Source organism: Oryza brachyantha, chromosome 1 (assembly GCF_000231095.2).
Source record: "Oryza brachyantha chromosome 1, ObraRS2, whole genome shotgun sequence".
In the NCBI taxonomy this organism is placed as follows: Eukaryota; Viridiplantae; Streptophyta; class Magnoliopsida; order Poales; family Poaceae; genus Oryza; species Oryza brachyantha.
Genome location: NC_023163.2, coordinates 19623706 through 19677104, shown reverse-complemented (window position 1 = coordinate 19677104; position 53399 = coordinate 19623706). Strand labels below are relative to the sequence as shown.

General features: G+C 42.6%; 2 protein-coding genes and 1 long non-coding RNA gene across 4 annotated transcripts; 2 read left to right on the top strand and 1 right to left on the bottom strand.

Moving 5' to 3' along the window:
• Window positions 1-9286: 9286 nt before the first annotated feature.
• On the bottom strand, window positions 9287-12342 carry LOC102705399. The gene is made up of 7 exons (XM_040526073.1): window positions 12236-12342; window positions 11905-12020; window positions 11694-11745; window positions 10912-11189; window positions 10654-10815; window positions 9914-10072; window positions 9287-9822 (listed from the first exon to the last, which is right to left on the bottom strand). The coding sequence occupies exons 2-7, from the start codon at window positions 11998-12000 to the stop codon at window positions 9721-9723; spliced, it is 849 nt and encodes a 282-aa protein (XP_040382007.1). The 5' UTR covers window positions 12001-12020; window positions 12236-12342; the 3' UTR covers window positions 9287-9720.
• Window positions 12343-27582: 15240 nt separating this feature from the next.
• Window positions 27583-29014, top strand: LOC107303697. 2 transcript variants are annotated; one of them, XR_005813488.1, is made up of 4 exons: window positions 27583-27690; window positions 27797-27865; window positions 28125-28331; window positions 28599-29014. It is a non-coding gene; the product is annotated as an uncharacterized LOC107303697 (long non-coding RNA). The 2 variants fall into 2 exon arrangements; XR_005813487.1 differs by having other exon boundaries at window positions 27583-27865.
• A 14143-nt stretch (window positions 29015-43157) lies between these two features.
• Window positions 43158-43932, top strand: LOC121053318. Its single transcript, XM_040520130.1, has one exon. The coding sequence runs from the start codon at window positions 43197-43199 to the stop codon at window positions 43848-43850; it is 654 nt and encodes a 217-aa protein (XP_040376064.1). The 5' UTR covers window positions 43158-43196; the 3' UTR covers window positions 43851-43932.
• Window positions 43933-53399: the final 9467 nt, after the last annotated feature.

Genomic DNA, 53399 nt, shown 5'->3' with positions numbered 1-53399 from the left:
GCTGCCTGCTCTTCGATCCATATCCATGGCCGGTAAAGGTTTCTACTACTCTATAACAAGCAGTTCAAAAATAACCCCATGAGGCCATAGTTCTAGCATGTTTGTCGCTCATATGATTCGTGGTCACGCTTAGGGGTGGCAATCCCCCCCCCCCGTGGGGATGGGTCAGGTAGTGTCTTCGCCCCACAGGTGAGCGGGGTTGGGGCCTCGACATTTTTTTGGGAGCGAGGACGGGGTCAACAAGTCATCTGCGAGTGACCGACAAGTACCTATAACAGACATTGTCACCTAAGAAATACAGACAAACTAGCCCAAAATTAAGGCCTAGTTAGTCCATTAGACCTTGTAGTGGAGACAACCACGTAAAATCCTACCTAACCCTAACCCTAAAAATCTTTCTACCTAGCCATCGCCACCCCTTGACGTTGCCTGACCACCGCCACACATCTCCCCCTATGCAGCTGTCACAGGACACCCCTTACACACATACGTAGGTGTCGTTGCCCGCCGTCAGTAGTCGGTCGATGTTGTCCTCGATGTTCCTGGTCGACACCATCCCCGACCATGCCATCTACTGCCACCTAAAAAAGTATGTCAACCCCGCCATCGATTGACGCCACCACATCCACCACAACTTGACAAAGCCGGTCGATGCTCGATGTCGCCAGCCGCCGACCGATGAAGTTGATCAACACGCTCACCTCGTCCAAAGCCACCAGTTGCCGCAGCTCAACGGGGATGCGGGTCCCCGCTCACTCTCCAGGTCCCCTATGGGGCCGGGGCCAGGGGATGATTTCCCCCCGACATGGTATGTGGGGTTGAGGCCAGGAGAGGAATTCGGGGGGGGGGGGGGGGGTTGTTCCTGCCCAACCCAGCCCTACCCCGCCCTATTGCTAACCCTAGTCATGCTCCCTACGACCAAAATGATCCATCATTGCAAGTTCCCCCAGTAATTCCGTTTGTGCTCGGTTGTTCGAGCCACCAACACAGTCATAGAGGTACTAAAAATATTGATATAAATCTTATAAAAAGGTACAATAGTGTTATAACATTCTGATGCTATATTTGAATAAAGCCTACTCAATCACTTGCCAAATTGAATCAAAATATTTAAAAATAAAGTAATGGTCAAAGTTTAAATGTGTTGACTGCGTGTGTTTTGAAACAGAACTTATTTTACTGAAGGGAGTAGTATATAAAATCAATGGTCAATTTTTTAGAAGTTTTGCTAAAATTTAACCTAAGTGTATGTCAAATATTTATGATTTGAGGAGGTATGTTTTATGTAATGGGATAATATTTCTTCTCTGTTTTTAGCGATGAACAGGACCATGATTTTGTTATGCGCATAGTAGAACTTTTTGAGGGTCAGGAATAGGATTTTGCTTCAATCGTAGCAATGGTGGGATGAGTTCGAGTCCTTTATAGTACTGTTTACTACAAATGATTCTATCTCATGGTGAGACATGGTAGGTTGGCACATGGACTTGGGCGATAGCTTTCTTTTGCCTAAGGCATACATAATAGTATTGGAATGACTTATCATTTTTTGCAATGTTGTCCCTAAGGCATTTGTAATAGTATTGAAATGATTTATCATTTTTTGCGATGTTATTACTAAGTCTATTTAACTTGTGCCATAATCACGCCTCCATTTGTAGATGGGCACACCCAAGGTTGACCATCCACACGGCCACATGCTTGATGAGAAAAACGAGATCTGACTCATCAACTTCATACTTGACGACAAGGAGGAGCACAAGTTAGGATTATAAATGTACATAATCGATAGCCACACCTCGAAGTTCTTTCTCTAGCTCATTAGGGTTGAGGAGTTCAATCCCAACGCCTACTCGCCCACGGATGATGGAGCATTATTGGTTTCCACTTCATTATCAAAGTGGTGATGGTGTGGGCCATGTATGTGGCCTTCTCAACGGCGACAATTTCCATGCTACTGACCTCTTTCTTACCACGACATCATCTTGGCCTGGGGCAGTGTGCCGCAACTATTCATCAATGGCATGCGGCTCCAGAAACAAGAATGAGGTTGTGTCATGGCCACCCTTAACACCAAGGAAGAAAGAGCGATGTTGTTGGAGGAGTTGAACGGACTAGTATGGAGCGAGTACTACATCATGGAGAAGGTGGAGTTTGACATAGAAGGTTATGGATTCATTTCCAAATTCCTTATGCAATGGAGGGGTGTCTCCCTTCTTTGTCTTCTCTAGATACTAGCTATAGATCATCCTCTTCTTCCCTAGCCCCTCTTCCTCCTCTTCTTCGATAGCTCACCACTGGTGAAGGGAGGAGGAAGGTTAGGACACCGTTCCCTAGTAGTAGTTGCACAAATAGTCGGGTCTTCCGGTTTGAACGGGTATCTCCAGACGTAGGTTTTTTTCTTTTGGTTCTAGAAGTATCTGTTCGTGCCGACTTTACTAGTCTTGGCTTCAAGGTGGATGCCCTCAGATTCAACTCTGGAGGAGGTCAACTTCGTAGTTGTTGAAATAAATTGATTAGGCCTATTTTATTTCAATAAATTCCATTGGCTCACAATTAATGTTATAAGGATTAATACGACCTTGAAAGTACATGTTGATTGGTTGAGATGGTAGATAGAGCATCACACGCGCACGCACGCCAATTCCAGGAGGCTAGGGCATGTCCCGGGGCCCCGGAGCTTGACGACGGGGTCATGTCCGGGGGTCCCAAGGGCGGGGCTAGGGGTGTGTGGGTGTGGCATGGGCGAGAACGAGGGTGGTCTCACCAAGTGGTTCCAAACCACTTGGAGGCCATCCGAGTGGTTTGAAACCACGGAGGCCATCCCCTGGTGATTTGGAAGGCGTAATCTATGGACACACAAATCATGCACAAATCTAACCGTTACAACAATAATGGTTGGAGGGTCAATGACTCGTTCATTCCTTGTGGAAATCCATTAGTTTTTTTCTCGTAGAAATATATGCCAGAACTTTCAAGGTGATAATTATCACAAAATCTATTTTTGAGTTGCCACTGTTGCTTTCCCTAGTTCCTCACCTGCACACACAGGTGCACAGGTAGGCGGCGATCAAGTTTTTAGGGAGCGTCTAGGTGCACCTGATCTAGTTCATCGATATTCGTTGTCTTCTTGTCCACATCATCATGTCCACCGACAGAGATAATGGCAGCGACAGAGGCAATGGCGGCGGAGACAGCGGAGGAAAGGTTGCTACTGGAGCCGGGAATGACTTCACCAATGGAGGCATCAACACCAACAATGCCTCGTCCAGCTCGAGTGCTAAACATGTTTCTAGTATATGCTTTTCTTGTAATTAGCATATTCATTTTTTAGCATTATTACAAGATGACTATATTTAGATGTCACGTTAAGTGTATTACTTTTCTGGATTAAAGTATACCGAATAATGACCATATTTCCAATAGTAGTCTGGTTCCTTTCTTGCGCCATCAACTTAGCCTTCAGTTGCGTGCAACTCAAGTTACAACTAACCTACAACTCTTACCTCTCGCAAGTTCTTCTCCAAGACGGTGAACACCTTCTTCTTGAACTCCGGCAAGGAATACTCTCAAGGCTCCTGAGGTTTCAAGCTTTGTTGAAGCGGTTCTAACCTACCATGTTTGGAGGCCTCAATTGGGTATGCCCCTAGTTTCTTCCACAGACTGCTATGTTTTGATTGCTTCATTCACTGGTGGGGTGGATCTATTCATCATCTTAAGGAAAAACCTTCACCTCAACCTTTGGTGTTAGAGCATCCCAAATAACTCATCTAAATTCGATCACTTCATTTGGATGATCATCTAAAACAATTTTATCATTAATATCTCTTTGTACTCTAGCAGATCATCCATATATGACATACTTCATATCTCTTTAGAGGATAGAGAAAGAACATTCAAATATGGAGTTTCTCTCTCCTAATATGGATAACATCCTAAAATAGAGGATGAGATATATGTTTTGCTGGAACTCAATTTTTACCCTTCATCCTCTATTTTTTATGTGAAGTCCTCTATTCCTCTGTATTCATGTAGAGTTAGAACAACATACATTCACTAATATATCCAACGCCTGTTAGTTTTGCCAGGCAGTTGATATAATTCATAAAATTTGGTGTTTGTTATGTATCCTACCTTTTGTTTTTCTTTGCCTTTTTTTAGAAACATTCATTTTATTTACATGGACAAAGTATAATGAATTAACCCCTAGTAAATCACCAAGTAACCGCTCCTCTAGCGTCGATCTCCACCCGCGGTGTGCCAGCGCCGGTCTCCGCCCATGCTGCTCCCCTCTGTCGGCCTTGCCGCTAGCGCTGATCTCTGTCCACCCTCCATGACTTCCCCACCCTCCATCACGCCCTTCATACTGCCTTGCGACGATGATATCAACTGTCCAAAATTTATCCTGTTCAAACGTGATTAGGATTATCAACGGGACATGTCGGGGCCGGGTTGAGCAAGAACGGCCCAGGCCCCAAAAACGCAAACAACGTTAATTTCTTCCCTGGCCCCAACCTCGGCAGATCTTTGGCCCCGGATGGAGTACTCATCGTCATCGGAGAGTGGGCGACGAGGACGCTGACCGCCATGCCGTTGCGTTGGGTCATCGCGATGCTCGGCCGCACCGCAGCCGCTGTCGCCTGGTGCTCGCATGTCACCCGTGAGAGAGAGAACGCTCGTGAAAGTGAGTGAGAGAGAGAGAGCGGAGAGCCAGTAGGGGTAGGGGTAGGAGGTGTGTTATATTTGAGTGGGTTTTTAGCTTTATTAGGTTTTAAAGTTTAATATGCCTCAGGTCCTTGCGGGTTTCCCGTGAGTGTAAACCCTCCATCCCGGCACTGAATCTCAGTAGGTCCAAAATGCCCTCCGCCGTCGCGGGGAAAATTGTCATCGCTAGATCTGATCCCATTCTGTAGTCGGCCTGAAAGGATAATTAGCGAGTGATCACATGCCTGTCGGATCGCACAAATACATCGTGCACACGTGCATGGTACGTATTGCATCCTATTTGTCTTGCAGGGTGAACGAATCCCTGCTTTCTATAAAGTTAATACCATTTTCTTTTCTCTCATAAAGCCACATCATCTCAATTATTTTTAGCCTTAGGATATTACATCAAGGGTGTAAATTAAGCCACATCATCTCAATTATTTTTAGCCTTAGAATGTTACATCAAGGGTGTAAATTAAGCCACATCATCTCAAGTATTTTTAGCCTTAGATGATACATCAAGAGTGTAAATTAAGCCACATCATCTCAACTATTTTTAGCCTTAAGATGATACATCAAGGGTGTAAATTGTATCTCTTCACATCACCTTAATTATTTTTAGCCTTTAGATAATTTATCAAGAGTGTAAATTGCATCTCTTGCCCCAAAAGACACACCATACAATTAACACAACCATTTATAACCTATGTATAATTAATAAGACACAAAAATATATAAATACATGAAAAAATCGTATGGTAAGTATAGTATGTAAGAATTTCTTTTAGAATTCATATATATTATATTATCACACAGTTCTTCTACAGCAACGCGTGAGATATCCATCTAGTTTGGGCAAGATGAGTAATGGTGTCTTTGCTTTTTTTTCTGCGCCGAAATTCTATTTGATTTTATATATTTATTATTTGATGGTAATAAAAAATTTTGAGTAAAAAGTTTAGTTCGACATTTTTGTGTGTATAATTTGTGCGATTTATTTGTAATACATATTGATCCCCGTAACCATCACATAGGCTCGGATCCATACATGCATAATTGTCGCTTAGCTCTCCATGTGTTTACGGCCATGGTTGATACGTTGCAACACAGTAACCAAAGGGTCGAGAAATGTACAATATAGATAATTAGAGGAACAACTTACCAGTCATCCGTGTTATAAGCATGTCAAACCACCCGATGATAGCGACCAAGATACGTACCTAGAAACTCAAACTAATTAACCATTCTTGAACTATCTAGATTATAAATAACTCATAATCATGTACTTAGCGGGTTCATAAGAAGAATAATTAGCCTCAAACTTTAATTATCAACAATAAGGGGGAAATCTAGAGGGTGGTCGCGACCACCAAAAAATCTCAGCTTAAGCCTATATGCATATATATAGAGGGAGTGAAATAGGAGAAAAATGACACTTAATAACATATTTTATACTTATATATATATATATATATATAAGTAATATATTTTCATAATATACGTGTCTTGGGTCGTAAATGTTACTATTTTTTCGTATAAACTTGATAGATTAAACTTGAAGTAGTTTGACTTTGACCAAAGTCGATTAAACTTGAAGTAGTTTGACTTTGACCAAAGTCAAAATGACTTATAACCTGAAGCGAAGGGAGGTATATCATATTTATAACAATAAAAAATATTTAAGTTGGATCATCCATAATAAAAAAATCCTGCATAACCAGAGTAGAGTCCTTGGCTAAATATAACGTAAAACATTTTGGTCATACTGCGTTTTGTGTATTGTAGCCCTTTTTGAAAACATATTCTATAAATAGATCTCTTTGGAAACATATTTCAGAAATAGATCCAGTGCTCTGCGCCAAGCATTATGGCGCCGAACCTAAACTACACCGCGCCATATTAGGTGGCGCCAACGCCGGTTAACCCGGGTCGCGCTCGGCTGAGCTGGCGCTGATGTGGCAGGGGGTTGGCGCCATGCTTCCTGGTGCCATGCTCGTCCCCTGGAGAAGGGAGAGTTGGGATATGAAAATGGCCATCGGCCGAATTGGCAGGGGTCGGCGCCAGGGGGCATTGCGCCGAGCCTCGGCGCCAGTAGACGTGGCACCGACCCCCTATCACATCGGTGCCAGCTCGGCCGAGTCCGACCCCGATCAACCGGCGTGGACGCCACCTAAAATGGCGCCGTGTAGTTCAGGTTCAACGCCATGATGCTGTAAAACCAAGAGTGTGTGTTGGACTAACGAGGGTCAGGTCACAAAATCTGTGCCCGTAAAACGATGGTTCAGACTGTTTGTGTGCAGGTGTTTGGGGTCAATCTTGGTCAACGACAGATCGGGATCAAACTCAGGGGGAGTTGTGGTCTAGCACGATCGAGGACGTCGGGTGATAAGGTGAGACATAGACACGTACGCAATAGACGGGCATCGTGCGGAAGCATCGGATTTTGCGAAGAAAAATTAAAGAAGAAAAGAGAAAAGTGCACCATGCATGGCTGCATGTACACACGTTATGCATGGGCATGGTTATTGGTTTGCCCTTGTATGCATGAGTACGTACTAGCCAGCGTGTACACAGAGCTCGGAATGGCTGGTTAAGAGCAAGTATAATAGCATGCTATAGGTTGGATATATGCTTATGTGAAAGAGAGAGTGAATGAGAGAGTGTAAGCAGGATGTGAGTTTGTAGCTAGCTTCGGCACAAGAACCAAGAAACTCTGTGAGAGTGACATGTGTGTCTTATATTAATGATGAAGAGCTAACTAGTATATGGACAGAGTAAAAAAATACTATAAAAAATCTTATAGTCAGCTTGTTGACTATATTATTATTCTTTCTCGGGGTCAGGACGTCGAAGCTCGTGCGCATGCATGTGGCTGGTTCATAGAGTGAGCTCGCGAGTGCGTACTGGTTACGTGGACGTCTTCTGTTTCGGCGCATGCAAGCTGAGGCGAGGGAGCGTCACTGGCGTGTGGGCCAGCAAGGGAGAGGGGAGCACGCGCACCCGCGCGGATGGAGTCACGCCAATCGATAGCTGACACGTGGTCGAGCCTTCCTCCCGTGCACGCGTCGAAGGCAGCTGGACTGGTTCGGATCTTCTGTGACATCGGGATCCCCTGTGGCAGAACAGAAAAGGGCTACGTGGCTTATCATAGAGTGCCGATTTTGGATCGAACGGCTGAGAGGACTTGGAGTAGCCGCTAAGTTTCAGGGGTATTGTGGTCATTTTGCAATAGAGGATTAGCCCTATAAATAGGGAAGTGATGGTTGCTTGAGTAAGCAACTTGGTGATGGAATAAAAAATGTTTTTAAGAGTGGTTTGTTACTCTAGCTTGTGTTGGTTAGATGTGACAATAACTCTCGTGAAAAATTGTTAAGCTTGTGAACCAAGCTTTGTAAACTTCGTTTCAAGAAATAAAATTTAAAGTTTACTTGTAAAATAAAATTTTATTTACCGCATTTAAATTTTACGCTTCCGTATTTAAATTTCTGTCAATATTTTCCGCTTTGTTTTATTTTCGATATCTACATTCCTGTCCTCATATTTTCACGGAGACATCTTTTTCAGAATTTTTTGATCGAATTGGAATTTGTTCTCTAGCATGCTCAGTTGCTATGAAATAAGACGAGATTTTCGTTTCGGGGGTAGTTAAACTATTGCTATATTCAGCCCCCTCTATAGCCTAATCCGATCTCACAGATGCTTGGCGCGGAGCATTGGGTCTATTCCTAGATTATGTTTCTAAAGGGTCTATTTGTAGAATATATTTAAAAAAGGCTACAATATATAAAATTGTCTTGGTCATACATAAAGTTCTAGTAGTACTAGAAGTTCATAATAAACAGAGATACTTTATTCTCATGGCTATAAGTCCATTGGAAGTGCCTGTGACGGGAAGGTGGCGAGCGGCAGCGAACAACGGCGGGCATGGCGGACTGGGGTTTTGACGAGCAGCGCCCTGTTCGTCCCCGGTGAGCTTTCTCGTTCGTAAATGGGCTCGTAAACGTGCTTCCGGTTTTGGATGTCGCGCGTACTCTGTTCCGTCCGATGCGAAATGGATGGTGGAGCGACTCCGGACGTCCCTCTGATGTACTGTAGCTCAGAGGATCTGGTTCCTCTTGGCACAAACATGGCAGAACACTCAACTCAATCCATTTATTAGCTACTCGTATTTAGCTTCACTCCGAACTGTCACTTGAAGCCACACTGCTGCCCGTCATTACATGCAGCATCAAGATTCGTTGGGATTGTTTTGTCTGTTTTGCTAAAACGAAATCGTGTCGCGGATCCATTGGAATTGCAGGGTCCTCTTCGTGCTCGAATCTATAAGATGAGATGTTTGTTGGCACGATGGTAAGCACGATCCCCTTCGTGTCCCGGCGGCCCGCCGGTGCATTCTGTAATTCCATTTTGTCCCGACCACGCGTCCGGTTTTCGGTGTCTTCCCTACCATGACCACGAGCATGGCAGAGCTAAGCAAGAAGGCGTAGAGGAATAGTGCCAAGGCCTGTCAGCGACCACTCCCACCGGGGTAGAGTTGGGTAAATTGCGAGATGCAGAACCAAAGGGGAAGACCGGATACACAACAAAAGTACGAATTTTCTTGCATGAATTTTCCAAGAGTGGCTTTCTGAGATGAATTAAGACATTGAGATTCCACCACCATGGCACCATGTTATCAACCGCACGCAAAGAAACTATCAACTATGCCATGTCCATGAATTTTCTTGGGTTAAGTTTACTGCAAATCCACGATGATTAGAGACACCAGATTCAACCACCAAGTTTGTCTGGTACACAAAAAAAAAAAAAACATTCTCAGTTATGCCATCTCTAAGCATGACTCTAAGTCTACGCACACAAAGAAATGACCAGATTCTACCACCAAGTTTCTGGTACACAAAAAAAACATTCTCAGTTAAGCTATCTCCAAGCATGACTTAAGTCTACGCACCAAAAGACCATCTCATGTCTGAACTCTAACACTATTATAAAACTGACGACAAAAACTGGAAACTAACGCCCCCTTTCAGCCTGAGCCATGACAGGTCTGAGCGCCTTATAGATGGATAAGGAAGCAGATATCCAGGATAGAATCCATGACATAATGTTGGCAAGCTGAAAGGAGAATTTAGTTAGATTCTTTACTTCAACAAAATAAACCAAATTCAAAACTTTACAAACAGAATAATAGAAATGTTTGTTATACCCAAAAAGTTGAACGCTCGTAGTGATGGATGCAGTATATGGCCCAATACATCATAAAAGTAGCATCTAACAAGCTCATGTAAATGCTCAGCTTCCTTCTGTTTCTGAATGGAGGAACCTGGGCATCAGGTGCCTGACCCTGACTAATGCAACTATTGCACTGGAAAAACAGGATAACACAAAAAGGTATACGGTTTAATTCTGGTACATTTGCAAAGAAACAAAAGGCATTCCCTTTGTATCTTTTTTTGACACTTGAGAACAGTGAATCATATAAAAACTGATCAATGTTAATGGATATTCTATATTTATTTGGTTTGTCTGCATTGCTAATACTTTGGTAAAGCTAATTTAGTTGTGCAACAGGGTAACTCTTTCACTAACTCAAATAATAGCCCAATTGATTAGCACACAAAAAAACAATAATGCAGCACAATTACAGCTTCAGTGTTTAGTTTAAAATAGCATGCAACACCACACAGTTAAACTCTGGTTTAGAAGCAACCATAGCAACTATATAACATTACCAAGTTAAGCAAGTGCACTGGTTGAACGAAAGCAGGCTGATTTGAGAAACAATCGGACTAATAGGCCGTTTATAAGGGAAAAGAACGGCTAAGGCATATATGACACAGCATATAAAGTCAAATTAACCACCTCCAGCATAAACAAAACCAACTTAGATATTCTTTTCACCGTTCTATCATGATTCTTTTCCACAACAATATGTGAGGTTCATACCAGGTCTGCAAATGGAAGAAGCGATGAGAACAGCTGTGCCACAGCGGCAATTGCAGATATTATATTGGCAAGTCTTGTATCCCTCTTCAAAGGTCCAAACAATGCCATAAGCATCAGCACAATAGTTATGATCAACAGCGATATAACTGTAGCCCAGCAAACCTAAAAACACAATAACATTAGATCCAAATCCAATTCGATCACTTTATGTCTGTTTGAAAAGCATTGTAACGTTAAACCCAAATCCAATTCGATCACCTTTCCACTCACAACCCCATTTGGGCTAAACTTGATAGTTAATGTGACGCAAAAGATAGTAAGCCCAATGGTGTAGATCACTACAGTGGTAACACCAACAATTCTTCCATCGGCTCTGTGTAGCTGGCAAAGGGAATACAATAACCATGCAAAAGTTGCACATCCTGCCGAGATAACGGCAGAGTAGGTGTATATCTCCATGAAAGCATTCCGATTGCAACCAGTGCTCCAATGGACAATGTAAGGTGTAGCAAAGGAAAGCGCTGATAACACCGCACCTTAAGAACAGAAAAAATGGTTAAGTATGTATTAACATAGGGAAATCATTGACATTTTTTTTATGAGTTAAAATATCAGAAATAATAGTTTTTAGAGGAAAACATTACATACGTTCAGACTGGAGATACTTTGGCAAAAAAACTATTACTTCTAGAAAACTACATAGTTAGGCCAGTGTATCAAAGAACCACACGCATAATGTTGAATTTATCAAGAAACAACAAATTTAAGACGTGGTATCACAAAACTAAAAGTTTAGCATATAACTTATCACAAGATGAAACCTCCACGATATGTAAAACTTTTACGTTATGACACATTGCTTAAACACATATTAGTTTTGCAATAAATTTATGATGCAACATCTTAAGCATGTTGTTTTTGTGATAGTTCTGCTAAAACATCTGCAGTTTTGCAAAAAAAAAAAAAGAACTCCTAAAATTGGCACAAGGAACATTTAACGACTGACAGAATCTAAAAAAGATAAGCCGAAACATACTAACCCATGATTATGGTGGAGCTATCAAACCCCTTTTCAGGAGATGGTGGTGTTGCCTGCAAACACATGCTCGATCGTCAGCCGCAAACCCAATAAAAGATTTATTTATTTTTTTGCGCGAAACTATCAATTTCTCAATGCATATATCATTAAGACGATCCAAAAAATAACAAGCATAAAAAAACTACCATCTTCGTGGTGTCTCCGCTTCCTACCTTGCCAAGAATCACATCCGAGAAGTAGGAGACGTAGCCAACAACGATCGTAACGGAGAGTACGAACAAGAAGTAGAGGCACCCTATTCGCCCCATGGCCACCACACTTACCCCCTCTGGAATCAGCGGAGAAAACCAGGAAGAAGCGGCTTGTTAGTAGGGTTGTCAACGGGGCGGGGAGTACTGGAACGCCCCCGGCCCCGGCCCCGGCCCCGAAACGAAATTCGGGGTGAAAACGATCCCCGTCCCCGCCCCCGCCGGGTCCCCGGACCCGAACGGGGCCCCGACATCCCCGAGAAGCCAAGCACAGAGAGAAGAGTAGAGGACTCACCGTGCGTCCGTGCCAGAGCGCCGCCGCACCACAGCACCCGGCCGCCGAGTCGCCCCCGCCGCCGTGCGTCGTCAAGAGCCCCAGCCCCGCTGCCGCGCCACCCCGGCCGGCCGCCGAGACACCCCACCGCCGCGCGGCCGCTCCCGCCGTCGCGCCGGGTTGCCGTGCGCTACCGCCGCCGCAGCACCGTACCACTCGGCCGCCGAGCCGCCCCCGCCACCACGCGGCCGCTCCAGCAGTCGCGCCGCGCGGCAGCTCCCGCCGTCGCCGCGCCGCCCCGCGCTGTCGTTGCCGCCGCCGCCCGGCCGCCGAGGCGCCACCGAGCCGCCGCCGCGCCGGGCTGCCCTAGCCGCCGCCGCCTGCGTGTTCTGTGAGGGAGAGAGACCGAGGAGCTAGTGTTAGTAATTTTAATGGGCTTTTATGTTTGGGCCTTATATTCACAGTTTGATTTGCCTCCTCGGGTTCCCGTGGGGAACTTCCCCACGGGTAAAAACGTCCCCTGGCCCCGGCCCTAACTCCCCGTGGGCGAAAACGTCCCCCACCCCTGTCCCCGTCAACTCTCCGTCATTTCGACAACGAAGCCAGAAATTTAACTATTTGCCATTATTAGATTTGGATACTTTTCGATTGCTACTTTTGCATTTGCTCTTATAAATATGCCACTGAAGAGAAGTTATGCCATATTTTTTTTGCAAAATTTGCTATAGGGCATCAAAAAAATGTATAATTAGCTGATGGACACTGTAAGATTACGAATCTGCTGTAAGACACCACAAAAATTTGTTAATTAGCTGGTAGCCACTTCGGCCATTATTTTATTAATTTTAGAGTCAAAAATTTAAAAAATAACGAGATTGCCCTCGGTGGCCAACCTGTTATGCCCACTGGGTCCGGTCGAACCAGACCCAGTCGGTTTCGGCACCGCACCCACCCGAACCCTAGCCTATAGGGCGACTGAGTAGACGACAGCGGTGGCGACCCAGCTACGGCGAGGGTAGTAGCGAACCGACCACCGAGGGCAATTTTGTCATTTTTTAATTTTTGACTCCGAAATTAATAAAATAATGGCCAGAGTGTCTACCAGCTAATTACCACATTTTTGTGGTGCCCTGCAGTAAATTCGTGATTTTGCGGTATCCACCGACTAATTACATGTTTTTTCGATGCCCTGGAGCAAATTTTGCCTATTTTTTGCCACAATTATTTAGGCGGATTCATAATAATTAAACATGAACATAACATACATAGGTACACTGGGTTAAAACACATGTTGATACTATCTCAGCATCAACCCTACACAGATGCACAAATATTCATCAGGTTAATCAGATCTCACGATAAGCCATACATAAGTAGTTCAACATAAGTTTCATCCTGCCACACACAACGCCACACAAATATACAAAAGCAAAAAAAAAAAAAGGCGCAGCACCATATCACGTACTGATTGAGTTCATTACATCACATTACGTGACAAAATATTACATCACACTATTTGCCTTCACTCATTAGAAACAGCACTTGTTTGTAAGCTACTCTGCTGTACTGAAGTAATGAGACTCCCGACACCTCCAAACAAAGGATGTGATCATTGGATACCACGGTACAATTCATCATTACTAGTCTAATAACCAGTATGGACATTATAATTCATAAGCAAAGGCTTGTATTGGAAATACTTGTTTAATTCACAGAACGAGCAGCATATATGGTTTTCTTTGATTCGATATCTTGCCAAACTTCCCAACAAACCTACTACTAATTAGGTTTTCCAACCAATTGCTTGGCCAAGCTTATTAACAAGAAAATATCAAGCTATGATGGAGGCAGCACTAGTAATAATCCCATTATATTCCAATACGTCTGCTATACCCTACCTGCATAACAGGCAACATTGCACAACGCTTTGCCGACACATTCCACAGGTATGCATATTCATTTTTTTGCAGGAGATTAGTAAAGCAACTAGTACTAATCACCAGGAGAAAGTAAAGCTACACAGTATTAGCAGTTGCTGATAATGAGCATGGGTGACATCGTAGGGATCACCTCCGTCTCGAATCGGCGGGCCCAGGCGGGCTGGTCGACGTGCGTCCCGTCCCCGTGCGCGGCCGGACGAGCGGCAGACGGCACGGCGAGGCTTCGACGGTGAGCAGTTGGAGCGTCGTCGGCGGCTGGGCGGCAGGCGGCTACGCGCCGTCGTCGACCTCTCGCGCTGGCGGCGGGTCCGGTCCCCGTGCTGGCAGCCGGCACGGCGCGGCGTCGGCGGCGACCACCTCGAGCTCGTGGGCGGCCGACGGCAGGCGGCGACGACGTGGCCGCTTCTCCTCTCGCGCGGGCGGTGGGCGGACTGGCGTGCGGACGGGGAGAAATTTCAGTATATGCCACCGGACTGGCAGATTCACAACACTTTCAGTTTTTACCACTTACTATATTTGAGGCTTTGATAATTTTATTTTTCGTTTTTTCATGTGCAATGTTTAACTATTCATCTTATTTAAAAAATTTATAAAAAAAATTTAAAAAATTAGTCACGCGTAAAGTACTATTCATATTTTATCATCCAGTAATAATAAAAATATTGATCGCAAAAAATTTTCAAATAAGACAAAGAGTCAAAATATTTTATCAAAAAACTGAAAAATAGAGTTATTATGGGTCTGTTCCATAATAACTCTATTTTTTATTTTTCCGTGTCCAACGTTGCACCATTCGTCTTATTTGAAAAATTTGTATAAAAACTTAAAAACATTAGTCTATATAAAATACTACTACTATTTATGTTTTATCATCTAGTAAAAATAAAAATATTAATCGTAAATTTTTTTAAATAAGACGAAGATATAAAAAAAAATCTTATTTTGTATACAGTAATTCGCAACATGTTGAGAATAAACCATTGAAGACGCGAATGGTTTCATTCCTTGCCAGTCCGTCTGTCGTGTCTATAGCCCGTGCCGTGCCGTTGTTCAACCACATCGGGTGGGGAGCAGCTCATCAGTCAACACATGCGTCGCCGGCTGACAAGGTCCTCGGCTCCTCGTGCTACCACATAAAAACCGTCCAGCACCCCCGGCTACTGTCACGCTTAAAAATTTAAGCTAATTTTCAAACAATAGCACGCATTAATATTAGTTCAAAAATCAGTTCGAGTGTATACTATGATAAATTAATACACAGTTTCACGACTTAAAAATAAATAAATCAATTAATTTTCAAAATGCAACGGAAAAAACTCTAACTATCTAATCTTTAGCTTGGTGATAATGGCTACACCCTATAGGCATTCTTGATGTTGGACTGAACCTCAGCTCACCCTTGCGAATAACCTTCTGACTCAGGCTCTGACACACTTTCTCTAGTGAGAAAAAATTAAGTAAGACTGAATACAAACCATCGTACTTATTAGTAACATCCAAAAGACACTAGTATAGAACATCTTATCCGTCATGGGTCAATAACCTTATCGGTAACGGGTATTGGTTCCGTTACGGACAAAAGGTTACTGATATGAAAAATCATCGGTAATGGGTAAACCCTGTTACGAAAATATATCCGTAACGGGTCATGATTACGAAGATATATCTGTAACGAGTCATGATTACGAACCATTACGTAAATGATATATCTGTAACGGGTAATTATGAACCGTTACGAAAATATATTTGAAATACAAAAAAATAGTTCTAATTTTAGATATGTAGCATGCTTAGAACCATCTACACCATCTATTCATCATATATATGTGGTAGTTCAAGATTGGAACTCAAGTCCTCCACCTCTATAAACACACGCTCTAAGCATCTCACCTATGAAGCTCTTTCGATTGTTTCTTCCGTTTTATTTTTTTACTATTGATTTTCAAATCATATAATGCATATCTAAATCTCTATATGATCTTAAATTAAAAAGTTCTCAACTACCAAGTTGGAGTTCTCGATGAAATGTACAGTTTTTATATAGGAATCTTGTTCGTCCGAGGTCATTTAAAAATTTTAACTATTCATTTTAAAATATATTCAAATAATTATAACATATATTTAGCCAACAAAAAAAATTTCAAATGAAAATATAGTCAATTATAAGTTATAGATAAACTCAAAATCTACAACTTTGATATAGAACATATCTTCATCCGATGTCATTTGGAAAATTCAAAAATATCATGTTTTTCAAATATATCCAATCAATGAGAAATTCAAATCTAGATAGGTAAACAACTTCCAATGAAAAAAATATTACAAAGTCGTTGACCTATCCGAGATATACGCTTTCTCTGTAGAGCACATATCTATTCGACATTGTTTTCTAAATTCAAAACTTAGTTTTTCAAAATAGATCTAATATTTTGTAACACATATTTGAGCATATAAATAGTCTCAAATGAAAATAATGTCAATTACAAAGTTGTAGATCTTATCAAAATCTACAACTTTTTGTTAGGCATATCTCCTCCTGAACAATTTTAAAAACAAAAATACCATTTTCTAAATGATTATTTTCTTATCCGTAACGGGTTGTAATTACCGACCGTTACGGATATTTTTAGTTTCCGTAACGGGCCATAATTATGACCCGTTACAGATAAGGTTAGCTATCCGTAACGGTTCGTCCTATGACACCTGTTACCGATATGTTCTTATCCGTAACGGTTCATAAATAAGACTCATTACAAATAAGGTTAGTTATCTGTAACGGTTCGTCATACAACACCCTTTACCGATATGTTCTCATCCGTAACGGGTCGTGGTTTTGTCCCGTTACAGATCATCCGTAACGGTCCATAAGTACGACCCATGACAGATAACCTTATATCCATAACAGGTCATTCCTAGCGGACATTTGAAACGGGCTGCATTTTAAGCCGTTACAGATAAGTTATCCGTAACGGACCATATTTTCTTGAAGAAAATGAACCGTTGCCGATAGAGTGTCATGTACCAGTGAGAGGAGAATGATAAATGCAATAGGATATCAAGGATAGAATAAGGTTAATTTGCAAAAAAACGACGTTTAGCAAAATAGTAAATAAAATAGACCAAATAAAACATAAAGTAAACACTTAAAATAATCTTACACTGTTCAACATTACACCATGTTACAACAGGCCCAAACCGCTGTCTGGCGGTACACCACATTGTGACAGAGTCAACCCTCTTTTCAACGTTACACCGCGTTGCGACAAACCCAAACCACTGCCCAACGTTATACCGTATTGCGGCAGGATCAAACCAATTCCAAATTTATCTGGTTATTAAAGGTTCAACTAATCCCAGCGAATATGTTAGTTTGCCCCATAACCACGGGCACGTCTACTCGAATAGTTTTACTCTGATAAGAGGTGTACAATTTTATCCACAAGACATGGCTCCACGACATGTTACCATCCTCAAGTATCACCACGATACCTCGGTACGAAAACCATGATAAGACCTTTTACCTAACCCTCTCTGGACAATCGCACCCTTCTTTACACCAAGCCGGAAGCAGCATAAGCCCTCGTCTACCACAATGCCCATCCATACTCTATCACGCCCACACTTGCCTAGGTACGTCGAATAGGGACAAGCTAGACTACGGATCTCACCATTGCCCACTCTGACTTGTGGCTACTATGTGTAAGACTTTCAGGGTTTCCTGAGAACCGGTCCTTAATTGTCTGGGTAAGACTCTCAAAATCATGCACCCATAGCCCACCATAAACAATATTTTAGTTGTCATTAATCCACATCGGTAAATTAACCATCATCAACTGCTATAAAAGTCTATCATTAATTAAATAAGAACCGTGAGCTAGTTGAACTAAGCATGGCTAAGCATTGCCTAACCCTAATTCTAGTAAAATTGACACTGGGATGATAATAATATTAAATGGAAAACAACAGATATATAAAAGTAATTGCCCAATATAAATACATAAAGTAATGCATGTTTGAATGTAAAACGAGTATTTTTGCAATCATCGGACCAACATGATCAACGACAGGTGCCACTTGCCTTGCTCTAACCCACGAGGAACTTCGACGGCGACTTCGAGAACAATTGGTGCTTCGACGGGCGAAAAAACCTACGACAAACAAAGCAAAACAAGCAAAATAGGCTATAAAACTACTGAACCAGAGAAAGAAACTATTTTTAGTGTATTTCTTGGTATTTTTATGGATTTAATGAAATTTGAATGGACTAAAACAGAGACGAATGAATTAGTTAGGAAATTTAGAAGTTTAAGTGTGTTTTTAAACTAAACAGAAAGCCTTAATGCATTATTGCGCAATTATAAGAGGTGATGACGTTAGCATGGGAGGAGAGAGGTCGAGCTGACAGGCCAGACTCACTTGGCAATGGCACGACAAAGGGGAAGAAGAGTCCGACGAAGGGGGCCCACAACCGGAGAGAGGGGGGAGAGACTGACGACCTGGCCCCACGAGTCGGAGAGAGGCAAGGGACCGACAGGTGGGCCCAGGTGGCCTAGTGAGAGAGAGAGGGGAGGAGGACTGACGCGCGGGCCCGTGCCGATAGTGAGAGAACAGAGAGGGAGAGGGGACGACGTCGGCTGAGCGACGTGAGCGAGAGGTGGCCGTGGCGGTGGTGAGTGGCAGAGGCTACTAGTGCATGGCTGTGCGAGCGGGCGAGCGGCGTGACGCGCGAGGGGCGACGTGGGTAGTGGCGGCAAGGGGTGGCGATGATCGGGGAAGGGCGGCGGCGAAGCGCGGTGGCATGAGCGCAAGCCAAGAGAGAGAGGAGAGGATGGGTGGAGAGGAAGGGCGTCAGCGAGCGGTGGCTACGCGAGGGGAGAGGACGGGACGGAGGAGGAGGCGACGGCGTCGGTGGTGACAGGGAGAGGCGGCGACAGGGAGAGGTGGCACGCGGCCAAATACGGTGACGCGGCAGCGGGCGGTGGGCGTGCCCGGCAGTGCACGGGAGCAACGACACCCGACAGCAAGCCGAGGGAGAGCGAGGGAGGAGAGGTGTGGCGACACCGGCCGAGAAGCGGCGGAGGCAAGCACCGTGGCGAGCGGCACGGTACGGCTTGCGGTGGCGACATGCACGCGCGCATGCTCGGCGCGGCGGCGCACTCGCAACGCGGCAGTGAGGGCACAGGTGAGGTGGCACGACGACGGACGACGGCTCGGCGTGGCGCGGTACGACGGGCGGTGGCACTGGCACAACGCGGGTTAAGCGAGGTGGCGTGGCGTGGCGCAATGGTGACTTTGGCGCGTGTGAGGCGAGGTGCGGCGCGGGCATGTCACGCCCTAAGTTTTACCCTAGCTAATAAATAATTAAATAATGCATTAAAAATTGTTTAATTAAAGTTCAAGAGAAAACCAAGTGCAATTAATTTAATTTAATTGGAAGCTTTTCGGAATGTTCTAAAATGTCCCGAAAGCATTTTAAATTATTAATAAGATTTAAATTTGTATTGCAGTCAATAAAATTTGCTCAAATAAACTTAATAAAAATCGGTAAAATTAGAGGCAATTTTTTTTTCCATTCTTCCTTTTTCTTTTCTTTTTCCCTTTTTTTCTCCCTTTCTCCCTTTCTCCCTTTCCCTTTTCCTTTTTTCCTCCCTAGCCGAACTCCTCCCTGCCCTGTGTTGTCCGATCTCCTCTCCCCCTCCTCCCAGCTGTACTCCACCCCACCTACCCCTGGACACACGCACATCCCTCCCCCTCTCCTAGCCGTGAGCAGCCCATCTCCCTCCCCCTCATGGTAAAATTAATTCCAATCTATTAGGACTCTATTTCTTATCCCTTTGAAACTTTATCTATTTTTCTACAGGAGATGGATTCCTAGATTTATCACTAGCTTTTCTCCTATAAATAGACCCCCAAGCCCTCATCTTTCCCCGTTTTTCAGCCGGGCTGCGCCCACGCCGTCACTCTGCTTCGCAAGTGCCACCTCCTGTCCAGCAGCCGCACAACAAGCCGCAGCCATACTGCTCCCCTGCTGCATCCCTGTTCACAGCAGCTCCGATCGGTTTTTCGCCACCGAATCTCAGGTTTGCATGTCTTTTCCTCGTGCGAATCAATCTAAATTCATCTACCATTTAATTGTTTAGGTTTCCTAGCCAAACAGCGAGGAACAGCAGCAATCCGTCGCTGATCTCTCCACCAAACCTCAGGTTCGCATACGTTTTGCTCATGCGAATCAATCTATTTTTGATCTACCGTGTAATTGCTCAGATTGTCTAATCCAATTAGCTAGCGTGAGATTGATCTACGGTGCGAACTTCAATTTCGTACATGTAGATTGATTTTACGTTAAAGTCGTATGGTTTTAGTTTAGCGAGTCGTTAAATCTCGATTAATGGGTCGTTCAATCCTATCGTTGTTCTGCTAACAGTTCACGGTTTCGCGTTCCCGATCTGATTCGTCGTGCGAATCTCTGATTCGTGCACATTTTAGTTCTATTTTGCCACTACACGTTCTGTTCACAATTTCACGAGCCGCAACCCAACCCACGCTGTAAGTCCCTATCGCCTCCCTCTCCTCCTGGCCAGCAGCCCACCAGCCCAGCTACCCAACCCACTCCCTCCTCTCGGCCTATATCCTCCTGCTCTCTCCTTTCCTCAGTCTCTTTTCTCGTGGGCTGGCCCAGCTCTCCTCTCCGGCCCACCGCAGCCCAGCTCGCCCTGCTCTCCTCTTCTTCTCTCCCTTTCCTTCCTGGGCTGAGATAGGCTGTGGTCCAACACCCGCGCCTGAGGTCCGGCTCACCTCCCCCTCTCCCTCGGCCGCCGATAGGTGGGCCCCACCTATCGAAGGTGTCGTCCTTCTTCGGCCCACCTCTCTCACGCGCGCTGCCGCCCCGTCTCTGCTCGCACCCTCGCTGTCCCGTGCTGCCGCACCGAGCTGTTGCCGCGTGCCCTCGCCCTCGCCGTCGTGCGACACCGCTGGGCGTTGTTTCCCCGTCGCCCCGCCTGCATGCGCCACGTCCGCGCGTGCATCAGGCTCGCGCCAGCACAACCACCCTCCTCCGCTTTCCCCCAGCGCCGCTGAATTTGCACAGACGCCCACCGCCTCCCGCACTTCCCGACGCCGCATCCCGGCCACCGCGCTAACCGCCGGTCTGCCCTAAGCGCATCGCCCCCACGCTAGCCTCCCCCTTTAAAACCCAGGAGCGCCACCGCTGCTCCCCCTTTGTGCCGCCGCCCTCTGCATCTCTCCGCCGCCTCACCGATCCAACGCCGCCTCGGTCGCGTCTCTCTTTCGTCTACTGGACGCCGCCCTCTCTCACGTCGTCGTCGTCGACCTCCCGTCACTGCCTCGGTGCCACCCCGTCCTCGCCGTTGTCGTCTTGCCGCTGGTGAGTCCTCCAGCTCTCCCTTCCCCTCTCTCCACCCCTCTCTTCCTTTGTCCTTCCTCCTGCTCGCCGCTTCTCGTCCACACCTTCCTCACTATTGCGTCCGCGTCAACCGATCGCCGTCATCGAGCGTTGCTCCCCTCCACCGCTGCGCGCGCGCATGCACCGCTTTGCCACCGCCTTACGTCGCCGCTCGCCGGTCGGTCTTCGTCATCTGGCTGCGCCGCTTGCCGCTCGCCGCGAATCGTCCCGCATCGCATCGCCGTCGCTTGCCACCTAGCGCCCATCGCCTAGCGCCACCGGTCACCGCCGTCGCCTTGCACCGCCGCTGCAGCCTCCTGCTCGCGTCTCTCGGCTGACGTCGTTCCCACTCCTCCCTTTCTCTGTTTTTTTCTCATTGTGGGGTGGGCTCGGGTCATCAGCCTATCCCGCTCCTCTCTCCGGCCCGTGGGGTCCACGCGTTGGCCACTGCCCCTCCTCTCCTCTCTGCCACTAACACATGGGCCCCGCATGTCAACAACACCTCTCCCCCTTGAGCCAACCCGTGGACCTAGTCCACGGTGCACCAATGCGCCCTTGAGTCACTGGCCAGTGGGCCCAGTGCGTCAACGTCCACCCTCTCTCACGTGTTGATGTCATTGTATCCAATTAATTACGCAATAAATTCAATTAAGGTTTCTTTTTAGTTTAAAAACACAGTTAAACTTCTAAAATTTATAACTAATTCATCTAGTCTCCCTTTAGACCCATTAAATTCAGAAAAGTGCCAACAATCCATTAAAAGTTTCTTTGTCTGTTTCAGTAGTTTTATAGTCTGTTTTTACTTGTTTTGCCTTGTTTGTCGTAGGTTTTGACCCCGTCACAGCGCCGATCATCCCCGAAGTCATCACCGAAGTTCCTCATGGGTCTGAGCAAGGCAAGTGGCACCCTCTTTGATTATATTGATCTCATGTTTATAAAATTCTCTGCTTTACATTCAAACGTGTATTGTTTTATGCAAATCTATTTATTGTATTTATCTATTGGGCATTTATCTTTATATACCGTTGATTCCCACTCATTATTATTGTTATCCCAGGCTTAATTTGACTAGAATTAGGATTAGGCAATGCTTAGCCATGCTTAGCTCAACTAGCTCACCAATTATTATTTAATTGCTGCTAGACTTGAGAGACCTTTAATGGTTGTGATCATTATTAATCTCCCGTTGTGGATTAAATACAACTAAAATATTGCTTATGGTGTGCTGTGGGTGCATGGTTTTGAGAGTCGCGCCCATGGCCTATAAGGACCGGTTCTCGGGAAACCCTGTAAATCTTACCCGTACTATCCACAAGCCAAAATGGGTAAGGTGGGATTTGAAGCAACTATTTGACGTACCAAGGCAAGGGTGGGCGTGATGGAGTATGGACGGGACATTGTGGTGTAACGATGGCCTCTGTTGCTTCCGGATTCACCAAGGCACAGGACGAGACCACCCGACTTGGTGTAAAGGAGGGGGTGAAACCTGAAGTGCGGTGCGATTGAATAGGGAGGGTTATGTGATGGGTCCTATCACAGTTTTCTTTCCGTAGTATCGTGGTGATACACCGGCACACGTTCAAGTGTAGTGGAGCTGTGTCTTGTAAAGTTGTACACCTTTGCAGAGTAAAACTATGCGAATAGCCGTGCCCGCGGTTATGGGCGAACCGACAGATTCACTGGGATTAGTCGAACCTTTAATAACCCGATGAACGTGGAACGGGTTTGACCCTGTCAACGTGGTGTAATGTTGGCAGTGGTTTGGGTCTGTCGTAACGTGGTGTGACGTTGGGTAGAGGGTTGACCCTGTCGCTACGTGGTGTAATGTTCGACAGCGGTTTGAGCTTGTTGCAATGTGGTGTAATGTTGGACAGTGGATGGTTATTTTAACTCTTTACTTTACTTTTAATCAGTCTCTTTTATTTACTGCTTTGCTAAATAAATATTGCTTTGTGCAATTTAACTTTAGCCTATTCCTTATACCCTATTGCATTCATTATTCTTTCTTCCTTAGGTGTTACTTGTTAAGTACGGTGGTTTGTACTCAGCCTTGCTTAATTTTTCCCTACTAGAGAAAGTGCCAGAGCCTTTGTCAGAAGGGGCAGATCCGAAGGTTGAAGTGAGGTTTAGTCCGTCGTCAAGAATGCCTGTGGTGTGAGCCATCATCGCCAGCTGAAGCTGAAGATTAGATGGTTTAGTTTTGTTTCTTTTTCCGCTGCATTTCGATAGACAATTGTTTTTATTTATTTTTAAGTCATGGAACTGTGTATTAATTTACCATAGTGTGTACTCGGGCTAATTCATGGATCGAGATTTAATACATATTATTGTTCAAAAATTTGGTGTAAATTTCTGGGTGTGACAGGGCGTGACGCCGGCTGAAGGTGGAAGACGGGGTTGTCAGTGGCCCAAGAGAGGGGAGGGAGGCGAGATAGACTTCGGGCATGGATTGGGCCATGGCCTTTGGCCCAGGGAGGGAAAAAGAGAGGGAGGCGGAGGAGAGCGGAGCGGGCCGTGACCTGCTTCGGCTTGCGCGGGAGGGAGGATAGGGGATGGGCTATGGCGGCTTGGGTCGGCCCGGCGGGAAGGAAAAAAGAAGAGAGGAGAGAGGGGGCAGGCCAGCGGGAGAGGGGGGAGGAGTGGTGGGGAGGTGGGCTGCCAGCCTAGCCGACTAGAAAAAAGAGGAAAAGAAAGAAAAAGAGGCAAAGAAAAATAGAGGCCAGCGGGAGAGAGGGGAGGAGTGGTGGGGAGGTGGGCTGCCGGCCTAGCCGACTAGAAAAAAGAGAAAAATAAAGAAAAAGAGGGAAAGAAAAATAGAGAAAAAAAAAGAGAGAACAGGGCAGGAAAAAGAGAAAGGAGAAAGGGAAAAAGGGAAAGGAGGAAAAAAGGAGGAAAAAAGAAAAAATATTTTTGCCTCTAATTTTGCTGATTTTATTAAATTTATTTAGGCATATTTTATTGACTGCAATTCGAATTTGAATCCTGTTAAATATTTTCAACGCTTTCGGGACATTTTAGAATATTTCGAAAAACTTCTATTTAATTAAATTAATTTATACAGAGTTTTCTCTTAAACTTAATTAAACAAATTAATTTAATTATTTTTAGACCCAGATAAAACTCAGGGCGTGACAGGCACCGAGATGAACTCGATGGGGAGGTGGAGCAGCAGCATGAGCATGTAGAGGTTGGCCAGGAAGAAGAGGTACCTCCTCAGCACACCGGCATTGCGCGCGGTGTCGAACGAGCCCGCCCTGAACAGGTCGGCACCTAGTGCCACCGGCCACCACCTCCTCGAATCTGGATAGCATCCCCGTAAGGGCTAGTAGCAGGTGGAAGAACTCCTCCGACATCGGTGTCTCAGTGGCTGCGTCACTAGGGTGGTCGGACATGTGCACGGGCGGTGGTGAGATCGACACCATCGCGGGCTCACGACTGCTACGAACACCCACTGTGTGCCTCGTCCTAGCGTCACCAGCAAGTTTGCACGACGGCGGTTGGATGCGTGCGTGAGAAAAGCTAGCTCGCTGAAATTGGTGGTCAGATGAGTGCGGTTAGAGGAGGAGCTCACCTTGGCAGCAGACGGCGCTCGACGGCTGTACGTGGTTGTGCAAGGAGGACCTTGCCGTCTAGCGGTGCCGGACGGATGGGCTGACGGACGTGGCCTGGGATGGACAGAGTCGCAAGGAATGAAACAATTCGCAAACCCAAAAGACAACTAGAGAGTATGCAAACCTGGCAAATAGTTAAATTACCCCGGCCCACGGCGCGTGGGACGCACGCGAGCTGACGTCCCAACAACGCCGTTAATAGGGTACGGTGCAACTTTCACTCCGCTTTAGACCAGCCCATCCCCTCCGCAGTAGCCTCGCCATCCCCGGCCCGCTGCCAGCCTCGCCATCCCTGCACAATGTTAGTATCAGTTAATTGAATAATTTTTTATGGGAATAATTTAAAAATTACTACTTAGAAGCTATCTTGGTATCGTCTTAAACTCTTTCAAAGGACTTGTAGCATTTCCATGTGCACCTCACTCCAGTTTATTATTTTGTATACATTTGTAAGGTTTCAGTGTTGCTCACTTTTCTTGTATAATAAGATAAGTAGTCATATCTTGCCTTGCTAATTTGTGACGTGTTCAGGTTTCTAGAACGTTAGAACGTTAGGCAATGCCTATCTGAAAAGTAAAGAATTTAACCGAGAGCCTCTGTTGGCGAGATTCGGGCTCTTCCAGAACCCTTCCACAAACCAATTCTTTGTCCAGAACCATCCATAGAAGCATATAGACTGTGATATTTGCCTCAGATAGACTGTGAGAGCACCTGACCAATCTGGAGGCTGTGGATATAGTTAATTGTTCGCCACGAAATGTAAGACGATATCCCTAACATTCTCTGACATTAGTTTCTTTTCACGGAGTTCTTATTTAATTACCATATGAGTCATGTATTTATCTTTTAAATTTAAGAAAAATCAACAATAATTTTTATGTCAGACATGTGCTGAGTTTATTTGTTAGAACAGCAAACATCGTATATTCAACAACCTCTGTGCTGGGTCAGACATAACATGGTGTTGCTTCCAAAGCTTCCAGCTATGTATTCAACTCTAATGGTTAATATGTTTTGAATTTATAAGTTCTATTCGCATACTAGCTCCTTGAGTTCTTGTTTTGAACAACATTAACTATGTGCTGTTGTCTGAGTTTACTTTATTGTGTGAATTAATTAATTTACTTGTGTTTATCCAGGTTTTTGTTGTTGTTTCTTTTGATTTTGCTGTATCTTTGTAGAATTGAGTATATTAATTCATGTTTTATACTGTTGAGTTGATCTTTCCTATGTCAGCTCTGAGAAATATAAGTTAAATTAGTAGGTAAACAGAAGGTAACTAGCTATCGCTTCGGGCTACAGTAATATGGAATTCATGTTTTTGAGGGGATGAGTGTGTCAAACCTGATGGGTGCTTTCTTGATATTAGAAGGTTAGGCAGAACTATATTTCGTCGATAAGTTTAAAATTCTAGAATGACTCCAAGCACCCCATGGACCACCTTATTTTGTTGAGTGATATTCTGAGTGTGAAGATTGTGAATCTTATCACATGGTTGAGAACATGTGGTTATGAAACTGTGATGCGGTCCTCTTGTGTTGGCGACTGCATGAAGGTTTATTTCTTTAATACATTTATTGCTTGTAAGTATCAGACTGCAAAATATATGTCCTTCAATTTCTTGCTCCCTTTTGGCAGCCCTAACAGATAAAGGGAAGTTTCTCTTGGCTGCTTGGAGGTTCAGAAACGGGGCACATACAAAATATAACATCTCTTATGACTGTGATAATCTATTTCCAGGTAGCCATTCATTTGTTGGAAAACTGAGGTTGGGTCTACTCATTTCATTAGGTATTACTGCATTTGCTTTCTTTGCAAGCATCATAAGTTGTGCCGCACTTTAATTGCTATGTTATTTAATCATTATATTTCATGTTCTATTCAATCTTGTATAACTGATTTCTATAGAACAGATATGCAGTGGATTTAATGGTTTATTTCTTCAAAAAAAATTTATACAGGTAACCAATTCGACCTGATCTATGTGACCTGATATTGATATAACTAATCAGTAATGGATAAATACTCTCACAAAAGGTTTGAATCATGGTCTGTTCTATTCAAAATTGTCATTACTTTGTGCTTATAATTTAAAGTTTAATGTCCTTCAAGTAATCTATTCAACCTGATCAATATATCTTGATATACCTTTCTTTCATTTTTCTACTGGTTAAACAGATAAAAAAGATAAATTGATGCGCAAATAGTAGAGATGTGGTGATAAAATCATACATATATGAGTCCATCTATAGATCTTGGTGTGCACTATTATGTACACATATATGTGCGCTTTAATATATAACTATTGTAGTTGACCGAATTTCTCCCTTTTGATTTCAAATATTAGAAATTTTATAGGAAAGTAGTTCGTGTGCTTCCATGCCTAACTTACTGTTCTACTTTATTTCACAAGCACTGCAAAACATGATGTCCTATCAAACTGATCGTTTAACTTTAGTTTATTAACTACCATATTCTAGGTATTAGGAGACCGCTACCTTCGAGAAGGCATCTGACTAACAAGTAACAATTTTACAACTACAGTTTTGGTACCATGTCTCATGTGGGTAGTGGTTGATTTTTTTTTTTACCATCACCGACGCCGCTGGCCGCGCCATCACCACTGCAGCCGTCGCAGCGCCATCGCCCCCGCCTTCGGTCTCGCCATCATCGCAGCCCTCGCCATTTTGCCGAAAAGGTACTATTTATATTTTGCTTGCACCATGATCATGGATCCAAGAAGGATTCTGTGAGTTGAACTTTGGATTCAAGATGTGTCTGATTATCTCATAGCACATGTATTTTTCAGAGTCATCACTGCTTATTACTATTCTGCACCTTACACCTGAAATGAATATCACTGCTATTACTATTCTGCACCATGGTCATGATATTATGTGGATGACTCTAGAAGGGTAGTTCTGTTAGTTGTCAAAATAACAACAGGTTATCAACAGCTTATTGTCTGACTCATGCAATGGAGTATGGACCTGACCCCGGAGAGGTGTTAAACGCCGGACGCCATCATCAACTTTAGGATCTCGAGGTCACCGCACTAGAGATAAAGACGAGCAACAACAGGTTTCTGAAGATGAAGACAAGAAGATGAAGAGGATGCTGCAGGCAAGCGCCTACATTGGTCTGATGAAGATAACCTAAGATTGGTGAGTGTAGATTTGTTTAGACTAGCCGCATGTACTCGTTAAATTTTAAAACGTGGTATATATTCAATTCACAGAGATAAAGATGTTTATATATACAACGTATACGATTCAAATACTTTTCTAATTTAATTTCGTGATGTGATTTCTTAGGAAAGCGCATACTTTATCTTTATGTTTTAGATAGATTGGTCGGTGCCTGATCGTCTACATGTTTTAATCTTATTTTACATGCTTTAAATCAAATATATGGAATTTATGTGCATGTAGGTAAGTGCAATATCGGGGAGGTTCGTGGCTTTCCTGGTACGCTAGGAAGTCTTGATTGTATGCACTGGGTATGAAGAATTGCCTAGTTGCATGACATGGCCAGTTTACTCGTGGTGACCATGGAGTCGCTACTATCATGCTTGAAGCAGTTGCTTCACATGATCTGTGGATATGGCAAGCATTCTTTGGTGTTGCTGTTTCAAATAATGACATTAACGTGTTAAACCAATATACATTGTTCACTAATGTATTGCAAGGGTGAGCTCCTCTAGTTGAATTTACTGTCAATGGAAGAAACTATGATATGAGCTATTATCTTGTTGATAGCATATATCCAAAATGGGCTGCTTTTGTCAAGACAATTCAGGCACATCAAAGTGATAAGGATAAGTTATTTGCACGATGTCAGGAGGGAGGCAGGAAAGATGTTTTAAGAGCATTTGGTGTTCTATAATCGCATTTTCATATTTTGCGTGATCCTGCTCGTTACGGGAGACAATCGATGCTCAATGATATAATGTATGCTTGTATCATATTGCACAATATGATAGTCGAGGATGAGCTTGGGGCAATCCGCTATGAAGTGCCCAAATACCTTGCACTCATAGCAAGCCTTCTTGGATTGCTGCTTGGATTTGTCTTCATCTCTTCTTCCATAGCTCTTTTTACGGAAAAAGCTCTTGAACTCGTGGACCAAGAGAGCAAGTTCTGCATCTTCGCTCTCCGAGTCACTTGAGCTTTCTTCTCTTGCCATGGAGGTAGCCTTCTTTGCCTTGATAGCCACTTTCTTGTTCTTGGCTTGAGCAGTGGACGTGGCGAACTTCTTCAATTTTTTTGCTTCTTCCTCAAGGAGCTCGTGAGAGATAATTCTTGAGAGCACATCACTTGGGGACATCCTCTTGAATCCGCTTGACTCACGAATCAATGTCACCAAGGTGGGATTTCTTGGTGCAATTGCTCTGAGCAAGCGCTTCACCACCATGTGATCCGTCAAGTCTTCACTCCCAAGGCCACGAATCTTGTTCACTATGAACATCATCCGGTCATACATCTCTTGCGGTGTCTCATCATCCTCCATGACGAATCTTCTAAGCTTCCCTTCAAGGAGTTTGATTTTTGATTCTTGAACCCCTTGTGATCCTTCACGAGCCACTTGGAGAGTATCCCAAATCTCCTTTGCTTCCTCAAGCTGATCAACCTTGTTGAACTCCTTCGGGCTCAATGAGTTGAGGATCACACTCGCCGCTTGAGCATTGTGGTGGATGAGAAGTTCTTGTGTTGGGGTGAGCTCTTCTCCTTCATCCGGTACGTCGTTCACCTCTATGCACACAACCTTCCAAACACTTGAATGCAAAGAGATCAAGTAAAGTTTTATTTTATACTTCCATGCCCTATAGTAAGTACCATCAAAGTAAGGGGCGCGGCCAGAAGGTAAAGGCACATTAGTGGATGGAGAGGGGTTGAGTTTAGAGTAATCAAACTCAAAGGTAGCTCCCTTTTTGGAGGTATGTGACTTTTGCGACGAGTCGTCTCCTCCTCCTTCATTGATGTTGTTGGAAGTTCCGCTAGCCATGTCTCCCATCTTGGATCACTTCAAGCTTTTAAGCCTTTTCAGAAGAATAGACTCTGATACCAATTGAAGTCCCAGGGAGATAGCCTAGAGGGGGGTGAATAGGCGACCTGAAAATTGTTTCGAAATGCAGCGGTTAGTAGGACCGAACCGTCTGGGCTCAGGGGCCGGACCGTCCAGTCGTGGCCCTCGGGTTGAACTGAGAGCTCTAACCGGACTATCCGGGTATGAACACCAGACTATCCGGTCAGTGAAAGGAGGGACTTTTCAGTCCTCCTTTCTTGGTAAAATTTCTGCAAACGTGTAGTGTATGTGTGTCAAGAAAGAACTCAGGAAGAACACAGGAACAACGGAAAACCAAGGAAAGCACAAATATGGACACGAGAGATTTTGACCCGAAGTTTGGATCCTTCGATCCTACTCTCCGTTGAGGCGCTCCACTGAGCGGGATCTCTCTCGATCCTTTTCATCTCTTGGCTTCTTCACACAAGATCAACGCGGGTCTCCGAATTCACCCCTAGGCGCTAGCAAGCCCTTGATCGACCACCCAGGTCAAGATCAACCCCTTGCCTAGCCCTAAGATGCAATTCGCTCTATCCGGCAGCCTTCTAAGAAGAAGCACAAGAATCCATTAGAGAACTTGCCTTTTTCCTTGCGGAGATTAGGCGCCAACCTTCACAAACTTGATCCCGGGAGATCCACAAAGCATGGAGGCTCGCGGGCAACGCCTATCCATCTAGGAGTGCAAACTCCAAAAGTAATAGGCATCCACGTCTCCACATGCATCCATTTGGTCGCTCAATATCACTTGATCACTCTCTTGAAAGCTCAAGAACACTCAATGTCACTCACTAATCCCACTCAACACAACCTAGGCTAGATTCTCTCTTTAATCACTCTAAAAGGTGTTGGGATTGGTGTGGGAGGCTTGGAGAGAGCTATAACCAACCTAGGAACCCTATAGTTTGAACTGGAAGCCTCACCAACGGCTAGAATCCAAGGTGGATTATATAGTGCTGTCAAACGTCAACTAGCCGTTGGATAAAGTTACATGGGTCGGACTGTCCAGGCCCAGGGGCCGGACCGTCCGGCCCACACTTGGGTTCTGGCTACTGCCTGGGGCCGGACTGTCCGGTCTAGGCTCTCTGGAATTTCCTGACCTAGCCTCTAACACTCACTTAAACACTCATGATACTTGTGTTGACTAGGTGACCCCTCTTAATAGTACGGATTCTCATAAGACTCAAAGCGAAAAAGAAAAACATCTTTCGATTGCTTCAACTCGTTCGCTTTTTGTCTTATGGGTCACTTTTAGTTTAACTTGAAACATTTTCATTAGAGCACGAGTTAAACTTCGCTTGACTTCTCTGCATTCACAAACGGTTAGCGCACACATGCTTTGATTAGGATTGTCATTAATCATCCAAACTACGCTTTAGGGGCTAGATGCACTTTCAACCGCCGCGGTTACCGCGATAACCGGGGCCTTTGTGGGGGGCGCGGTACGGGATATCCCGTGGTTTCGAGTTTAAATTTGAGGAGGATTTAAAAAATTTTAGGAAATTTAATGGAAAAGATTATATGTTGTATAGGTTAATATAATATAGTTTTATCAATGAAATTCATGAAAAATTGTATTTCCGGCATAATTAAAATCATAACCAAGAATTTTAGGAAAAAAATAAAAATAGCCTATTGCAAAGAATATTTTGTTGTTGAGTGAGTATTAATTATCACTAGGCACATGTTGTACATAATGTTAAACTACAAATATATAACGATGGATATAGGGAAAATATGTATGAAGAAAAATTATATATGCATGTTAGAACATACATAATAGTTTTGTTCGTAATAATAGGTAGTAGGTATAGTTGTGACGCAACAATCAAAATAAAGTTGTTGTTACTTGCTATTGATATGAATTATTTGATGAAGGGTGATATGACGGTTTATATTTGTACGTTTGTATGTTGTAATGTTAAGAATTTAGAAAAGGACATGTCAAAATTTTCTTGTTTTCGCTATAACATGTCCTAAATGTCACAGTATAGTCACCGAATATTTTTCCTATTTTTCCTGTATTTTTTTCAGATTTTTTTTAAAAAAATTTTGCACTTGACATCTCACATATTTTCTTGTCTAAATCTTCTTCTGAGGAAACCGCGGTTTCAGCCGCGAAATGTAGGGATACCCTGTTTGAACTCGGTATCCCGAAACCACCCACGATCGTCCAGGATTTCGATCGTACACAGATTGATAAACAGAACAACTTCGATTACAATACCAGTATATTTTACATGAAATAACATATAAAAGACAACTACAACAGCTTTTAAGGGCCAAACAGCCAAACTCACACAACAGACTAACTTACGAACAAAAGAACCAAAAACAAAACCCAACTAAACACCACAGGCACGCCTGAGAGCAGGCCGACCTAAAAGAACTCCTCGCTACAAAAGAACTCTTCACCTTCTGGCGCTTCTTCGGCGAAGAACTGCTCCTCTGAACCACATTATATGCAAGGGGTGAGTACAAACGTACCCAGCAAACCACAATCCAAGAATATAAGTAGAATACATGCAAGTAGTACGAGGATATAGGGTGCATCAAGATCGGTTGATAACAAGCCTACTATAAATAGTTTTTCCCTATTTTGATAAAACAATTTATTGGTAAACATTTATAAATCGCTAGTTTAAAATGTAGCAATATTAATCACCAACATCTTCATCTTATTCCAATCCAAATTTTAAATTTTAAAATCTACTCATACCATAAGAAATAGGAATCACCCAATGACACATCTCCATTAACCGGGAGCATGGCGTATTCGAATACAATACGACTCTGCAACGTCTGCCCAACTTTACCCACACGATACCACAACTGGATCAGAGTCGAGATAACAGAACCATTCATTAGTCCCAATTACTACTAGTACCGCCCAATGGGATATCGTCCGTCCTAGCAGTCGGGCGCTTGCTCGGCCACAAGCAAGGCATAGTAGGCTACTTTCACGGGTGCCACTGTTGTGAGATCATGTCAACTTGACCCGTGGCCCCTTACACATGTCCACTCCTATACGCTCCTCGAGCCTCTAACAGTCGTTTTCATATAGTGAGACCACGTACTAGGTTAAGTCCGATTACTCGGTCCTGTGGATGGGTGCAAATTATATCACTTTCCATGGTATAAGAGGGTTTATCCTTATATCCGGGGAAACAATTAAATTAACACAGCACGTGCATATAACAAACACAGTAATACATGTCATAATATCAAGAACACCAACCTTCACCCGGAGTTACCTTCCATATCACTCAAGCGAGTGATTTATATCAAAACAATATTTTATGCAGCCCGATAGCGTCATCATGTGACGACGGGCATAACAGATGTATGTGTATAGAAGTTTGATGGTATTTTCCACTACAATGTTATTCTGATGTGAACAAAGCTATACCTAGACTATCAAGGTACAAGATGTAGCAATTCAAAGTATTAGTTGTAATAACAAGTATATAGAAAGGCAGTAACTAATGTAACAATATTATTTCAAAAGTAAATCATACGCCAAAATAGTATTTACAATTAAATAATGCATAAAATACTAAGTGGTTCTCTACTTAGGTTCTCAAGATGATTAAAGGATGGTTTCGTGGCTTGCCTTGCACAACGTGGTCAGCTATACCTAGACTATCAAGGTACAAGACGTAGCAATTCAAAGTATTGGTTGTAATAACAAGTATATAGAAAGGCAGTAACTAATGTAACAATATTATTTCAAAAGTAAATCATACGCCAAAATAGTATTTACAATTAAATAATGCATAAAATACTAAGTGGTTCTCTACTTAGGTTCTCAAGATGATTAAAGGATGGTTTCGTGGCTTGCCTTGCACAACGTAGTCTTCTGAAGTTTCAACGTAGCCTTCAGGATCCATGTCAGCTCCTACGGGGTCAGCGACGGCTTTGGGTCGATCTATTGCACACACACGAAATAACATACCAAATAAGCCTATAAACAAAATCTATAAATAAACGAAAGAAAGAAATAAAGAAAGACAAAACTAGAGTTAGAAAGATAGATTAGCGATTCAAAGGGGGTTTAGAATGGCTCCAAATGAATTTTAGAAATTTTAGGATGAATAGTAACCCTAGGTGTAATTTAGGGTTATGCCTTCGAAATTTCGGATGGCGATAAAACTGTCGGCATTGAATTTAGAATGACTCTAGGAGTCGGTTGATGGTTCCGGATTTTAAATCCGAAATTTGAAGGTCAAATAATTATCTAAATTAGAGAAAGGAATAATTTTTGAATTTATTTTGAATAGAAAAAGAAATTAGGATGGACTCTAAATATTTTATTTTCTCCTTCTCCTCTTATTATTATTTTTTCTTTCCTTTCTTTTCTTTTTTTCTTTTCTTCTTTTTTTTCTTTTCTCTTTTTTTTTCGTCCTCCTTTCTCTCTCCTCCCTTCTTCTTTCTGTGCGTTCTTTTCCTTTCTTCTTTCTCGTTCTTTCTTCTTCTTCCTTCGGTCACAGGGGGAAGGCAGACTGGATGGAGGGCTGCCGGCGGTGGGAGGGCCGGCTCTGGCCAAGGGGCGCCGGATCCAGGACTAGGGAGCCGAGGGGGACCTTTTCCCCTCGGTTGCGGCAGTCAGGAGGTAGCCAGCGAGGCCGGCGACGGTGACCAGCACCGGGCGGCGGAGGAGGATGCGGCAGCGGCGCTCCGGCGATCTTCATCAGGGGCGCAGTAGCCAGGGAGATCCGCGGGAGGGAGGCGGTGGTAGCGGGGCTGGTGGCCGGGTACGGAGCGGCGCGACGCCACGCAGCCGGCGGCAGCAAAACAGAGCGGCTGGGCGGCAGCGGCGCCGGCGAACTCCGGCGACGAAATTAATGGGGAAAGTGAGGGGAAACCTATGGGAGGAGAAGGTGATTCCATTTTTACCTTCAAATTCGAAGATGGGGCAGAGGAGACGACGAATTTCTTGGTCGAGCACCGGCGACCGAAAACCTTGACCTTGTCCTGGCCGAGCCCGACGGTGGTGGTTCCAGCTCAGGCAGGCGGTGCAGCTTCAGGGAGAGGGAGAAGATCACAGCGATTTTCTTTGTCGTAGGTGGTAGTCGGTGAGATGAACTGGAGAGAGAGATGGATGGAGAACGATGGTAGCAGCGGTGAGTTATAGCTCGATATTGCAACAGAGGTGAGATATATAGAACTTGGGTTCAAGTTTAAGTCGGTTTGGCTCAGGAAGTGATTGTGTGCGCGACGCGTGGTCGACGCGAAGCAGCACGGTGGCGGCGAGAGGATGAAGATGACTACGGGTTGGAGCACCGGCTTTTCTCTGCCTCGCTGAAAACAGCGGCACAGACGAAGGGCGGCGAAGAGAGAGCGGGCCGGCCTGGGCTGGCTCGGCCTAAGCTGGTCTGGGCCGACGAATTGGACCACATGGCTTTTGACCCAAAATTGATTTAGAGAAGGCCCAAGAAAATTAATTTAAAATATTTTAGATAGGAAAGCGAAACAATGGTTCGCGTGAGATCGGTGGTAAATCGAAATGAACGAACTCGGGAATTTTTGTTTGCGATGAGTTTGGAAGATTTTGAGCGAAGGTGGTATTGTTCTGAATTTTTGGTGGCACCGGTTTGATATCGAGGTGTTAACGGGAAAAAGTAAATTAATGGTTGATATGGGAGTAGACAGCGACGAACGAAAAGATAAAAGAAAAGGGATAGGAGAGTTTAGAAGCTCCGAAACGACGAACGAAGAACGAAACTTTTCAAAATAATTTCGCAAAAAATTTTCCCTAAAAAAAACTAGTATGTTACATGAAAACTATACGGGAAACCATGATTTCGTCGTTCTCATGCGCTGTTGTGGCAAGCACTAGTCGTTGTTACTGTGCCAAACCGCACGGAATGCCGCGCGGTAACCGCGTTGCCGCAGCAGGGGCGGCATATACAGTAAGTGAAACCCTGGTGCTTGCACTGAGGAAGAACATTTTAAAAGATGCATATGGGTTATATTTTATCCTCTTGCCTTAAGCATCTGGAAGTGAGGTGCTTTCATTAGAGATGTCCTTAAAGTAAACAACACATTTAACATGATAAATGAAATAGAGAGTTGGCTAAATAAGTATTTGAAGAGTTGAATTTAGAGAGACGGTTGGAAATGCTCTAACCCCACCTACGTGTTGAAAGGAATTATCACATCTGACGTCATTGTTCTACCACAATTTGATACAGCGGACCATCAACATATATCCAGTATATAAGCATCATTTTACCCTAAAGGGGTGAAGCCTTGTGACACCAAAAAATTATCTAGTACATAAACAGCATGTTACTCCAAAATTGTATGGGGCTATGCCGCTACAAGGTTTTTAATGTTTTAGTTTAGCCTCTAAGGCCATTTACAATGCGCCGATGTGGCGAGCACCCTCAGCCCGCCACGCTGGACGCACAATGCCACGGAGGCCCTCGCACGCTCCTGATAGAGCCTCTCGGACCCTGGGCAGGGGACGCGCATCCCGGCCTTGACCCGAGCGAGGGCGTGGCTAGGGCTTCCCGCTATGAGGGTGCGGCGCCTCAGCTCGTGGTCTTGGCGTGCGCGAGTGAGATTCGTCGGCATAGCAGGTGAGCTTCGTTGTCCGTGGTTGAAGCTTGGTTCCGACGGCCAGCTCATCATCCCCACATCGGACTGGCTGGCAGCCTAGGAGGGAGGTCCATCACAACTTCCTGGTCGGAGGTTTCTAGCCACGCACACCCAAGTGCTGCCCCCGGTCGCCGCCCCAACCCCCGTCGCCCAGCGCGCCGTCGTTGAGCAGATCCAAGAGCCGCCGTCGATCACCGCCTCAACCCACGTCGTCCCGCGCGCCGCCGGTCGCCGCCCAGAGTGTTGCCGGCTTTGATGTTGGCCGCCGTTGCCCGAGCTCCGCCTGTGCCGACGCCGCTGCCGAGCTCTGACGCCGCCGCCGACGCATCCGCTCCGCCAGATCTGTCAGGCGGCCGTCACCAAGGGCCGCCGGGGGGAGGGAGGAGGGAGCGGCGGGGAGGAGCGTCGCCGTCCCAGGCTGGCAGGGAGAGAGAATGGAACGGCGGGGAGAGAGAGAGGAGGGAGCGATGGGGAGAGAGAGGAGAGGGTGAATGGCCAGGGGGAGAGAGGGGACAAAGTAAATATTATGGGTCCCACTTAAAACTGACATGTATCCCATTTCAAATAGCTTCCACTATAGAAGTAGTGTTTTCTGGAATGGTTTCATCTACGTGGCACACAGAGGAATGCCCTACACTCTGAATAAAATAACCTAAGTTCTGAATGAGTGAAACCATATGCATCAGGACGGTGAGGGTGGACTTCCTGGAGATTACTCCTGTGCTTGGTGCGCTGCTACAGGCCTTAGCGCCCACGATATGTCCAAAATAAGTTTATTTTTTTGATTTTTTTGTCCAACGTTAGACCATTCGTCTTATTTGAAAATTTTGTAGAAAAACTTAAAAAAATAGTCACATGCAAAGTAATATTCATATTTTATTATCCAATAATAATAAAAATATTAATTGTAAAAAAATCAAATAAGACGAAGAATCAAACTGAAAATAACCTTATTTTAAGATGGAGGCAGTAGAAACAAGCGCTTCTCCGGGACAAGACAGCTGATGTAACGATGGCGAACTGAAAATGCTACAATTCGTTATGTTGACACAGAAATACAGACTAATTCCCCCAAAAATTTCCGAACAGAAGAACAAAACCACTGTTGCCCAGAATAAGTTGTGGTCGTAGCTGTAAGCACAGTAGACAGCCCAAAAGAGTGTTACTCCAACATCAAAAGTGCACGTACGAATATGATCAGCTTCCTTCTGTTTTTTATCGCAGGGGCTTGAGCAGGCACTTGGGGCTGATCAGCAATCACATGGCCTGCAGGTGCCTGGGGTTGATCATCAAACACATGGGGTTGTCCTGGCTTTGCACCGCATAGATCATACTGAAAACAAATGGCAAGACAAAAGCAAACAATTAATTCTTGCACGATACAAACAAAACTTGGAAAATGTTTAATGTATTCCATAAGTTTTGTCTTTACACTTTAGAACCGTAGGATCAAATATTTTTCTAGTAGTGAGCTTTCGGTATTCGTTTGAAAATGGGTTGGGGTAAGTTATCCCGCGCAGAAAACGTAGTAATAGATTACTATATGATTAATTAGTTATTAGTTATAAAGAAATTAAAAATAGATCAATATGATGTTTTAAAACAACTTTCCTATAATTTTTTGTGCAAAAAAATATCGTTTAGTAGTTCAGAAAACATACGCGTGGAAAATGGAGAAATCTAGATAAGTTAGCTTGAGCCGAACACGGCCTTACTGCAAATCATATCCATCCCCCTCTTTTCTCCCACAATATATTCATTTGATTCGTTAAAAAAATGACATTGCTAATTATGCATTTGTCCCAAAATAACATCATCTTTGCTTCATATTGTTTGCCATAAAATAAGTTCAACTTTGAGCAATCATTTGCATTGGAGGTTGTGAAAATATGAGACAAATACATTGGAACTAGACAAAGTATTGGACAGGTGTATAGGTATTTGATAAGGTTGGGGTAATATAGCATTTTGCTTTTGTATTGATATGCATGAGATGTGTGGAAAATAAAGTTATTTCGAGACAGAGAAAGTATTTAATTAAGACTATTTTAGTGATATCAATATTTTGACTTGGTCTTCTTCTTTTCAGTTAGGAGTATTTTCTTTTGAATCGGATATAAAGATGATAGAACGTGACAAATAAGCACTCTAACGTGTGCCATTAGGACAGTATAGGTCATAGCCTTGGACAAAAACAGAACAGGCATTTTCGTAGCCACATGAGAGAAAGGGGAAGCTAATTTATGTGCATGTCCACATAGCTGTTGAAAATGGATACAAAATAAAGAGCTCAACTAAGGCCATGTTCGGCACCCATGTAACCCTAGATTCTCTTATTTCCTGTGTGCACGCTTCACGAACATTTAAACGGTGTATTTTTTATGAAAACTTTCTATAGAAAAGTTGTTTTAAAAAATCATATTAATTAATTTTATATTTTTAATAATTAATTAATCATGTACTAATCTATTAGTATGTTTTTTGCGCCGGACAACTAACCCACCTTTCCCTCCTACCGAACACGGCCTAATACATGTCTCCAAATTAAACAATCGTGCATTTAGCAGAAACATGTACCCTATTATCACCAAAATTTAAAGAGATCATCAGATTGTGTATTTTGTCAAGTTAGCAGGTTGTGATCATCCTATCTAATTTATATGAATGGACCATAAAGAAAAAAATCATTCTACCCCTTGGTTCTCGAATAATTAACACTATCCATATATCTATTAACTATATTATAAAGAGACCTTTGAAATGAGCCAACATGTTCGCTCTAGAGGCTAAAAATTACCATGTTAATTAGAGAAAAAAATATTTACAACCATTGGATCGCAGTGGGTCTAGATTAGAACAATGTGAATTGATTTGCGAAACACAATAATAACTATATGAGAACAAATAGCGAGAGTTGTATATAAAACAAAAGCAAAATAAAAATTAGTTCGGCATGCACGGCCGGCCAGATACAACTTGATTTAGACTCTTACGTCGATTGTGGAAAAAAAATACTGATAAATTATTTAGGGGTACCCGATTGGAAAAAGAAAAAATAGTTCCAATGGAAATATTTTGATCTCAACTCAAATTATGGCCATATAATTCCTATTTTAATATATGTTTTATCCAAATTATAACTGTATAACCAAAATTGAAAATAAATTAATAGTTATATAAAATGAATAGTTGTACATAAATTCCATAGAAATAGTGTATATAGATGAATAGATCCATACAAAATTGCACAGAAAATCCCTTAGCAATTACCACCTTAATTGAAGCTAAAAAGAAAAACGTTAACCATCAGATTATGGTATACATATATTTTAATAATCTAGATTGCGTTCATATGTAAGTTTACGGAAAATAGTCACATTATGTATTAAAGAATATAGAAAGAATAGCATATTTAATTTGGTTAGAAAAATGAATTGGAATCAAAATCATGCCCATCCGATTGTTACGAAATATACCAGAGTTAGATAATGCTCGAAAGTCATGGGTCATCTAATCTCACCCATACATTCTTGCATGCACACAATAATCAACAGAGAAACTGTATCCAAAAGAATGATCATCTCACTTGCCATACTTAAATTTAACAATTTTGTATAAAAAATGCTCTCCAAGAGAATAGTTATTTGACTTGTCATATCATTTAAATGGCTAAACTAGAGTCATGAATGGTCAAATCTAGCAACTCATTCCCCCACTAGCACAATTGCTATCCATGGATCCCACGTGGATAGGATCCTCTTGCCATCCTCCCCTTGCTAGGATTTGGAGAGTGGGGATGGATAATTTCCTGGAGATGCTATATGAATTCGAGTGGCAAAACTAAAATGAATGGCTAAATTTTAATTTGGAGAGTCAAAATTTAGCTATTCTCTTGGAGATGCTAGGCGAGAGCATGAATGTCTAATTTGGATTCAAATAACTCTATGTTGATTATGGTATGCTATGCATGCTTGGCTGCTAAATTTTAGGGATAATTTCGTTCTTATCTATTTTGGATTCTAATATTGATTTTACCCCTTTTTTAGGTTTTTATTTTTACCCCTGTTTTTTTAACCGAACCAACAATGTGCCCTCTTTTAGATGGAGGGACCTAACGGTGTTAACTCAGAGGTTAAAAATATTATTTTACCCTTTCTCGGGAATTTCAGTTTTAGCCATGTTTTTTTGTTATTTGCTTTTTCGACAAAAAAACAAGGCTAAAAGTAAAATTCTCGAGAAAAGGTAAAAGAGTACTTTTAACCCTCAAGTTAACTCCATTAGATCCCTCCATCCAAAGGAGTGGCGGACTGTTGGTTCTTTTAAAAAACATGGATAAAAATGAAAACCCTAAAAAAGAAAGGTAAAATCAATATTAGAATCCGAAACAGGGATAAGAACGAAATTGCCCCTAAATTTTAACTGATCGAGATGAGTAATAATGGCATCCAGAAATGATGCAAATCAAAGAAAGGACACATGAGTAGTTTAGCCATTTCCTTTCATGATTTTTGAGAAGGGAAATAATTCAGAAAAGTAATAAAACCATCCCTATAGATGAGTGGAGGCAACTTTCACTTATAAACCATTTTTATAGAACTAATTTTGCAAATATGTAAATATTAAATAGAATTAAAATGAACAATAAACAACATTATGTTTTTATACTTTGAATAATCAAAATACGTAAAGCTTAAATATAAACTAGTTGCGCGAGCCACTTACTAGTTAAAAAAGTAAAAGTTGGAAATATTTCTATTGTCCAAGACATCGATTCGTGCCCGTAGTTCTTAGATGGAGTTCGAATGTAGTTATACGGGAAATATGATATATTACATGGAGTTTGAATGTATTTATACGGAAATAATAAAATAACATCGATTCGTGACCGTAATTCTTAGATGAAGTTTGAATTAAAATGAACTAAACAATATTATGTTTTTATACTTTGAATAACCAAAATACGCAAAGCTTAAATATAAACTAAATCTATTCACGCAAATGCACAGGCCACCTTAGTAGTTATTTCAAAGTAAAAATGTTGGAAATATTTCTACGGAAATAAGAATAAAATAAAATAATATGACTGACGCAGGTCTCGAACCTACGACCTTCGCGTTATTTAGCGTGAAGCTCTAACCAACTGAGCTAAGCTAATAGACCGTAAGGTCATCGCCAGCAGACCACCGCGGCCCAACTCCTCTGTACTTCTCAATTTCAAACATATGTTCTCATCTTGTACCGGGTGCATGCTGCAACTGCGAACGCTCGCAGGCTTCGATCGTACACGCGATCACGCGGGTGGCCGGGCACGGGCAGGGGGCCGCGGGACGGCCGTGTCCGTGCTCGTGCCGCCCCGTGGTCCGCGGCTCATCCCCGCCGCCGTAGCACGTGAGAGTGCGCGAGATCGAGAGAGACACTCGCCTCGGCCGGCATCCGCCGGTCGGCCAGAGAGCGCACGGTCGCTGATTGCTCCCTCACCTTATTCCCATGCACGTGAAGGCGAACGCGCGGTGGTGGTGGACTGGTGGTCCGTCCGCTGCCTCCTACTCGCTGATGCCATGTAGTCCTGACTCCTGGAGGCTGTAGCGAATTGGCCGATCGATCCTCTGCTGCCACGAAGGTGTAAGTTTCGTTGAACCTGCCGAATGTACAGTTGTGTGTAAAAGAAACAATCGTGAAGTTTTCATACCTGATGTATGTAAGACCAAACTGTATGATATGATGAAGCATGAGCCATTGGTTATAATAGATGTATATGAGAAATGGGGCAAAATTTGGTTAGAACAGAGTTGAATTTGTGGGGAGGCCAAATTTGGTGTAGATTATGGATGAGATGACGACATTTGGTTTTGTATTTCCATGTAGTGATACTTGGGGAGGCCCAAGGCTGGCCCAGCACAAAATAGTAAACTCGATAACCTTGCCGGTCGGCCTCCTCGACGCCGTGTCCCTCCCCAGAGAACAGACCGATCAGCATCCTCCCCTGCCGCAGCGCGTGAGCCTATCCCGCCACCAAGACAGCGGCTCGTGCCGCTCGCTCCGGGCGGCGCCCTCCCCGCACACGATGTCGCAGATCTCCCTCTGGAGGTACGCCTCTGCCATCGCGCTGCCCGCGCCCCGCGTCCCGCGAGTCGAACACCGCGGAGTAGTAGAACAGCGCCTCGGCGAACCTGTCGAAGAGGCCTGCCTTGTTCTTTTTAATCTTACGATATTGCACTCTAATCTACTATTTACGGCCCGATGGGAGATCTATCCTGAAACTCTAATCTACTATATAAACACGCCCCGGTCGTTTAACTACTCCAAAAATACCGTATTTAGCTAGGTGTGCTCCTTACATCTCTCTCCATCTGTTACATCTGTAGATGGGTGCAGGCATGGTTGATCCTCCGGGCGGCCGCTTGCTTGACGAGGCGGGCAAGATCCGACGCATCGCCGGCGACATCGCACTGTCGGTCTTCGGAGGCATTTTCACCGGGTGCATCATCATCATGGTGTTACAGGCGTTCATCAACAGCCGCGCCGCCCCGCACTTCTTCCTCCGCATCGTCGGAGTTGAGGGGCTCGACCCCAGCGCCGCCTCCTCGCCCACCGCCGACGCTGATCATGTAGCGCCACCGGCTTTTCGCCTCGCCATCGACGTGGCCGGGGTACGGGAGGGCTACGCGGCCTGCGTCGGGGGCAACTGTCCGTCCATGCTGCGTGTCTCGTTCCATGGCATGGTCCTTGCGTGGGGCGCCGTGCCGCCGTTCTGCATCGACGGAAAGCAGCTGCGGCAGCAAGGGCGGGACGGCGCTGCCGACGGCGTGGCCGCCGTGTACGCCAGGGCGGAAAGCGCCGTGCTGCGGGAGGAGCTGCACGGCATGATACGTAGCGAGCAACACATCATGGGGAAAGTGAACTTCGACGTGGATGGTTACGTGGCCAGGCTAGGGTATCTCAGGTGTAAGACCCATTTCTTCGAGGGAGAGCAGAGCCCTCTGTATTCGTGCGAAGTTAGAAAAGCATATATCTACTGATATATCTGGTAATCATCATTAGTTAATCGTACGTTTTGGTAATGACTAGTTTCGCTGAGCAATAGAATATGAGAACTAATTTCTCCGGTTTATATGAAATTAGTTTAATTAGATTTGATGTGCAACCTAGTACTACATTCGTTTATAATACTGTTTAGATTAATATAGACGGTAATAAATCTAGAAACATTTATAAATAATATTTATTAATCGATAAGATGAATTTATGTCTCTACAAAGAAAAAGAAAAAACGAAAAAAAGAAAGACGCCCACGTCGCACAGTAAAAGGAAAACGGGAAAGATGCACATACACGGAGAAAAAAAAGAAGAAAAACAACGGAACACGCAATGCCTCACGCACGTCTCACACCCAGCCGAGTCGTCCACCGACGTCGCCCGATCCCCACTGCCGCCGCGATCCCTGTCGCCGCCCGATCCCCACCGCCGATCCGCGTCGTCGCAAGCTCGCGTTCGTCCACAGCACAGCCGTCGCTTCCTTCGCCGACGCCGATGCCTCCAACTCCGCCGCAGCCCTATCTGCGATCGCTGCCGTCGGCAACACCACCACACACTGCACCGCCGCTGCACCACCATGGGCTGACTCCTGGAAGGAAGCTTTTGCAATCGCTTTACAATGGTAAGCTTAACTGTTACTGTTTTTTTATAGCACGATGAACCAATGTATATTCAGTTTGCAATGTTACAGTTGAAATGCAAATTTGCCAAACCAGTGATATTAGTTTCATGTTCCTTACGTGTAGGCGCATATCCAATTGCAAGTTGTTTATGGACACTGTTCAATATCTATGCTTGCAATATCTAGCTTTGATTTTTCTAGATTACTACTAAATCTTGCACATGAAAGTCGTAATCTCTTCTCTGAAAATTTAGTGATAAGCCGGCATGTTTCTGATTTTTCTAATAGCTAACAGTAGTTCCGAAGATAGCATTGTTGGCTACTCGACGGAAAATATAGAGATTAAGATGCTGCAAATATGTTTTGCAAGCTTGTGTTACAACAGCATAGACCAACAAATCATGTGCATCTATGCTCTTCCCGTTAATCTCGAAGTTTAGTCAAAGAATATATCACTAACTTTTAAGTACTTTCTTTTAGTAAAGCCATTCTCAGTTGTTAAATACCACAAGGTTTGTTGTTTACTGATAAAGAAATGAATTTTGCTTGCGGTAGCCTATTTTAATATATTTAACATATCGTGATGACAACTACTAGGATTCAAGAAATTTGTCAGCACGCTGGTATTTTATCGAGGCTTCATGTTCTTTCACTTGGAAAATCAATGTGTAACTTTGTTTCCACCATTCTTTCTAATCTTAGGAGGTCAATTCCCTATCAATTGAATCCCCACATATTTCATTATGCTTGTTAGTACAACTTGTGTGTGTATATATATTTCCTTACAAGTGTTCCTATTGTCATTGTACCGTCTTCTTCAAGCTAACAAGTAAAATAGACTAATGCAATTAGAATTCTTATTGTTAGAAGAATACTATATATGTTTTGAATTGATTAAAATCTGCATATGAAAAACTATCACATGAGAGAATACTATGTTTTAATTGAATAAAATTTGCATCTGAAAAACTTTGGCAGTGGAAACCATTAAGGCTTATGATTAGCAATAGCATATCCTTTCTTTAGGAGTGAGCTAGCAATAACATGCATCTATAAGAAATTAAAATGATGGGATGCTACGTACTGTTGCAAGACATCGACAAACTAACTTGGAACGATAATCTGATTTCATTGTTTGTTAGCTGTAGCTGGTATACTAGACATCAAAATTATGGTTTGAAATAATTATTTTCTTATTAAATGTATTTTTGTTGCAACGCACGCGCACGTAGCTGGTATAGCCAAAAATCCTTACACTATGAAATAGAAGGAGTATGTCCATATATATAAATAATATAAAATTATATTATTAAAAGTAAGAGTTTAATATACAATTATTTTATTCTATGTTTTACATATACAATTATACTTTATACAACTATTGCAATCAATCTGTAGTGTTAGGACTTATTTACTTGGGGCAATTTTAACCCATATGAATATGAAAAGTGGAGGAATTAGAATGGATGCACATGTTAATCCATAAGAATTTTTTAAAGAAATTGGAGTGATAAAAAAATTCCTTTGCTTTCTCTCTATAATATAAAGTGTAGGAAGGAAATTTTTTTTTGTTTTCTACACTTCATTCTTACAAAACCAAATGACACGCATAGAAATTAATACTTAGGAATTCAAATCATGTGTGTTTTCTCCAAACCAAACAAAAACTTATAATTTGATCCCACCATGACCTAATGATGTAGGTTTCATTTTATTTCTTTAATTAATATGATAATTTTTAAAAGTCCAGAGCAAACACAGTGCCTATTTTCGAGCTATTTAATAACATAGTAGATATATAGATAGCTAATTGATAAATATATTTCATATTATAGATAGATTATGATTTGGCGCTTTTTTATTTTTTTTCTTAGATTTGGCTTCTGGTCATGTATATTTCAACTTCCTCTCGTGAAAAAGCTTATGTTCAATGTTTGCTATCTGTCTTATTTAAGAAAGTTTTATGGTCAGTGTGTTTGTTGTTGTTAGATGATGAAACATGATTATTACTTTATGTGAGCTTTTTTTAAAAAAAATCACATATTTTTTTAAATAAGACAACCAGTCAAATATTGAACACGGAAATTAATAAATACAATTAAATTGAGATGGCGGTAATACACCATAGCCACTTAGCAAGTTAGCAAGCAGCTGTCACGGTCACACGTTATTTTTTATTTTCTTAAAAAAATTATAATAATAATTTTATTACTAAATTTCGGAGGTAAATATATATAAACTTTTTGGTTACGTCATCATCTTGCGGAGCAGTTGACGTGCCACGTCTCACGTCATGAGGGATGTCGTAGCTAAAATATTTTTCTTTGAGATCTAATAATAAATTTATTTATTAAAAACGTTTTAAAATAAAAACTTTGCGCGCGCGTTAATTCGCATGAATACACATCGTGTGCACGTGCATGGTACGTACTGCGTCCTCTTCGTCTTGTTCGCATCAAATCTATTTTATTTTTATATAATTATTATTTGATGGTAATAAAAGTTTTTGAGTAGAAATTTTAGTTCAACTTTGTTTATATATATAATGTGCGTTTATTTTCTGTTATACGTATGAAATAGATATATCTAATATCTATTTATATGTGTAAAGTCTCTATATATATAAAAAGTGTGTAAATATATATAAAAGTAATTTAAATGTATGTATAACTTTGTTCATGGGCTGGAAGTGAAAAGCCAATATAGCATGTGGGTTAAAGTCTAACCAACGTAACGGGGTGGATTTACAGGGTATACCCTATATTTCTGTTGGATTTTTTATCATGCTTGAGAAGTACATCAAAGTATCAAAAATTTTATTACAATTTTTTGATACCTGTATACCAATATAGATGCGTTTTTTTTTAAAAAAAAAAAACTAATCTCCGGCGCGTAGATGCAGCAAGCTGCAGCCAAGCAGTCGAGCCAAACGCCAACGCACGGGCAAGGCCGCAGGGCAGGCAGAACGTTGTCCTCGCCACCGCTGATGATGGCTGATACCCGCGATGACGTTAGCGCACGCGCCAGCGATGGTCAAGGAGGGCGGGGGCGGCTGCAGCAGCATGCGGCGGGCCGGCGGCGACCCGCTAGCTGCTGCTCACCCTCGGGCATTGCTAGGCCGCGCTGCAGCAGCAGCTACCTCCGGCGGTGGTGTCACTGATGATGGCGGCCGACATGTTGCTCTTCCCCGGTTTCATCTTCCCCAATACCATGTAGTCTATCCAGGAGCTCAGCCCATTGTTCTAATCAAACCGCGTGAGTTCACGTATAATTCATCTAGATTAGGATCGATGGTATGAAAAATACACAGCAGATTAAACTACAAGGAGATCTAGTGCAAGCCGATTATACATGCTGTTGGTGCAAAATTTTACAAGAGAAATTGAAATTTCGCACGCACAGCAGTTTACAACTTCGCATGGTTGCACTCGCAAGTTTGTAAATCACATGTAAATTTTTGTCGCCATGCATGGGAGCTTCCTGATACAAGTACGCAGTTGCCGATTTAGGATTTTATCTTATGAGTTTAGTGATTTATCACATAAAATTTTTAGCAGGTCATACCCTTAGGTAAAATTCTAGATTCGCCACTGCAACATACACTTATTGAACTTCTAACAAGGCTGTGTGAAAAAAAATCTCACTCCGTCTTATGAATATCACCTTCATTTTTTGGTTTTTCTTATGCTTATAAACTAAAATTTTAAGTTTAATCTTAAATTTAAAGTTAATTTTGAGATTTTTTATTTTTCAGTATTAGCTTTTAGATCGTTATAAATACATAGATAAAAGTTTTATTTGTAAATTATGTTTCGTTTGTCGTTTGGTTTTTTCCTTGGAAAAAACAAAAGAGATGACCTATATTTTTAGCTTGGAGTTTTACTCTTATCCTTCCTTTTGTATTTTATTTGTAAATTATGTTTCGTTTGTCGTTTGGTTTTTTCCTTGGAAAAAACAAAAGAGATGACCTATATTTTTAGCTTGGAGTTTTACTCTTATCCTTCCTTTTGTACTACAAGATACTAGTATCGTGAGATAATAAAATCTTCACTCGTACTATCCATCTCACAATCAAGTTGGTACTAAAATCCCGACTGATGGTGATGATAGATCGAACAGTCACGATTGCATAGTACCTCGAGGTATCAGCTTGGTCGTGGGGTGAATAGTACGAGTGGGGATTTTAGTACTCGCGATAAAAAAGAAAGAACGAGAGTAAAACTGTTTAGCTTAACTCAAGTATCCATATACAAAACTATAAAGATTAGAATAACTTCATTTTTCCAAACCCGGTATATTTATCCCCTGCGTTTTCAAATTTCATGCACTTTGTCCTCTACTTTACTTTTTAATACAATAATTGTTACAAGTAAATGATCAATGAGACAAACTAGAGAAATTAAAAAAAAAAAAGTCTTTTGAGAACGAAGTCAGGAGCACCAAAGGGGGCATTGTAGATAAATACGAAATTGCTTGGCAACCTGGGGCGCGCGCCGTGACAAGCGTCTGCGTCTGCGTCTGCGGTATGAAAGTGTTGATCATTCAAGGATCCAATTTCCAAAATCTTCTTGCCATGTTGGCCCTTCAGGCTGCCATTGGGCAGTGGCCAGTTATAACTGCTTGTCATGAAAGGGGCTGGACATGTTTTTTGTGATTTTGACGTACGTTGCCGTTTGTAGATAGATATTTTGCCCACGACGCTTACAAGAAACTATAAACCGTTTTAGCACAAATTAAGACCTGAAAGAATGACATTCAACTATATAAAAAAGCTACGCTCGATGAACTAAACCGCAGGATGCTACTGAAAAGAGCTTCTGAAACACACATTTACATATATGTTTTTACCCTAAGTGGCCCTAAAAGAGAAAATGAGCGATTGTTTCGACAAACAGCATATTTATAAATATAAAATAGATAAAATTTATATGCGTGTTTTTTAGCTATTTAAAAGCTAAAACTGAAATAAACTATGATGAAAAACTCTAAAATATATTCCAAAATTTAAAGTTTACCGTTCACATCGTGGTTGATAAATATAAGTAGAAGAGAAAAATACTGCTGAAAACAAATAGAAATGTGCCAGCGTTTCTTTATTTGTTTTTTTCATCCGAGAAGATGCCAGGGATTTTGCTACAAAATTACACGTATGAATGGACTATGAAGCGTACTAAGAATGGACTATGAAGCGTACTATGGACTTGCCAATTGCACGAGCATGTATAAGTCATAACTATCTCCGTCCAAATATAACTTAATTTGGGGATTTTTTTATTTAACATTTGACCGTTCGTTTTATTTAGAATATTTATATATATTTTAAAAAATAGTCGCTCATAAAACACTATTCATAATTTATCATCTAATAACAATAAAAATATTTATCATAAAACTTTTTAAAATAATATGGATGATCAAGCATTGAACATAAGAGGTACAAAAATGTTTTAATAGAACAGATGGAAAACCAACGTCAATTTGCCGCAAGTGGGACGGAGTAGGTGGAGAATTTGCGTCGTTTTATATCCCACCTGATAGAAAGGTTTTATCGAGTCGATGCTGTTTGCACGCGACTTACTGACACAGGGTGGTCACACTACGTCGTCACGATCTTGTGTGTGAAGTTACGTAAACTTTACCGAAATTTGATTCTAGGTAAGGATTTCAGTGATTTATAATTTTAGGATTAAGACCCCGTTCAATTAGAAAAAAATCTTTGGAGGTGAGATCACATCGACACATACGATCACACATTTAAAGTATTAAATATAGTCTAATTACAAAACAAATTTCAGATTTCATCTAGAAACCGTGAGATGAATGTTTTGAGTCTAATTAATCCGTCATTAGTACATATTGATTACGGTAGCACTTATGGCTAACCATGTACTAATTAGGCTCAAAAGATTCGTCTCACGATTTTTCCTATAACTGTATAATTAATTTTAATGTTCATGTATATTTAATGCTTTATTTATGTGTTTAAAGATTCGATAAAAAAAATTTGGAAACTAAACGAACCCGAAGGGCCTAAACAAAGATTCGATAAATTTTTTTTTAAAACTAAACGGAGCCCAAGGGCCTAAACGGACCGAGCTAAATTTGCTCACATACTGAATATTTTAGGCTTAAAAGTAAGTTTATTTGTGGTTTTAAAGAAAATTTTCTATGATTTTTTAAAATACAGAATTAATTTTGTGTTTAATGAATTAACTCGTTTTTTCATGAGCAAATCAATTCGAGTTGTTTTCACTCAAAAATAACTCGTCGTTTAGGTGGAGGGTGGGTGCTGACCACAGCCTACCTCCCGGCCTAAAATGCTCGTGGACTTGTTATGCTTGAGGATCCCATACACGTGACGTGGTGTACTAATGCAAATGCTAAATACGGCCATGCATGCGAACCTGATAGATCACGTATGACATGTCGCGCGGTTGCCACGAGTTTTGTAAAGAGGGTTTGATCGCGATCTCACTTGCACCGTTTGGATCGTGAAGAAAAATTCTAACCGACTGCCACGTCACGCACCCATTTTGTCTAAGTTCAGAGGAAAAAAGAAAATTAAGACAAAACTTATATGAACAAAGAGAGTGATTTCGAGGTGTCATACGACAGAGTCTACTCTTCTCTCCAGGTAGTAAGTCTTGCCTCATGGACACTCCAATTCGAGTTTTCTACTTACTCCCACTTAAATCCAAATGATTGGTCAAACAGAGACACCTACCGAAAACCAATCACTGCAAAAATCAAAACTCCTCCAATAATAGTCCTCCTAAAAGCATTTTCAAGAGAATGCTAACATTTTACTTTCTAAAAATTTGTATTGGATTTATCTAAAAAATATTGGTCATAAAAATTGCACACTCCTCCAATAAAACTTTAAAAATAAAAAACATGTATTAGAAACACATATTTTTACCCTAAATTTATGACACAGGTGAGCTAATTTTAGGCATGGGTAAATATTATAAATATATTTGGTATTCTGTTGAACATATATTTTCTAGCTCAATTTCTCAAATATTCAGTTTTAGACATCAATTTTATAAATATCTCTTGAAGATGCTCTAAGGGTGAGTTAGAGGGTGGTTGAAGTAGAAAAAAAAGAGAAAAATGCAAAACACACTCACCATGTCTTTTCACTTCTGCTTTTGCTTATAAACTAAAATTTAAATTTTTAATCTTAAATTTTAAGTTAATTTTAAGTTTTTTCACCAAAGTTTATTTTTGAGTATCAGGTTTATCGCTTAGAATACATATATAAAAAATTTATTCACATATTATTTCTTATTTATAAATATGCTATTTCACTTTTTTCATGGAAAAACCAAACTATCTTCTCAGTGAATGATAAGTTAAGTACCATTTTCTTTTTCGTCTTAATTTTTTATTTTAAACACACTTCATACATATTAAAAAACAATAAAGACTAAAATACTCTAATTTTTTAAATCCTAATTCATTTGTGCCAATCACAATTCATTTATCCTATACTTTATGGAACTGTTTGGAACTGTTGTACAATAGTCTTTATAGGAGAAATTGACTAGTTAAAAATAATATTTTTTTGAGACAGATAACTATTAACTATTATAAATTTTAAAAATAAATTAATATGATATTTTAAATTAATTTTAGATAAAATTACTTTATAAAACTATGTTTAACGGTTTAAGCGTGTTAACAGAAAAATGTGATTTTCTTTTCACTTGTGGACAAGCGCAGCCTGACTAGCTGTGCCGAACTATTTGGGATGTGTTTGGTTGCCTACATAGATCTGTCTCACATTCGCTCATGCAACTGATGTATGTTTGGTTAGCTGTACGACTTGGACAGGCAGGCTCAGTTCATGCAAAATAACCTCCTCAGCCAAATCTGTGCATGCAAAATAACCTTCTCAGCCAGTCCCGAGGGAAACGCACGGATCGAGCGTCTCTCCTCGTTCAGGCTGGCCGGGACGCGCGGGTGCAGGGGCGCGAGAGGGGTCGCGCACGCCAGTCGCTGCTGCGGCCCTCTCATGCGGTCGCCGTCGCTGTCGCCCTCTCGCCCGGCCGTCGTCGTCGCCGTCCTTGCGCCAGATCTGGGTCGAGCTCCCCACGCGCGCATGGCCTCTCGGTCCCCCTCGCACCCGGTCGTCGTCGCCGCCGCCCTCGCGCCCCGCCGTCGTCGCCGCCAGATCTGGGTCGAGCTCCCTACTCGCGCCCGGCCGTCTCGCCTCCCTCGTCGTCCGTCGCGCTCATCACCACCATCATGTGCCTCACCTCCGCCAGGACGCTCGTCGTCAGCGCCACCGTGGCCGTCACCGGAGTCGCCATGTACTACGGCATCGAGCGCATGAAGACCGCCGGCTGCGTCCAGTTCCTCGCGCCGGCGCCGCCTGACAGCCTCCACGGATCATCGTCCTCTGCGGCGTACGACGACGGCAGTGACGTCGAGTACGTCCGCGCCGTCCTCCTCGCCGCCGCCGACGAGGAGCACGCCGGAGAAGGTGTCAGTGTCAGCAAGGACAACTAGTGTACTGTGTACAGTGATTTCTCTTCACTAAATACATATATATATCTACAGAAGTTCAGCAGAGTACAGTGAGTTTTCTGAACTCCTGAAGATCATGTGTTTTCGTCAGGAGATTGTTGTGATATGTGAATCCTGAAACATGGGAGCACATCTTGCACATGTCAAAGATTAATTTGCCCCAAACTGAAATACAATTCAGTTAATTAAGTAGATATATTTTTTCTTTGTGTGATGCAGATTATAGCAGAGCAGTCAGAAATGAGTTGAGAACAACTTGTGGCACTTCAGCAAAGAACATTGATTTTGTTTGCAGAGTTGCATCTAGCTTCTTGTTTCAGTAAAGCGTAACAGCTTCCGCTTTCAGAGTTGAGATGCTGATCATGCTGCAATTGCAGTT

Coding starts and splice junctions, on each gene's coding strand:
- LOC102705399 (XM_040526073.1), bottom strand. CDS start 12,000: ATGGGGCGAATAGGGTGCCTCTACTTCTTGTTCGTACTCTCCGTTACG. Junction 11,746..11,904: donor CGGATGTGATTCTTGGCAAG/GTAGGAAGCGGA, acceptor ATGTGTTTGCAG/GCAACACCACCATCTCCTGA. Junction 10,816..10,911: donor ATGGGGTTGTGAGTGGAAAG/GTGATCGAATTG, acceptor TTGTGTTTTTAG/GTTTGCTGGGCTACAGTTAT.
- LOC121053318 (XM_040520130.1), top strand. CDS start 43,197: ATGGGTGCAGGCATGGTTGATCCTCCGGGCGGCCGCTTGCTTGACGAG.